This window comes from Notolepis coatsorum, assembly GCF_963971535.1.
Source record: "Notolepis coatsorum genome assembly, chromosome: 15".
Taxonomy (NCBI): domain Eukaryota; kingdom Metazoa; phylum Chordata; class Actinopteri; order Aulopiformes; family Paralepididae; genus Notolepis; species Notolepis coatsorum.
Window position 1 is genome coordinate 48,576,712 of NC_140179.1, and position 72,089 is coordinate 48,648,800.

Here is a 72,089-nt window from a genome sequence, read left to right on the forward strand (position 1 = left end):
CAGATAGATCGATAGAGCATGTGTGAGTCACCAGCATACTGTACATTACCTTTGTGTGGGCATACAATATTTGACATAAAAAACGGCCAGTGAAAAAACCCTGTGCTTTGTTGAATTACTCCATGGTTTACCAGGGAATTATTGTTTGTTTCAACATGGAAAGTTCTATTTAGGTGTTTTGAACCTCCATGTGAAATATGCTGCACCTTTTCCTCTGTGAGGGATATTAGGATATTGTTCTGGGCGTTTCTTAGCAGACAATATGAAAATATATACATTTAGGTGTTTCCTTCATATTTGGACCAATATTTCCCTGCAATTCCCCCCCCCCCCCTCCACCCACACACACACACACACACACACACACACACACACACACACACACACACACACACACACACACACACACACACACACACACACACACACACACACACACACACACACACACACACACACACACACACACACACACACACACACACACACACACACACACACACACCTCCATCATATAGCTCTCCCCCTTTCCGGTTGTGGGCTCATGTCCCTCTCTGCATCTTATCCAAATAGCATAGGTTACACACATGATGAATCATCAACAGGTGATTTTCATTCAAGCTGCAAAATACATTATATAATTGTCAGATAAATTGATACAAGAGTAGGCTACTTCAAACCACAGCTTCAAACACATCAAATCCTTCACTATGATTGTCATCATCACTGTCCCAGCATTCTGGCTCAAGAGTCCTTTTCATTTATATTATCTGGCTCATCCTCAACATCCACCACAAGTTCCAATGCTTGTTGAACATTATACCTCGTCTTCTTGACATGTTAATATAAAACCAGGGACAAGCTCCTCTCTCTATCCTCTGTTACGCACGAACAGCGCGTGTCTGTCTGACGGCTCGATCAGCGGAGTGCACTGGAGTATAGAGAAACTATATGAATCTTCCGTTGATCCTCCCAGCCCACGTGACCATTTCTAGCATTTCCATTGGCTATAGGCTAAAAGCTCTGTGACAGATAGATACAGCGGATTAGATGCAGTCTTCGGAAGAGAAAACGACCAATCTAGATATTTCAAGATTCTAGGCCGTACTTCCACGCTCTGCCAGTCAGCCTGTGGGCCGACGGAGAGATACAATAACATTTTGACGGCGAGAAGAGAATCTCCTAATTCAGATTCAATTGAGTGAGTCTTTATCATAAACGGTTCCAAAGAGATTTAACCCTGTATGCCCATTCAGCTCGATACCGGGCCGAGATTTATTTCACGTCATGCATAAATAGATCAATACAGTCCGTATTAATTAATGTTGGGTTTCTTTTTCAAATGTAGCCAAGAGTAAAGACCCTAACCCTATCGTAACAGCAGTCAAAGTGTATTATTTTCAGCACTAGGTTTGTTTACCAATGATTTTAACCCCTTAACTCATTCATCGCCATATGCTTTCCGTATCTCTGCCGCTCCAGGCCATATTACTTTAGCCAGAAGGTAATCCAAAAAGAATAATTCCAATAATCCCATCGGCGATCGCGATTACTCGTTTATATGTAATAATTACACGTGTTTACGGGACAGTATATGTTTTGAGGCGAGCAGATCTGCTTGCAATTGCTTTGCAAGAGCTCCTCCCCCTCAGAGCGAGTCTTGATAGTCCAGTTAATTCATTGTCTGTCCTGATCCCTTTCTATCACAGTTCAAAAGGTAGACGATACTGCCATCTGGTGAGATTCGATCAGCATTGCAATTCCAACGTATGTAGCTGTGCCACAGTGATTCAGAGAGCTCCGGCCGAGTGTGTAGAACAGGGATCAAAGGAAAAATATCAAATGATCTAATAACAAGTATACTCGTGATTGGCGTCCAATCAGTTAAGCTTAACCCCCATTTTGCAGAAAACGAAAGCGATTTGCATACCTTTTTTGCTTAGCTTTATACTTTATACTTAGCACATGCATGAGTCTGGTCTATTTTGAGAAAAATCACTTTGAGGGCTAATGTATTAGAGAAACAGACGTTTGAACACACTGAAATAAAATGTTTTCTCCTTACTTTTGTGTCGCCAGATTCCTGTTTTTGGGTTCCAGATGAGAGGTAGGAGCTGGAAAACAGTTCCATAGCCTGAAGTCTTATAGTCATACCTTCTAAAGTTTCCCATGTAACATTTGTTTTGTAGAAAGGTGTTTGTAATATGTGTACCGGTAAAATTACAGCGTGATTATCCAAAATGGCTGTCCATTTCCATTCATTCTGACGCTTGAGTCAGGACAAAGGTCTTCTTCGTCAACTTTCCCCACCTTCCCCCACTCTCACCCGCCCGTCTGGGGTTGCTTTCGGAGCGGAAGCTCCTTGGCTACAACGGTGATCAATAATTTTCGCTATCTGTAATTGGTCCGAGCAGAGCGGCTCACTAGATATATCATCTTGTAACTCAAGACCCGAAGCACACAATTGGTTGAGGTTGGTGGCGATCGAAAAGCGGAAAATTCAACTTTCGAGCGGTGTATTGGATGATTGGCGAAAAATGCAGCCCTGAGCCGACAGACTAGAGCGAAGTGCCGCGACGCACGTACGTCCCGATCGTTAACTCATTCAGCGTCAGACCCGATGATAGTCGGGTTATGAATGAATGAATGAATGAAAACTTTATTTAACAGATTGCAGAATGGGTACAATACAGTACGGCTCAATACATACAATTGTTAACACTTTGAGCGCCACGCCGGGTTTTCCTTTTTACCGGCTGAATGCCACCATCGGCGCCAATGTTAACGTTAATATCGCCTAATCTATGTTTTAAATTATGGCTATGTGTCTAATCTGCCCATCGCATTATCAAAGACTATTTTCCAGTCAGTGCTGTCAAGGCAGATTGTTTTTTTATCGCGGCATTTCCGTTTCAGAGCATTTCGAAAAGCACCCGTTTTCAGATAAAAAACAGCCCATTCTGGAGCATTCTATGAAAATCACCTTTTACTGGAATATTCCACAACGTTGATATTCGTCGGCCTTTTTATGAATCGTTTTCAAATAAACGCTAGATGATCAATATTATACGTGCACGCAAGCACATTCGAGCCGCGCACGGATAATCGCCCCGTTGATTTCCTCATGGACTTTTACAGTGAAACCGAAAGAAGACATTTCACAAAACAGCTTATAACTTCATCAAACTTACTCTGATTATCCTAACACTGATAACATTCATTTTCATTGAGTCCATTCCAAAATCACTTATGTCATCTGGGAGACGACAGGGGGCGCTTTTTTCCACAATGATCGCCGGCGCCGCTCGGCTATACTCGGGTAGGCTCGGGTGATGCAATATGATTTCAGATCGCTAAAAAAAAAAAATCCGAGAAATCTCGTGAGTGGCTTTCAACCACCTATAAAAAAACACGAGAAATCTCGTGAGTGGCACGGAAAGAGTTAAGGGGATGCAGACCTGAGAAAGACGTTTGTCTTGTTTCCATCAGGGTTCCCCATTTTCAATTCATATAGACATTTATGACATACACAACATACATGACATTTATGGCATAGGGACATATAGGTATTTAGTACTGATACATTTGTGACATAAACGGTATTCAAATATACAGTACTGTTACCCCTAGATCCTGACAGAGTATATACATATGATGGGGAGGGGACTGTACATTAGGAGGGGGTGGGTGGGTGGGAGAGAAATATACATACGGCGGGGAGGGAATATTATTATCTCACCAGCGGTTGAGCGACATACCCGAGTATAGTCGGGTTTTCATCTTTTTTTCTTTTATTCGATTTTTTTATTCTATGCAATGTCACAGACCTCGGTGTTACCATAGGAAATCATTCTGAGATCCCAAAAGTGCAATACCGGCCGCATCCTGCTAGGTAGCAGTATCGCCCACCCTTTGAAACCTTATTTCACACTGTGTGTTACATCTAATTTCCTCCGGGCGGAAAATTTTGGTCCAGGCAAGTCTAGCGGTTCACCCGATCACATTGGAACGTGTCCATGGCCCCTCGATGCATGTGTTGTGCCGGATTATGTCGGGGACCCGATGGACACCAATACTGGAAATCGCGATCAGACAATTAGGAATATTCTTTTTGGGACACCTCCTAGTAAAGGCAAGGACTATATGACATCAATCCTACTTTGATCCAACAATGATTTCACATCGATCGCAACGATCATATATAACGTACTCCAAAACGTATGGCGTTGCTGACGATCAAAGCATCAAAAAACGACCCCCCCCCCCCCCTTTCATGCATTCATGATGAAACATAATACCTATTATATACCTTTGATTTGGAAATAGTAGCATGTCCAGGCGAGCAACGCCAACGCTTTTAGCTAAATTCACGTATCGCTCCATAGCACAGTTACCAGGAATTAGCCAGGATCACTTTGAAACTATACAATATGCACCACGGTATAACACGCAAACGTATACATGAAAAAATATATTCTTTTTCACATGTTGAACGATGGATAGTTAATGTCAAATGAGCCATAGTATTGTCTCCATAGCTATAATATAGAATATAGATATAGCCCTGCAAACACCGCTATGCACAGTGAAAATCCCTATCTCTTACAGCGGTGGCGCAGTAAGTACAAGGATAGCTAAATCGGCTGACGCCCAAAGTGTTAAGAGGGTTAATATTTCGCTCATGTTATTAAAGAAATATGAGTTTATAAAAATCTCTGCACATTGCATCGGAAACCAGCTGATTTAGACGCAAGGAAATTATGCCGTGATGAAATCATTGTAGTCCTAAAAAAGAGGAGAACCAGGGCTTTCGATAGATGGATTTCATAAAACTACACTACCCAGCTCACACCAGCCGCTGTCAAAGCTGCTGAAAATATTCTATGCAAAAGATATTGATGTTATTTTCATGAATATATCTTGCAAACAAACCGAACGTTATTGCGATAAAATACAACATATTTCTTTACCTTTCTGTGAACGTCTCCAAAAAAACGCATCGTAATCTGGTGAAAAATGGGGGAGCTATGGACATTATACATAAGTAACTGTACTTACAGTATATTTCATTCACAGTCTTTACTGCCCTGTAACGGGCACCTGGTGGTACTAAATCCAGATTTAATTCTGCCATTGGAAAGAGGAGATTTGACCTGGCCATAATAAGGTCATTTATAGGCCTGATATTCTATATTTTATATTCATATTTTAAATGTCATGTGTCCGGATGACAACATTCTGTACTGTATCTACAAAACCCCTTGTAAATCATCTGCCCTTTATTCATTTACTTAGACTTTTAGTACACTTGATCTCAAGAAGGTGCTGCATGAGCTCAGTGGCAATTTTTCACATCTGGTCAATGTTAGCATGGTGTTTATTCACTGTCAAATATGGGGGGGAAAAGAAAATAATAATTTATATTCTCCTTTGGTTCATTACAATTTACTAGGGCTGTCCCCGACTAAGGATTTGAATGGTCGACTGATTGGCCAAAATTTGCCGTTAGTCGACTATTGGTTGACTAAAAAATATATATATATATATTTTTTTTTATCATTCCATTTAGGCTGTGGGGGGTGCTTAATGTCTGAAGGAGTCGACTGAAGGCTTCTTGTCCTCTGCAAAAGCATGCAATTGGTCCACTGATGGATACATCTTGATATTTGTCTAGTCTAGTGTGTTCATTAGATGGGTGAAATCCTCTTTCAGTGCCTCTGTGCCTGTTTTCGTAGGCAGTTAGCCTCTGGTATGCGTGCCATTAGCGTTAGCCACGCTTCTAGGCCTCTTTTCTTTTGGAAAGAATGATTAAAAAAATAAAAAATAAAAAATTATAAATATCTTTTTTTTCTTTCTTTTTTTATATATATATTCGACTAAGAGGTTGGCCTGTCGACTACGGCTCCTTTCGACCGATTAGTCGACTAATCGACTAATAGGGGTCAGCCCTACAATTTACTCAACCATAGTAAAAGACACAATATTTCTGACACTGGGAATACATTCCCAGAGGTCCATAGATGTCCCTAGATACCAAGAACATGGTAGAAGCCTTGTAGAAGTGGAGCAATCTTCCATTTACTTGGGTATGTACTTTTAGGCGAATCTTCTGAAAATATGGCTAGGGCTTAAGAGGTTAATGTCTTGCAAAACATGTATAGTGCCACGTGGGCATGACAACAATTTAGTTGTTATGCCAATTATTAGGGCTGGGTGATATAACGATAACGATAATTATCGCAATATATTTTAATAATCTATATCAAAAAAAATATATCTAAAAAGAAAATATCAAATATATATTTTTTTTTTTTTGGCAACAGGGCAGTTTTAAAACCAGAGACAGTGGACAGACTTGTCTTTCTTGCCTGCAACTTAAAGTAATGGCTTTGCTTGTCCAAATGACAATACTGACCAAATTGAGATTTATTTTTCTCTTGTCCATTTATTTTGTTTGCTTTCTAATTTAAAATACAGTTTGAAACCGTCTGTACACAGTAGGCTATGTGTGCTAGCAGAGCTAGTCTCCAGTCACGAGTCACGGTGCACATGTGCGGTGGTTTGTCCACCAAAAAAGCGCCAAAAGATAGAAAAGAAACTAGCAGAGCCAGAACTGTTCAACTCCCCTGGAGCCACAGCCAGCAGAGAAGCCGGTTTACTTTCGCTTTCAAACCAGCTGCAGCCTGAGAACTGGAGTGTGAGGGGATGTAACACTAAAGATGGCGGCAACGACAAAGAATTGCTGCAAAATAAACCTACATCTGTTGTAAAAAGAAATATAATATATATATTTTTTTTCTTTTATACGTATAACAATATCGATAATTATCGATAGCGAGTGATATGATATTGTTATCGATATCGTTATCGCGATATCATTTTTGGCCATATCGCCCAGCCCTACCAATTATCTTCCTGGTTGTTGCGTTGCCCTACTGTCAGTCTGGGGAGGGTGTAGACTACCAGAAAAAATAAATAACGCACATCCTCCGTTTGTTGGTGCTGAGCCAAACTGTAAAAACAGTAATACATAAGATAAAGCAGGGCTCGCAACTCAGTCGTAGTTCCAAAGTGTTTATTTGACAAAAAAAGGCAGATGCGACGTTTCGACCCTTCTGGTCTTCTTCATGCTTGAAGAAGACCAGAAGGGTCGAAACGTCGCATCTGCCTTTTTTTGTCAAATAAACACTTTGGAACTACGACTGAGTTGCGAGCCCTGCTTTATCTTATTTTTTGAGGGTGTAGACTACTACATGCTGCCCTACTGTCAGTCTGGGGAGGGTGTGTAGACTACCACATGCTGCCCTACTGTCAGTCTGGGGAGGGTGTAGACTACCACATACTGCCCTACTATCAGTCTGGGGAGGGTGTAGACTACCACATGCTGCCCTACTGTCAGTCTGAGGAGGGTGTAGACTACCACATGCTGCCCTACTGTTGGTCTGGGGAAGGTGTAGACTACCACATGCTGCCCTACTGTCGGTCTAGGGAGGGTGTAGACTACCACATGCTGCCCTACTGTTGGTCTGGGGAAGGTGTAGACTACCACATGCTGCCCTACTGTCAGTCTGGGGAGGGTGTAGACTACCACATGCTGCCCTACTGTCAGTCTGGGGAGGGTGTAGACTACCACATGCTGTCCTACTGTCGGTCTGGGGAGGGTGTAGACTACCACATGCTGCCCTACTGTCAGTCTGGGGAGGGTGTAGACTACCACATACTGCCCTACTATCAGTCTGGGGAGGGTGTAAACTACCACATACTGCCCTACTATCAGTCTGGGGAGGGTGTAGACTACCACATACTGCCCTACTATCAGTCTGGGGAGGGTGTAGACTACCTGTAACGGCAGCATGCCGGCGCCGTTTCCTGGTGTCGACGGGGAGTGAATCCATACGCGCTCAACGTTCAAAGAAATAGTCTTCACACATTAAGCTCCGTTATCAGACACCGATGTGGTGATCCGATTTAATTAGAATAATTAGGTTACATGGGAGGGTTGATCACAGTGATCCTAAACGTCATATAACCTGGTCTAATTGCTTAAAGTGTTTCCTAAATAAGACTAATCTAAACAGTTTCCGAAAGCGTCCTGAAGCGCTGAAGCGTTCTAAGCGTTCTAAAGCGGTAAGCTTCCTAAGCGAGCGGTAAGAAAATCATATGCCTTCCGCATCGGCTACCGCCCACAGCTGATTCCTATCACCTATTTAATGATCTCCGTCGCGCCGTGGCCGATCACCTGACAGGTGCAGGTGATCCATCACAGCGCAACAGAGTCCACCCAACAGGCTACACAGAATCATAACATTCCCCTCAATCATTACATTCCCATAAATCATTACATTCCCATAAATTGTAACATTCCCACAGAGAATGTACCTCTTCAAGAGCTAAACAAAGAAGATAGCCATGTCTGGTACAAGGTGTATCATAAAAGAAGAAAGAAAAGACGACATGAGTGGTGCTTGATTCACATCATCATTCCAAGGCACCACCATGGCAAACTCTGGAGTGAGGTGGATTGTGGACTCTCAAGCCCCCCCCCCTTTCAGCCCACTTTGGTAGGGTAAAGGGGAGGCTGACCAAGGTCCTGACAAGGCCTTGACCTTGAGAAAAGGAAACACAAACACAAGAATGTGAACATGATGCATTGGTGTATTGATCACACGACAATAATACCCAATTAAGACCAAGGAATATGCATCATTAAGACATTTAAGTTTATTATGGACTCTTTTAAGTTATGAATTAATCATCGCTATGAAGATTTATTATTTTGTAACATGGAATGTCCAGAAGACCAGAATATGGACTCGGAATGAACATTATCATATCCATTATGGATGGCAAACACGAGCAGGAGCATCAGCCACACCGGTTAAAGAGCCAAAGGTGAGGCTTGGTGAAGATAATGGGGCCGGTAAGGACTGTGCTTCAGCCATTATAGTGGACTACACAGCGCCCAGGAACCCTGGCCGCTCGGACGGATCCAGGAAGCCTTTCCAAATGACGAAGGTTCAACCAGTGCCTACTACTGGGGCCAAAAGGAGGATTGCCAACCAGTAAATGAACACTCACCTGGCCATGTTATTTATTTTGTAATTGTGTAAACACAATTAGGGGCCGGTGTAAAGGCCGAATGAGTGTTTTTTGTTATTGATTATTATTTTTACTAGTATTAATATTATCATTATTACTATTATTATTATCATTATTAGAAGGTTACAATTTATGGGAATGTTACAATTTATGGGAATGTAATGATTTATGGGAATGTAATGATTGAGGGGAATGTTATGATTCTGTGTAGCCTGTTGGGTGGACTCTGTTGCGCTGTGATGGATCACCTGCACCTGTCAGGTGATCGGCCACGGCGCGACGGAGATCATTAAATAGGTGATAGGAATCAGCTGTGGGCGGTAGCCGATGGGGAAGGCATATGATTTTCTTACCGCTCGCTTAGGAAGCTTAACGCTTTAGAACGCGTAGAACGCTTCAGCGCTTCAGGACGCTTTCGGAAACTGTTTAGATTAGTCTTATTTAGGAAACACTTTAAGCAATTAGACCAGGTTATATGACGTTTAGGATCACTGTGATCAACCCTCCCATGTAACCTAATTATTCTAATTAAATCGGATCACCACATCGGTGTCTGATAACGGAGCTTAATGTGTGAAGACTATTTCTTTGAACGTTGAGCGCGTATGGATTCACTCCCCGTCGACACCAGGAAACGGCGCCGGCATGCTGCCGTTACAGGTAGTCTACACCCTCCCCAGACTGATAGTAGGGCAGTATGTGGTAGTCTACACCCTCCCCAGACTGATAGTAGGGCAGTATGTGGTAGTTTACACCCTCCCCAGACTGATAGTAGGGCAGTATGTGGTAGTCTACACCCTCCCCAGACTGACAGTAGGGCAGCATGTGGTAGTCTACACCCTCCCCAGACCGACAGTAGGACAGCATGTGGTAGTCTACACCCTCCCCAGACTGACAGTAGGGCAGCATGTGGTAGTCTACACCCTCCCCAGACTGACAATAGGGCAGCATGTGGTAGTCTACACCTTCCCCAGACCAACAGTAGGGCAGCATGTGGTAGTCTACACCCTCCCTAGACCGACAGTAGGGCAGCATGTGGTAGTCTACACCTTCCCCAGACCAACAGTAGGGCAGCATGTGGTAGTCTACACCCTCCTCAGACTGACAGTAGGGCAGCATGTGGTAGTCTACACCCTCCCCAGACTGATAGTAGGGCAGTATGTGGTAGTCTACACCCTCCCCAGACTGACAGTAGGGCAGCATGTGGTAGTCTACACACCCTCCCCAGACTGACAGTAGGGCAGCATGTAGTAGTCTACACCCTCAAAAAATAAGATAAAGCAGGGCTCGCAACTCAGTCGTAGTTCCAAAGTGTTTATTTGACAAAAAAAGGCAGATGCGACGTTTCGACCCTTCTGGTCTTCTTCAAGCATGAAGAAGACCAGAAGGGTCGAAACGTCGCATCTGCCTTTTTTTGTCAAATAAACACTTTGGAACTACGACTGAGTTGCGAGCCCTGCTTTATCTTATGTATTACTGTTTTTACAGTTTGGCTCAGCACCAACAAACGGAGGATGTGCGTTATTTATTTTTTCTGGTAGTCTACACCCTCCCCAGACTGACAGTAGGGCAACGCAACAACCAAGAAGATAATTGGTAGGGCTGGGCGATATGGCCAAAAATGATATCGCGATAACGATATCGATAACAATATCATATCACTCGCTATCGATAATTATCGATATTGTTATACGTATAAAAGAAAAAAAATATATATATTATTAGATATGCCAGTCTTCTCTTTGCACTTAGATCTTTTAGAGTTGTCTCTGCTCTGAGATCTTCCAGACTTGTTTTTTCTCTTAGATCCTCCAGAGTTGTCTCTGCTCTGAGATCTTCCAGACTTGTCTTTTCTCTCCACCACTACTCCTCTCTTGTTCTTAGTCTTCTCGGGCTTGATGTCCTCTTCTTCATCCCGTTTACTTTTCTTGACCTTGTTTTTAGTTTTGATGTTCTTAGGTTTGAAGTCGATTCCTGTCACGTCATCTCGCTCCCTCTTCAGAGACTTCTGGTGTTTAGGAGAGTGGTAGGGGTCCTCTTCATGCTCAGACTTCATATTCTTACGTGAACTGTTCTCTTCCAATACAGAACTGTTCTCTTCCTTCTTAATCTGGCTGTCTGGTAACTTCACTTTCTCCTTCTTTCTCTTGTTCTTGTACTTGTCCTTGTCCTTGTCCTTCTGTTTATCCGTGCAGTCATCTTTGCGCTCTGCATCCTTCATGAGTTTATTTTGCAGGTGCGTGGAAACCTGAGCCACCTGTGGCTTGGTGGCGGCTGTCTGCTGCCGTTTCAGCTGTTGTCTTTGTTTGCCGTCAAGGGACTTCACTTTCACCTCTGGCTTCTTCTTCAGCTGAGCCTGGCTGGCTGCAGACTTTGGGGTTGGTGCCATCTGGACTTGGTTCTGTTGCTGGTTCTGCTGAGCCTGGAGAACCAGGCTCTGGGCTAGCTTCTGTTGTTGCTGGCGTTGTTCTTGCTGTTGTTGCTGCTGGCGTTGCTGCTCTTGTTGCTGCTGGCGTTGTTCTTGCTGTTGTTGCTGCTGGCGTTGCTGCTCTTGTTGCTGCTGGCGTTGTTCTTGCTGTTGTTGCTGCTGGCGTTGCTGCTCTTGTTGCTGCTGGCGTTGTTCTTGCTGTTGTTGCTGCTGGCGTTGCTGCTCTTGTTGCTGCTGGCGTTGTTCTTGCTGTTGTTGCTGCTGGCGTTGCTGCTCTTGTTGCTGCTGGCGTTGTTCTTGCTGCTCTTGTTGCTGCTGTTGCTGCTCTTGTTGCTGCTGGCGTTGTTCTTGCTGCTCTTGTTGCTGCTGGCGTTGTTCTTGTTGTTGTTGCTGCTGGCGTTGTTCTTGCTGTAGTTGCTGTTGTTGTTGCTGTAGAGACACGAGGTAGGCCCTCTCCTGTTGAAGCTGTCTCTGCAGCCGCAGAAGTTGTCGCTGATCCTCAATCCGTCTACGCTTGTACTTCCGCTCTCTCTCCTCTCTTCTCAGCTGATCTTTGCAGGCAGGCATGTCACTTGGGTTGACAGAGTCAGAGTAAAACTGTTTCTTGTCAGCCGGTCTGGCCTCCTGTTGCTGTTGCTGATGGCTAATTAGCTGGAGCTGCTCCTGCTCCTGCAGCCTTAATTTAACCTTTAATTCAGCCTTTAAATTAGCCTCCTGCAGCCTTAATCTATCCTCTAATTCAAAATGTTCCATTACTTTGATTTTGGCTTTTGATACAGAGATGTCAGTATCAATTTCCAACATCTCCCTCTCTGCCTTTAATGCAGCTCTCTTTAGACTAAATTCAGCCTCTAATGCAGCCTCTACTGCAGCTCTGTTATGGCTTAATTCAGCCTCTAATGCAGCCCTCTTTAGACTAAATTCAGCCTCTACTGCAGCTCTGTTTAGACTTAATTCAGCCTCTACTGCAGCTCTCTTTAGACTATATTCAGCCTCCATTTCCGCTTGTGTCAAATCCATGTTCTCTGTTTCAGTATCTGGCATCTTGTGTCAAATCCATGTTCTCTGTTTCAATATCTGCCGCTTGTGTCAAATCCATGTTCTCTGTTTCAGTATCTGGCATCTTGTGTCAAATCCATGTTCTCTGTTTCAATATCTGCCGCTTGTGTCAAATCCATGTTCTCTGTTTCAATATCTGCAGCTTGTCTATATTTATCCACCAGTTCTTAAGACAGTTTTATAATTTGGCTTATATTCCACAGCGCCGTTTGCGCGCGCCACGTACGTGGTAGTGTCTATTCCATTCATACATTCTACTCACGCACGTTCCCTTTGATGTCCTCGAGCCGGGAGGGAGGATCCTCCCCTCTTGGTGGTGATGCTTTCGTTGATCGATCCTGTTGCTGATCACAGGCAGCGATGTCCTCGGGCTGTGATCATTCACTGTGCTGGTGTGGATCGATTCCTTCCTGCTGATCGATGATCTTTGATTGTCTCTCACAACAATGCTGGCCCCTTGTTGTCAGTCCTCTTGCGAGTCCTCCTCTGGTGTTGTCCTTATTGACGCGCGCCTCTGCCTTGGGTCGCGTCAATATCTGCGCGAGTCCTCTTTCACTTTATTGAAGCTGGTTGGGGTTCAATAAACGCGATTTTCTTACTTAATGTAACGGCAGCATGCCGGCGCCGTTTCCTGGTGTCGACGGGGAGTGAATCCATACGCGCTCAACGTTCAAAGAAATAGTCTTCACACATTAAGCTCCGTTATCAGACACCGATGTGGTGATCCGATTTAATTAGAATAATTAGGTTACATGGGAGGGTTGATCACAGTGATCCTAAACGTCATATAACCTGGTCTAATTGCTTAAAGTGTTTCCTAAATAAGACTAATCTAAACAGTTTCCGAAAGCGTCCTGAAGCGCTGAAGCGTTCTAAGCGTTCTAAAGCGTTAAGCTTCCTAAGCGAGCGGTAAGAAAATCATATGCCTTCCCCATCGGCTACCGCCCACAGCTGATTCCTATCACCTATTTAATGATCTCCGTCGCGCCGTGGCCGATCACCTGACAGGTGCAGGTGATCCATCACAGCGCAACAGAGTCCACCCAACAGGCTACACAGAATCATAACATTCCCCTCAATCATTACATTCCCATAAATCATTACATTCCCATAAATTGTAACATTCCCATAAATTGTAACCTTCTAATAATGATAATAATAATAGTAATAATGATAATATTAACACTTTGGTTGCCTAAGGTTAAATTAATGATATACCATAGATTGCCAGCGCTATTTGTCTATGGAGAAAGTCCCCTTCTTTGCAGGGCTATAACTTTTTTAAATTCTATTGCTACATTGCCATTATTAGGGCCCATTCAAAGTCCTATATGTATTGTTCATTGTGTAGCAACGTTAAACTTTTTCATTCACATATTCATAGTAAAGTATGGTCTAATGTATAAGTATGTTTTCATCTCTTTCTGCAGCTTTCTCCAGAACGTGATATATAGCCCCAAATGCATTATATTGATGATGAAATACAGTTTGATGGCAATCAGCGCGATATAAAAAATTCCAACTAGACGTACTTCTAGAAGTTACTACACGTCATCTGATGTTGACCGGATGGGCGAGGGGGCGTTTATAATTCCGTGGGCAGCGTTATACCAATCATCTAATGTGGGTCAAATGTTGATAATATCAGTTATTATCGAAGACGGTAACGTTACACGCTGAAACTCACCCCAGTCTCCGCGCGCCGTTGGGCGATCATCGTCGAGTAGAAATTTTATCATTATGGGATATATTATTACCCGGTCCATCTCCAGCTTGTATAATGGTATATACGTCCAAATCATGTTGTTTATCGAGTTATTGGCAATCGATCGCTATGTAGAGTGACGAGCTAGAGTCACGGGACATGTACCGAGTGGCCGGAAGCAATACGGACGTCTAGCAAAACCTCTAGTGCGCTTCCTGTTAAGCGCTTGCGCCGATCGGCCACCAGATGGCGCTCCTGAACCGCCAGAGAGCTCAGTGGGTCCTGCTGGTGGATCTCAGGCCAGCGGAGGGACATTATGAATCCGATCGCAGATTTTTGAAATATTGATATAAAGACGACGTACAGCGTCCCCCGGCAACTTTAGAATGGCCAGCAAAGACGTCTAAAGACGGCTCCCGGCACCCAAAGTGTTAATACTAGTAATAATAATAATCAATAACAAAAAACACTCATTCGGCCTTTACACTACCACATACTGCCCTACTATCAGTCTGGGGAGGGTGTAGACTACCACATACTGCCCTACTGTCAGTCTGGGGAGGGTGTAGACTACCACATGCTGCCCTACTGTCTGTCTGGGGAGGATGTAGACTACCACATGCTGCCCTACTGTCAGTCTGGGGAGGGTGTAGACTACCACATGCTGCCCTACTGTTGGTCTGAGGAAGGTGTAGACTACCACATGCTGCCCTACTGTTGGTCTGAGGAAGGTGTAGACTACTACTTCAAAAGAGACCAGACTCATACATGTGCTATAAGTATAAAGTATAATAAATAGCTAATTACTGGGCGGCTGGGTGGCGCAGCGGACATTGCGCTCGTCACCAATGCAAGAGACACCGGGTTCGACTCCGTCTCTGGCTGTCGGCGTTGCCTCCGGCTTGGGCCAGCCGTCATACTAACTCAATTGGCAGAGTTAGCGGGTGGGAGTCGATGGGTGGTAATCTGGACGTTGTGGACAGCGACTCCTACAGGTCGATTGGGGCGCCTGCACAGCAGAGACAGGAAAATGGCGGGGGTAGTGTGAGCCTCCCACACGTTACTCCTCGCCAAATGAGAGTCCGCGCTGGCAGGTGAAAAGATGTGACCGGCTGCCTCCACATGTATCAGAGGGGACATGTGATGCAAGGCTTCTATCCTCCCTATAACCGGCCAGTGGGGGGCATATGCGAGCAACATTCAAGACAGGGGAGGGGAGAATTGGCATGGCAAAAATTGGGATGGGAGAAAAATTGAAAAAGAGGAGAAAAAGTGGATAAAAAAAATTGCTAACTACTTTGGGTATGCAATCGTCAAAAGAATAAATAAATTTAAAAAGGCGCCCCATTTCTGCCCGATCCTTATATCTGCTGTTGACAGGCAGAGGATGAGAAAAACACATGCAACCTATTCTCCAAGCTAAATAATCATAATTAAAGGTGCTATATAGATAACATTCAAGTCAAGTCAAGTCAAGTCAAGAGTTTTAATTGTCACGGCATACAGGTATACAATGAAATGCGGGTGGTCTTGCCCGCAACGATGTGCAATACAGTGGTACATATAATAGAATCAAAAGAAGAAACAACATTGTGCAGTAACAGGTAGCAGGTAACATGGAATGACATCTCGGTATCTGTACATAGTTATTTACAGCGCATGTGTGACATGCTAGTTAGCTTTGGTAGTGCAATACACTGTTCCTGTTATTCTAATTTAAAGTGTCCTTTCCTTTGGCCATAAGTGTGCGTGTGTGCGACATGAGTGTGTGCCCGCTCATGTTAAAGTGTTAAGTGGCTGCTCGTGTGTGAGCGTGCACAGTGTGCGTGTCGTGTGTGTGTTCATGTGTGCTTGTGTGTGGACAGTTCAATGTTCTGAGCACTCAATGTACATTGTTCATGGCTCTGATGGCCTGGGGGAAGAAGCTGAGCCTAAGCCGCTCTGTCCTAGTAGCTGGGATTTGCAGGCGTCTGCCCGACCTCAGCAGCTGAAACAGGCTGTTATTGGGGTGGTGAGGGTCTTTCATTATCCTGCAGGCTCTGGATTTGCACCTCTTGTTGTATAGAACCTGCAGGGGGGGTAGTGCAATACCCGTGGTACGCTCGGCTGAGCGCACCACTTTCTGTAGGGCCTTCTTGTCCTGTGCCGTGCTGTTTCCATACCAGGCAGTGATGTTTCCGGTCAGGATGCTCTCTACAGCTCCTGAGTAGAAGGACTGGAGTATCTTCCCCGATACTCTGAACTTCCTTAACTGTCTCAGGTGGTAGAGACGCTGTTTCGCCTTCTTTACTACTGTGCCTATGTGTGTTGACCATGTCAGGTCCTCTGAGATGTGGACCCCCAGGTACTTGAAGCTGCTCACCCTGTCCACGGTAGCCCCGTTTATCATCAGTGGTGTGTGTGTCTCCTGCTGTCCTCTCCTATAATCCACGATCAGTTCCTTGGTTTTGCCAATGTTCAGGAGCAGGCTGTTGTCCTGGCACCAGCGTTCCAGTACCTCAACCTCCTCCCGGTAGGCCTTCTCGTCGTTGTCCGAGATCAGCCCCACCACCACCGTGTCATCTGCGAACTTCACTATGGAGTTGGAGCTGAACTTGGCCACACAGTCGTGTGTGTAGAGTGAGTACAGCAGGGGGCTCAGAACACAGCCCTGGGGGGACCCGATGCTCAGGGTGATGGTGTTGGAGGTCTGACCCCCCACCCTGACCGCCTGGGGTCTTTCGCTCAGAAAGTCCAGTACCCAGGCGCTCAGGGCGGAGCTCAGACCTAGCTCGATCAGCTTGTCCACCAGTCTGGTGGGGACTATGGTGTTGAACGCTGAGCTGTAGTCAATGAACAACAGTCTCACATAGCCCCCCTTCTGACGGTCAAGGTGCGAGAGGGTGCTGTGCAGTACCTGGGAGACCGCGTCGTCGGTGGACCTGTTTGTCCTGTATGCAAATTGCATAGGGTCCATATCACTGGGGAGGGAGGCACAAATGTGGTCCTTGACCAGCCTCTCGAAACATTTCATGACCACAGAGGTGAGTGCCACCGGTCTGTAGTCATTTGGACATGCTGGGGAGGGTTTCTTCGGCACAGGGATGATGGTAGACCTCTTGAAGCAGGCAGGGACCACTGACTCCGCCAGTGATTGATTAAATATGGCGGTGAACACAGGGGCCAGCTGGTTGGCACAGGTCTTGAGTATACGTCCTGTTATGCCATCTGGGCCAGCAGCCTTCCTGGTGTTCACCTGCATAAATGCTCTTCTCACACTGTGTTCCTTCAGCCACTAAATGTCACACTAGAGCACCAGCATGTCATTTATAAAGGCAGGTGCATTCCATGTGGGGAAATGTGAAGTAAGGAGGGGATACATCATGCATGTAAACGACAACATTAATTTTGGACCCGCAAGGCTGCAACATTTAAAAAATGTTTTTTTTTTTATTAATCAGTAATAATTTTTGGGGAAAAGCAATACTTTTATTCCAGAATCTCTGTGGATGTATTATTATTTTTCGAATGATTACTCTACTCATGTAAAAATGCTATCGATAGCACCTTTAAACAGACAGATGGACAGACAATAATAATAATAATAATAATAATAATAATAATAATAATAATAATAATAATAATAATAATAATAATAATAATAATAATAATAATAATAATAATAATAATAATAATAATAATAATAATAATAATAATAATAATAATAATAATAATAATAATAATTTTGATTTAAAGAGAGAAGCGCCTTTCTCAGACTCAAGGACACTTTACATAAAAAGAGAGTTTGAGAGAAACCATATACAAATGTATATATGAATATATATATATATATAGTAACAACAAGAAAATAAACAGAAATACAAAATTTAAAGGAAGCAAAGTGCAGTCCATTTGCAAGAAACAAAAACACCAAAAAGTTAAAACAACAGGTTTGGCAGCATAAAAATGGTGTTGAAGTCGCCAAGGAGGAGAATTCAGGAGGTGGATGAGCTGATGGAGGTGAGTAGATCAGATAATTCTGAAATAAACACACAGGAGGGGGACGGTAGATCAAGATAACAAGCACAGGCTGAGGGCCGAGCAGTTTGAGGGCAAGGCATTCAAATGATGTAGCAGGAGGGGGACGGACGGACATACAGACAGACAGACAGACAGACACAGACAGACAGACAGACAGACAGACAGACAGACAGACAGACATCACCCACATTACAAACCACAGCGAGGGGACAAACTCCACTAATAACATTTAACATTTACCTCCAAACTCAGTTAATGATCAAGAGTCGGAAAACACAAACCAAATGTGCAGTAATCTAATGAGATCTGGGAGAGGGGGGGGGGGGGGGGGTCACCTGGCTCTGCTCCGAGCACCAGACACATCGATTGCTGGATTTCCCAGAAGAGGAACGTGCCTCGTTATGTAAGCAGCACTTCATGAGGGAACACAATAAGAACACGTGGACCTGATGTTCATCAATAAACAAGAAGGCAGAGGTCAGATATGGTGTCAGAGAACTCTGACATAAAGAGTTGATGTAAAAAGTTGATGTAAGCTGACGTAAAGAGCTGACGTAAAGAGCTGACGTAAAGAGCTGACGTTTGCATGGCTCGATTTTGATACTGAAATCACGATTATTAAACCATCACTTGTTGATTTGAGAACATCATATGACGACTACTGAATTAGTTTCTTCTTTCTTCTCGACCGAAGGCTGCCTTTCTTGTCTACCAAAGCTACCAAAGTGTGAGGGCTGGGTAAACACTGCGCGCTTCCCAACGAGGGGGTGTGCCGAACAGTCTGCTTCACGCACCTGAGAGGAGTTTGCAATCAGCTCGGATGAGAGTACTAAGTATTGCAGACTCCCTTCCACTCCTTGCCAGGTAATTTTGTTGCCACCATCTACTGCCGCGTCTCCGGCGTGAGACGTCGTGCCATCTACATCCTACCCCCGACTGCCGCGTCCCCTGTGTGAGACGTCTGCGTCGTTTTCCTGCTGGGACATTTTCATGCTCCTGTGGATATTCCCTGTGTGATCACCGCTTCCGTGCGGTCAAGTTCCCTGTCGGCACCTTTGCCTGGTGAGTCTCTTGACTACCTGAACATTTCCTTGATGTCCTGGATGTTTTATCGATCACCCTTAAAGGACCAGCGCTGCATTTTTTGTTGTTCATGGACTCTTGTGTATTTTACCCTTAAAGGGTCAGTGCTCCCTTTTTTCCCTGTGAAATAAATAATGCCCTGTTTTTTGGCTAACTCTCATACCTGTCTTGTGTTGTGCTATTGGGGTCGCTATACAAACCATAACACAAAGACGTTTCAGATTAACTGGAGAAATGCACCGTGGCTCCCTCCTCCCTCTGAACACGACTGTTGGGGCTTGAGGGGGGGTGGGGGTGGAGCGCACCGCCGTGAAGGAAGGGTGTGCTACGTTTACAACGTTTTCTTCCTGTGTAAATTACATTGTGATTTTGCATCTATTTGATGTGTTGCTTTTTTCATTCAAAAGTATATATTTTGAATCCAATATATTGTTCCAAGGACAAAAACAATGGATGTATCATTTTACAATTTGTTGTAGACGGTATAGTAAAATAAAATCCATACCCTTATATGGATCCATGGCGGTATACCTTATATTCTGTATACCTTGACTTACTTGACCTAAGCCTTTGCACTCCCCGCAGAGCATAGGCCACTGACTATTTCTTTCCATGTTTGCGCGGTTTTTGGCCTCCCGAACGATGTTGTGCCATCCCAGTCCAGCCTCTTTCATTTCCCCTTCCCAAGAACGGCGCCAGGTGTTTCGAGGCCTGCCGCGTTTCCTCTTTCCAGGTGGGTTCCATCGTAGGGCTTGCTGGGTGATGTTTGTGTCTTCCTTTCTCAGGGTATGGCCTATCCACATCCACTTTCTCTTCTTTATTTCTTCTGGTGGGGGTAGTTGTTTTGTGCGCTCCCACAGGTCCAGATTTGTAATGACATTTGGCCATCTCACTCTTAGAATGCGGCGGAGGCAGGAATTTATGAAGGACTGTACTTTTTGCTTCAGCCCTACAGTATACCTTAGATAATCCTGTATACCTCCGAGCCATAACCGTAGCTATTTTTACTGATTTGACGAGGTAAATGTGTGTCGACTCAGTCAGGCGAGCGTCTCTCTCTCTTTCTCTCTCTCTCTCTCTCTCTCTCTCTCTCTCGGGTTAGAGAGACCATCAGCTGAATGCTGTGTGCCGTGTGCTGAATGTTTTATGGCACGTGTGATTCAACACTCGAGGCGCAGTTCATGTATTCTGTAGATCAGTGGTTCTCAAAGTGGGGCTCCGGGGACCCTCGGGGGTCCTTGGAGGGGTTCCAGGAGGTCCCCAGGGCCAGGGGAAAGTGGGTGAATGGTTTGCTTTCATACAAATTTTCCTCACTAGAAGTTAGTACAGTGAGTGGTTTCACTCTGTCCTCTGTTATCTCCCCACCTACAGTATAGACAGTAGGGATGCACCGATACTGATACTATTATCAGATATCGGGCTGATACCAGGCTAAAATAGAATATTGGTATTGGAGAATTTCCCAGATAACTCTGTCTAATGGAGAGAAATGTATTATATCTCAATCTTTTTTTGTCTGATGACCCCTAAGTGACCAAGTCCAAGTCTATAGTGCTCATTGAAGGTAATGGATTGGATCGGTACTCGGCTGATACACAAAGCCCGGGTAGACAGTTATGAAATTCTTGGCTAAATCACATCTAATAACTTAGATCTTGTCAGATGGGACAAAACATCATCAAACGGGGGTCCATGTGGCCTATATTATGTATCAATTTGGGGGTCCTTGACGTGAAAAGGGTTTGAGAACCAATGCTATAGACACCCCTGGGCTGTGAGGTATACTGTATATAGAATATTAAGGTCTACCATCATGAATCCATGCAAAGGTATGGATTTTTATTATACCGTCACCCACGATATAGAGAAATTATAAAATGATGCATGTATTTTTAAATGAATCTAAAAGATGAATCGCCCACGTCAGACACATGAGTGTGCACATGCATCAAGGAGGCAAAAAGGAACTTAATCCTGGTTAGAACAAGATCACAAGATTACAAAATATTTGCATTTGTTAGCCATGCTAGCGATCTAAACAATCAATCAAAAAGTGAACGAGTCACAGCCATGCTGATTTGGCTAAATCTCCTTTTAGTCAGGGCAATGCCATGCTTAAAATACTCTTTAGCACAGCAGCTCCTGCAGGTAGGGGGGAACTAAATCAAGTGATTCAGTGGGTATTGTTGATTGGCTCGAACAATTATCAATTATCATGATATGATATTTTGACCATATCAGCACTACTGTTAACTGTCTTCGTCTTCCTCTTCTCTGTTATTTCATTTTTTTTTTTTTTTTTTTTTTTTTTTTTTACACAATTAATGGAAGCGGACATGACCGGTTAGCCTAGGCAGGTCAAACTAACACCTCTCCCGAAGGCTAACCGGTCATGTCCGCCAGGCACGTTGGAACTTTAAATCGGCAGGGGGTGCAGCCTTTCTGAGATTCTTTTTTCAGAACGCCGTGAGAGGAACGTTCGTTGTTTAGAATGGCTTTGAAATAAGTTATTTCTAATGACCCTCTAACTGAAAATGACGTGAGACGTGAGGCAACTGAGAAGAACATAATAATTGTTTTATTTTGACTTTTCAAGCCTGAAGAAATAAAAACAAACAAACACCTCACTTGAACTTCTGAATACCTCACTTGGCTCCATCTCCAAGTCTGTAGGACTAATTTTTCTATTATCTGGGTTAGCTTCAATCTTAGATTGAATGCGTCTCCTACAACGACGCTGTCGCGCCAAAAATAAGACGTTACACAGCTGATACCAATTGTATTATCAATGCACGGCTAATTAAGTGTTTTATATTACATCGGTCCGCGACCCGACGGTTGGGGACCTCTGCTATAGAGCCATACTCCGTTATGCACAAGTTTACAGACTTTCGGAGTGCGTATATTATTCAATGAGACTGCCAGCCAGCTTTTGCGCGACGGAGAAATACAATTTCAATTGTGACGAGAGAAGATCATCTCCCGATTCAGATACATTAACACAAACGGTTCCAAAGATATTAATGTTTTGCGGCAAATCTTCAAGCCGCAATGGAATTTGGTGCGTCTCATCTCCTCTCTCATGTTGTCTGTGCTTCTCCACTCAGCCAGTGGCCACTCCCCTCAGACGCGTTCTGTCGTTTTTCACACAGTGAGGAAAAAAATTCAGTCGGGCAATCTAACAAGGATTAACGTATTTACAAGTGTGTCAGTGTAATGGTGAAGTCAAGTGCTTTGAGCAGGATACACTTATAACTTATATTATATATGTTACAGTATATAAAAATACCGTTTTTACTTTTGTGCAGTAACTGAAGCTGCCACTAGAGGGGGTGCTGCCGCTCCCCCCGCACCCCCTCCCCTTCCAACGTGCCTGATGTCCGCTTACATTCATTGTGCTAAGCTAGGCTAGCTTTCTACTGAACGGAAACTGGTATATATCTTCTTGTCTCTCTCTCTGGAGAAGACGATAAGCTAATTTCCCAAAATGTTGGCGTGTTCTTAAAAAGAAATGTGAGTACACAATCTTTACTTCAGTGTGTTCAAACCTCTGTGTTACTCTATTTCATGAGTACTCAAAGTGATGTTTCTATTGTGTATGAAACTTCAGAATGTTACCTTTCAAAAGAGACCAGAATCATGCATGTGCTATAAGTACTTTGGGTATGCATTCTATGCAATCATCAAAAAAGCAAAAAAAATAAATGGCCGCATTTTGCCCAATGCTTAAGAGGTTAAGAGCTAGAGTCAACCAACTAGATAATAAAAACATGTCTCCATTTGTGTTTCCGGCGGTGGGGGCATCCCATTTGTTGCTTGGATCCTGAATTGAGCCTTTAAATGAATGAATGATGACATGAAGACGGGATGAAGGACAAAGACAGACATGCTCAATAAATTATCTGCAATTAAAGTTGAGTGTAAATGCCCTCTGAACGCTTCTCCTTCACATACAAAATATACTGAATTGGTTTAATAGCACAATATATGATGTACGCAAGCACGCACACGCACACACACACACACACACAAACCAGTAGACACTATGCACCACAAACTATAGATCCTATTGAGCTGCTGGCCTGAATCAATATGCCATCATTGTGGCAGTCAATCAAAGTCAACCTATCTTTTTTAAACATACAATCATCGCCTGAATCAACATGCTAGCATGACCTCTGGCCCTCCCACCAACACATGCATGCACACAGCACAGTGTATTGATGGTTGGTGGTGGACTTGGTAGCTATTATCTGGTACCATTATAGTAACTGGTACTGTAATACTTTCTAAAAGCCGTCACGGAGAGAGATGTTCACGGAGAGAGATGTGACGTGGAACTGGAGCCGTGTTGTCATTGAATGACGTCCATTGAATCGTTCCCGTCGAGTATGTCACCAAAACACATACTACTGTTAAATCCACGTCCCGTTGTTTTGATTCACTGTGACAGCAGGATGGTTGCCCCCCTGGCAATCACATGTGAGGAGTGGAGATGGAGAGAGAGAGAGAGAGAGAGAGAGAGAGAGAGAGAGAGAGAGGAGAGAGAGAGAGAGAGAGAGAGAGAGAGAGAGAGAGAGAGAGAGAGAGAGAGAGAGAGAGAGAGAGAGAGAGAGAGAGAGAGAGAGAGAGAGAGAGAGAGAGAGAGAGAGAGAGAGAGAGAGGAGAGAGAGAGAGAGAGAGAGAGAGAGAGAGCATAGCAGCCACCCCTGGCAGAATGCACCCTAGGTCCAGGCACCAACAGACTGTTTCTCAAAGTGACACAACATTAACAATATTGTTCTGAAAATACAACACACACACACACACACACGTCACACCAGCCTCACTGCTGCCAAGTTACAGAATCATTACACACATACACGCACATAGAGAGAGAGAGAGAGAGAGAGAGAGAGAGAGAGAGAGAGAGAGAGAGAGAGAGAGAGAGAGAGAGAGAGAGAGAGAGAGAGAGAGAGAGAGAGGCAGCTGGTGTAGCGGACAGAGAGGAAGTGTGATGCAGAGCTGACAGGAACCATACTGTTGTAAAACATATGGTGGGATCAGAACTACGGATCACACACACTAGAGAAAGAGGGGGGGATTGAGAGAGGGCGAGGTTGAGGGAGTGGGGGAGAGAGAGAGAGAAAGGATGTACCTCTCTATGAGTGAGTGAGTAGGTGCAGTGAGTGGGTAAATGAGTGAGTAAGTGAGTGAGGGGGAAAATGTGGTGTGTGTGACTGTGTGTGTGTGTGTGTGTGTGTGTGTGTGTGTGTGTGTGTGTGTGTGTGTGTGTGTGTGTGTGTGTGCATGCATGTAGATGAAAGATAGAATGTATAAGATAAGATAAGATAAGATATTCCTTTATTAATCCCCTTGGGGAAATTCGTGTGTGGATGTGTGCGTGTGTGCGTGTGTGTGTGTGTGTGTGTGTGTGTGTGTGTGTGTGTGTGTGTGTGTGTGTGTGTGTGTGTGTGTGCGTGCGTGCGTGCGTGCGTGCGCGTGTGTGTGTCAGTATGGTGACCAGGCTGTGGTGTTCCACAAGGAAGCATACTAGGTCCGCTACTGTTCCTAATTTATGCAAATGACATGTCGTCAGCTTGTGACTGCAACTTGTTCCTGTTCGCGGACGACTCAGCCCTGCTGGTCTCTGACAAGAACAAGTTGCAGGTTGAAAAAACCCTTAGCTCGGAACTAGTCAAAATCTGCACCTGGCTCGCTGATAACAAACTATCATTACACCTGGGTAAAACAGAGTCCATTCTCTTCGGTTCAAATAACGAACTCAGCAAGACCGACGGCTTCTCAGTTACAGTGGGTGACAATAGTGTCACAAGGAAAGATGAAATTACATACCTAGGTTCCATCCTAGGCAAATCTTTCCTGTGACAAAATGGCATCCAAGGTAATAAAAAAAGTCAACCAACGAACTCGATTCTTGTACCGGATCTCCTCTCTGGTAAACAAGAATACCCTGAAGACTCTGGCAGGAGCACTCATTCAAGGGTACTTCGACTATGCTTGCACCTCATGGTACCAAAGCACCTCAAAGGCGCTAAAAACTAAATTACAAACATCACAAAACAAACTGGTCAGACTACTGCTTGACCTTACTCCTAAAACCCACCTCACCCCTGCCCACTTTGACAACCTAGGGTGGCTTAGAGTAGACAACAGAGTACAGCAACTTGCAATGGGCCTGGTCTACAAGATACATTACACAACTAAGGTACCCATGTACATGTCAAATTACTTCCCAAAGGTCAGTGAATACCATGACCACAACACCAGAGGGAGCTCCACAAATCAAGTGAAACCCAGATTCGGCTCAAACAAGGGACTAAACACGTTTCGCAATTATGCCACATCAATGTGGAATGCCCTACCCATGGCTGTAAAGGAATGTGAATCACTACCCACTTTCAAAACCACTCTCAAGGAGCACCTACGGGAGACTCGAAACTGGCCCCGGTAAATGTCCTAAACCAACCCCCTCCAATGTACAGTAAATGTCCTAACCCAATAATACACAAGACGAGACACTCTTCTTGGGACCAAGTAAGGTTTTGTGGATAATCCAATGTACAGTTACCCCACCTCCCTGTGTGTGTGTGTGTGTGTGTGTGTGTGTGTGTGTGTGTGTGTGTGTGTGTGTGTGTGTGTGTGTGTGTGTGTGTGTGTGTGTGTGTGTGTGTGTGTGTGAGTGTGAGTGTGAGTGTGAGTGTGTGTGTGTGTGTGTGTGTGTGTGTGTGTGCCTGTGTGTGCCTGCGTGTTAGGGCTGTCAAAATTGGCCAAAAATGACATTTGAATATTCCTTCTAAAAAAAACACATAGGTTCGAACCATTCAACGAATATCTGGGAAGATACTCCAGTCCTTCTACTCCGGAGCTGTAGAGAGCATCTTGACTGGAAACATCACTGCCTGGTATGGAAACAGCTAGGCACAGGACAAGAAGGCCCTACAGAGAGTGGTGCGCTCAGCCGAGCGTACCACGGGTATTGCACTACCACCCCTGCAGGTTCTATACAACAAGAGGTGCAAATCCAGAGCCTGCAGAATAATGAAAGACCCTCACCACCCCAACAACAGCCTGTTCAAGCTGCTGAGGTCAGGCAGACGCCTGCGAACACCAGCTACTAGGACAGAGAGACTTCGGCTCAGCTTCTTCCCCCAGGCCATCAGAGCCTTGAACACTGAACTCTCCACACACAAGCACACATGAGCACACACACGACACACACACTGTACACGCTCACACACTAGCAGCCACTTTAACATGAGCAAGCACACACTCATGCTGCACACGCCCACACTTATGACCACTAAGGAAAGGTCACTTTAAGAATAGTATAGTATAACTTGAGATTGTATAATATAGCATGCACAGAAAGACCCAGTGCCTCATCCGTAGCTAACAGTGTATTGCACTACCACAGGACCTAGCATGTCCTACCATGCTCTGTAAATAACTTATGTACATATACCGATATGCCCTACTCTCTTACTTGTTTATTGCACAATGTCGTTCTATTGGATTCTATTATATGTTATTACTATTGTATTATGCACATCGTTGCGGGCAAGACCACCCGCATTTCATTGTATACTCGTATGCCGTGACAAATAAAACTCTTGACTTGACTTGACTATTGTTGTGCATTATGTCCACAAGAGGGCCAACCAATACAACGGGAGACATAACTAGTAGGCTATAGGTCATTTATTTAAACAAAATAAATATCAACATACCTACACCAGCATACAAATAGAATAATGTATTATCTCAATCTTTCAGAAGGGTCCGTCTCTCAGAGCAAGATCAAATTAATGAAAGTTCACGGTATATAGAACGGACATTTATACACAGTGTCAGCGCGCTTCCGAAAATGCGTGATAAACATCAAACAATATATTTTCCTTGAGATGAAACGTGAAATAGTAATCAAACCATTGGGGATCCGTATGATGCTTCTATCAATTATTCAATATCTGTTCAGTAAGCCTACAGTAGCCTATATACTTTTTGTTTTGTTTAAATACAATTAAGGCACACAATTCCTAGAAATGTGACTAAACAAAGTCGTTTTGCCCTGAGGGATGATTTACAATAAAGTGCTATAAAAAATGCAAAAGTTAGGGTGCTTAAATTATTGACGCTATAACTCTCGAAAAACGCTAGCGTTAGCAGCACTTAGCACACAAAAAGATACATGTAACGTAGCTGACTTAATGCTATAACTGGTTCAGCATAAATCCGAAGTATTTCCAAACAGGGTTTTTCAGATTGAGCTCGGAGTGCAGATCACTCTCTCCGGAGCCGAGTTGAACTCTCTGCCGTCATCGCGAATTGGAAGCGACAGCAACGACAACAACTATTAGCCGTTAGCTATTTCCTGGTTTGTTCCGGACATGATGTCACACGAATGCCAGGCTGCTCAGCCAATAGACAATTCGTTTTATTAGTGTGAACGTTTCCTTTTATCCAGTGCTTTTGTAAAGGTCCACGTAAAGGGCGCAGTGATATCCCATGAATATATATAGCTGTTAGGGCTGTACCGAATGCTTCGAAGCTTCGATCATAATGTTGACATTCGAATTCTAAATCAACATTTGAATTTTTTATTTTTAATAAAAGAAAATTAAATAAATTAATTTTTTTTTTTGTGTCTATTCAATCTGTTTAAACCAATGGGGGTTTTCTTCACAGTTGCAGTTAAAGATTAGGCTACACTAATATTATAATATTATACTATAAGACGTCACCATCACTTTCATACCAACCGTGCCCTTATTGGATTATTTATGTTGACGAAACTGATGAGTTATATTCATTAAAGAAAGTTGATTTAATAAAAGAAAAAGACTAATTTAATCAGATTAATCACTTTATTCAAATTGAGGATTCAGTTAAAAAATAATAATTATTATTATTAAAAAAAAATATATATATATATATATATATATATATTTTTTTTTTTTTTTTTTTATATAGACATTCGAAGCTTCGTTCGAATACTTCAATCGAAGCTTCGAATGTTAAAAAATGACATTCGGTACAGCCCTAATAGCTGTCACGTCACTCCTGTCCGCCATGCAGCGCGTTCAGACACACGTGAGAAGTCGAGAGGGAGACTGCCAGGGCTGTTTTATTTAAAAAAAAATATATATATATAAAACACAATTCACGAATATTCGAATATAAATTTTTACAATCATGTTTTTTTTTTACAATTTGATTATTAATTTGAATATAGAATATTAGTTGACAGCCCTAGTGTGTGTGTGTGTGTGTGTGTGTGTCTCTCCCACTCTGTCTATCTCTCTCTCTCAGGCCCCGTTTAGACGAGCGTTTTGTGAACAGAAACCGCAAAAGTCATCTTGCGGTTTCACTTTTAATTTTACGTTTAGACGAGCGTTTTGGGATGGAATTCTGCGTGCAGACGACGCTGTAACGACTCGAGACGACGGAGCCCCACTGTCACACGATTGGCGCATATGTCACATGACGTGCTGTGAAGACCCGCCCTACTCTGCCTCTGATTCGCAGACTGTGGATGGGGAATGTGATTGCACCAAAGCAGAGTCACTCACAGACAGTGGGTCCACTCACGCCGCGGGACAGATTCTTGTGTATTTAACCCTTTCACTGCCACACGACAGCCGGTTGTGTGATAGTAAAGGGTTAACCTTCTGTCGTGTGGCAGTGAAAGGGTTAAAAGTACTGCCAATGTAGCCTTCAGGTGATCTCCGTTGATATAAGTCAGACATACTTGCTTTGTTTACGTCTCGGCTACTGGCGCATACCTGCTACCTGTGACGTAAGCAGTACGCGCGACCAGAGCCGTGACAACCCTTTCGTCATCGTTTTATCAGATTTATACGTTTTAACAGTTTAGACGAGAGCGCAAAGCTTTTGCGTTTCTAGGAATTCCACCCTGGAAGGTAGTCTCACTTTTTTGCGGTTTCACCCCGTAAAAACGCCGTTTCCGTATAAACGAAAGGCACATCCGAAAAAATATTTTTGCGGATTCACCTGCTAGCGTTTCCGTCTAAACGGGGCCTCAGTCTGTCTCTCTCGCTCTTTCTTGCTCTGCTCCCATACTCAACATCTCTCTCTCCATCTCTGTGTGTCTCTCCCACTCTGCCTGTCTCTCGTTATCTGTCTGTCTGTCTCTACCTCTCTCTCTCTCTCTCTCGCTCCCTCTCTTTCACTCTCCCTCTTGGTTGTCATTATCCATTCTCAGCCTCTCTCTTTGTTCCCATGATCTATTCTGAACATATCTCTCTTTCATTCTCACTCTCTCTCCCTCTATCTCTCTCCCCCACTCCCTCCCTCCCTCTCTATCCCGCCCTCTCTCTCCTCGCTCTCTAATTCTCACTCTTTTCATTTTCTATTCTCAACCTCCTGTGTAAAAAAAAGAAAGAAAGGAAGAAGAAAAAAACCTGTTTTCAATTGACACTTCAAAAGGAACAGACCAGAGACATGTCACAAAGAGGGAAACTGAGTGAGTGAGTGAGTGAGTGAGTGAGTGAGTGAGTGAGTGAGTGAATGGCATGGACTCCATTGTGGAGACATACATAGACAATGTATACAAGTCTGTCATTTCAAATAGAGCAGAAATGCACGTGATAAAAGCTTATCTTAAAGTTATTAGGCGACATGAAGGGCTACAGCCTAAATGGCATGCACCCTGACTTAAAAAAAACGGAAACAATAACAACAACAAAATCAATACTAAAGCTTTCAGCTTCCTCTTAACGACTTTCTGAAAGTCAACTCCAAATGTCAACGGAAATCTCCCGCGGTTCGAGAGAAATCCGTCTGTCTCAAAGTAGACTATACAGACAGCCGCTTAGACTAATCAATCTCCAAACTTTATTGGGTCTTGTGTGGATGTAGTTTACCAGCAGTGTTCTCAGACTCCCATTCATTCAATTGTATGTATTGAGCTGTACTGTACTGTACCCATTCTGCAATCTGTTAATAAAGTTTTCAATCTATCAATTAATAGAAGATATACCTTTGGGCATCATCAATTGAGGCAAACATTTTTATAATATACGTAATGTTTATGTTTTAAGATAGGTGCATCTAAATACAAAAGCGTTTTGTCCGCATCTAAATACAAAAGCGTTTTGTCCATCGATTTGAGGTCTTGTGCCATTTAGGATAGAATGAAAAAGTTCTCAAGGGAACATTTTTGGTCACTCAAATCAACCAGTCATCAAAAAGGAAAATGAATTACAGTATGTGAATGAAGTTGTGTGTAGAGTGTTTGTATCGGCGGGTCAATTCAATCTGCTATTCAAATGTGCACCATGCCACCATCGAGCCTGGTAAGTGGTGGTATAGTGATTTATTTGCGAATTATTCAAGCCGTGAATGGAAATTGTGATGGAGAGAAAGCGCGTCATCGTCCTCCGAAGCATGAATGAGCAGCAGCAGCGGCGGTTTCGCACAAAAAAATACAGAGATTGCGAGGAATGAAGAAACAGTAACAACAACAGCTCGTAAAACATAACAAGACATGCTCGCGTCGAATCGTTCGAAACAAATAACTATTTGTTCGCTTACTTACCTATATGGCAGAGGAGGAGAAGGAGAACCTGCGCGCCGGCCACAATATTCAGATTCGTTTTGGATACAGTCATGTCCATGTTCTCTCGGCGCCAGGTGGAAAACAATTACAACAACAATAACAATAACAACAAGACGAGGAGAATAAAGCGCGTAAAGAAACGGTATGCGATTAGAAGGTGTAAAACGATGCTAGACGTCTCTCATCATCATTCCAGCGGTCGCGACGGCGCCTGTTCCCCTGCCTCTCCGTGCGGCATTCGGTCCAGGTTTGTGAAGCGCAGCGCACTGGCGGTCCACAGCCTCTCTCGCTGGAGCGCAGTTGGGTATAGGTTGGATTTCGTGCGCGTCTGGTCTGCCCGGGGCGTGATGCGCAGCGCCCACTCTATAGCCCACATACGCGCTCAGCGCAGCGGGAAGGGAAGGGAAGAGAGGGGCATATTGCTTCCTCGACACGGTTTTTATAACGCTCAGTGGCCATCAAGATGTGGGTAGAGATGGGGGGGGGGGGGGGGGGGTTGTGTGTGGGGGCGGCTATCCTACAATGCAGTTGCCACCGCTGAGAGAAATAAAAGCCTGTTTTGAGACCGCCACCGATTATTTAGGCGACGTTTTCCTCTTGTGGTATTTTTGGTTGAATGTATTATTTACAGATATCGCTGTTTTTAGAGCTCCAACTTTTTTTCCCTTTTTTTTCTTCTTTTTTTTTTTACATGCAAACTGCATTATTGCTCCACGCCCAGATGAAATGTATATACTCTCTTCTTTTAGACCCTTTTTGTATCACAAACAGTACTGTCTATGATCTGTATGTCATGTCATGATGAATTGAAAATGGGGGACCCTGATGTAAACAAGACGAAAGTCTTTCTCTGGTTTGCATCCCTTTAACAATTGTGTGTTTTGAGCCATACTGTATTGTACCCATTCTGCAATATGTTAATAACATTTTCAATCAATCAATCAATCAATCATTCAATCAATCAATCAAGTAGAAGATCCTGCAGTAGGCTACTAGGGGGTAGATACAAGGGTGTGTGTGTAGGGGGGGGGGGGGCTTATGTTAGTGGATTCAATACTCTGCATGTTACTACATACTGTGTACTGTACACAGTACATTTCGCAGAGTACATTTTACTCAAACTAAGTACATTTTACTCAAACTGAGTCAGTTTGAGTAAAATGTACTTAGTTTGAGTAAAATGTACTCTGCGAAATGTACTAAGTGGTTAGTGAACTTAAATGAAGGGGCGCTGTGTAACACAACTGGAATGTGGATCCATTTCAACTAGGATTGTCCCAGTGTGTGTGTGTGTGTGTGTATGTTGTGTGTGGGGGCGCTTCTTCTCACTCAATGGAGCCCCTGGGAACCTCCACTCCAGCTCTCGAGACATAGAACACACTGAGACAGGCCTTAATCATGCTAGCGTGTGAGTGAGTGAGTGAGTGAGTAAAATAGTTTACAGCACACCACACTTCCACTCCAGCAGTATGCCTTAATCACACATGCATTATGTTAGCATGTGTGTTACACGTGTGTATTTCCATAATACTATAGGGTGACCCTGTATCACAATATGCCTCCCTTTCTCTACCCCTCTGTGTGTATGTGTGCGTCTCTCTCTCTCTCTCTCTCTCTCTCTCACTCTCTCTCTCTCTCTCTATGTATCTATCTCCATCTTTTCCCCATCTCTCTCTCTCCCCTCATCTCTCTCTCTCTGTCTGTCTGTCTCTCTCTCTCTCTCTCTCTCTCTCTCTCTCTCTCTCTCTCTCTCTCTCTCTCTCTGGGTCAAGTGAAGTCTTAATCGTTCAATAACATGTTTCTCTGGTGTTTTCTTTCTCTCTCTCTCTCTTTCCCTCTCTCGGGGTCAAGTCTTAATCATTCAATAACATGTTTCTGGTGTTTTCTCTGTTATCTTCCATGCATGCATTAGCATAAATTAAGATAGATAATCCTCTTAATTTATGCTGGACCCGCATTCACTTGTTGAGCCAACATTCTTCCGGGTGCTTGTTACAATTTCCCTTTACTTCCATAGTTCCGCTGCCCTGTAAGCCCTATTTGTGTGTGTGTGTGGGGGGGGGGGGGGGGGGGGGGTTGTGTGTGTTTATGTATGCATGTGTGTGTGTGTGAGAGTGAGGTGGTGCCTGTGTGTGTGAGAGTAAGGTGGTGTGTGTGTGTGTGTGTGTACAGTGTATGTGTGAGGTAAAAGTCTGTCACTCTACTTCTGTGGTGATTAAATTCACACAAATGGTTGATCATTGATCTTCTTTCATGTTTAGTCATAGTCCAGCACACACACACACTTCAACAAAGATAACACACACATACACATTTCAACAAAGATAACACACTCTTTAATATATCGATACGGCGGTCAGGTGGCGTAGCGGAGATTGCGCTCGTCACCAATGCAAGAGGCTGCGGTCTCGACTGGACCCGGAGTCAGCATTGCTTGGGGCTTGGAGCTGATCGCTATACTAACCCGTTTGGCTGGGTTAGGGGGAGGACAAGTCATGGGTGGGGATCTGGCGTTGTGGACAGCGACGCCTACAGGTCAGGTCTGGGCGCTTGCTCAGCGAGAGGCAGGACTTGATGGAGGCAGCGTGCCCTCCCACGCGTTACACTTCACCAATGAGAGTCCTCGCTGCCAGGTGAAAAAAGAGTCACTGGCTGTCGCCGCATGTATCGGAGGAAGCGTGCGGTTGACTTCAGGATTCCCTTGTACCGACCAGTAGGAGAACATGCGCATAGCAAAACAGGTAGGGAATTGGCACGACTAAATTGGGACCGGGAGAAAGCAGAGAAAAATCGGAGAAAGAGAGGATAAAAATTTAAAAAACATATCGATACATGTGGAGCACCTGCTTGAGCCATTAGCTGACAGATGAGAAGATGACAGAAGCTAAATTACCAATCTACAAAAGAAACACACACACACACACACCAATAACAGCAGGAGGAGGCCATTTTGTCTCCCCAGTAGAATGAAACACTGTGAATAGGAACGAAGAAGGTTCATGTGAGAGTTTACTGCAGTGACTGCTGCATTAGGAAACGCTGCTAGATCTGTTTGTCGTTCAGAATTGCACAAGTACACATCCATAGTGTGAGTTTGATTGTGGGTTTGGAATTTGTTTCTTTATAAAGCCATAGAGACTGTCCAAATTATATTGCTTCTTTAATGGAATGGACCACTGGACCCCGTCGTACATGATCCAGTGATTGGCTTAGATTTAAGAGTGCCTAGAGTTTGTACTGAACTTGGTAGATATACTTTTGGCTTCTCACGAGAGATTCACTAATAGTAGGGAACCAAAATAGGTCATAGGCAGTGGTGCAGTGGTGGTAGGACGGGGTAAGACGCCGTCCTAGTAGTTCGCTGAGCAGAAGTGCGTGCAATCGCGCACGGATGTGCACGCGCACACACAAAAATGCGTTCACAATTGTCACTGGACTCGTCGCGCCATGCGCCAAGTACCCGGCCGGCACTTATCACCTAGACTTTGCATAATAATAGGATACCGATAGCATAACAACGAGAAGAGCCAAACCAAAATACAAGCCCTGTACCAATTGGTGGGGGTTTGCTTGATCTGTGGTCCCGACTGGAAGGATGAGACATTAAGTTGTGCTTCAGTCTGAAGGAAACTGTCCTTCTGTAAACTAAGTTACATTGTTAATTTAGTTTGTATTTACTTTTCTAGTTTAAGTTAATTCAATTAAAGAAATTGTAACTACAATTACATTTAAAACATTGTTATGCATAATAATCATCTGTTCTGTGCGCAAGCGAGGGAACATGTATGCGTGTGCGCGTGGCGTCTGGGCAGTTCCCATATTACGACTGCACCACTGGTCATAGGCTTACTTCTGCTGGGTCCCCACAAAACAAAAGTAATGGCATGAGACTGGGCTCTGGCTATATGTCATATGTTATCAGTGTCGGGGTTGTTGTTGAGGTTCACTGAACACGGATGCTCTTTTTCAGCAACGCCCTGCTTCACACTCACACAGTTCCACACATTCACACCTGGGAACTGCCCAGTACAACCACAGTCTGACACTGTTGACCACTAGGAGCTGCCCAGTACAACCACAGTCTGACACTGTTGACCACTAGGAGCTGCCCAGTACAACCACAGTCTGACACTGTTGACCACTAGGAGCTGCCCAGTACAACCACAGTCTGACACTGTTGACCACTAGGAGCTGCCCAGTACAACCACAGTCTGACACTGTTGACCACTAGGAGCTGCCCAGTACAACCACAGTCTGACACTGTTGACCACTAGGAGCTGCTCAGTACAACCACAGTCTGACACTGTTTACCACTAGGAGCTGCCCAGTACAACCACAGTCGGACACTGTTGACCACTAGGAAGTGCCCAGTACAACCACAATCTGACACTGTTGACCACTAGGAGCTGCCCAGTACAACCACAGTCGGACACTGTTGACCACTAGGAAGTGCCCAGTACAACCACAGTCTGACACTGTTGACCACTAGGAGCTGCCCAGTACAACCACAGTCGGACACTGTTGACCACTAGGAAGTGCCCAGTACAACCACAATCTCAGTTGACCGCTTAAGTATCAGTCAGGGGTTAAGTGCCTTGCTCGAGGGCACTTCAGCTGTTGGTATTGAGGAAGGGGAAAGCGTTATTTGTTCAGTTCTCCTACCCCAATTTGTCCTGCCCGTCCAGGGGATCGAACTGGCGACCATCCGGTTGATAGAGAGAGAGCAGTGAACCAGGAGGTGGAGGTGTGTTGGTCTTCAGGGGGAGAAGAGAGCAGAGAACCAGGAGGTGGAGGTGTGTTGGTCTTCAGGGGGAGAAGAGAACAGAGAACCAGGAGGTGGAGGTGTGTTGGTCATCAGGAGAAGAGAGCAGTGAACCAGGGGGTGGAGGTGTGTTGGTCTTCAGGGGGAGAAGAGAGCAGTGAACCAGGGGGTGGAGGTGTGTTGGTCATCAGGAGAAGAGAGCAGTGAACCAGGGGGTGGAGGTGTGTTGGTCATCAGGAGAAGAGAACAGTGAACCAGGGGGTGGAGGTGTGTTGCTCATCAGGAGAAGAGAGCAGTGAACCAGGGGGTGGAGGTGTGTTGGTCTTCAGGAGGAGAAGAGAACAGTGAACCAGGAGGTGGAGGTGTGTTGGTCTTCAGGGGGAGAAGAGAACAGTGAACCAGGGGGTGGAGGTGTGTTGCTCATCAGGAGAAGAGAGCCGTGAACCAGGGGGTGGAGGTGTGTTGGTCTTCAGGAGAAGAGAGCAGTGAACCAGGGGGTGGAGGTGTGTTGGTCTTCAGGAGAAGAGAGCAGTGAACCAGGGGGTGGAGGTGTGTTGGTCTTCAGGAGAAGAGAGCAGTGAACCAGGGGGTGGAGGTGTGTTGCTCATCAGGAGAAGAGAGCAGTGAACCAGGGGGTGGAGGTGTGTTGCTCATCAGGAGAAGAGAGCAGTGAACCAGGGGGTGGAGGTGTGTTGCTCATCAGGAGAAGAGAGAAGTGAACCAGGGGGTGGAGGTGTGTTGCTCATCAGGAGAAGAGAGCAGTGAACCAGGGGGTGGAGGTGTGTTGCTCATCAGGAGAAGAGAGCAGTGAACCAGGGGGTGGAGGTGTGTTGCTCATCAGGAGAAGAGAGAAGTGAACCAGGGGGTGGAGGTGTGTTGCTCATCAGGAGAAGAGAGCAGTGAACCAGGGGGTGGAGGTGTGTTGCTCATCAGGAGAAGAGAGAAGTGAACCAGGGGGTGGAGGTGTGTTGCTCATCAGGAGAAGAGAGCAGTGAACCAGGGGGTGGAGGTGTGTTGCTCATCAGGAGAAGAGAGCAGTGAACCAGGGGGTGGAGGTGTGTTGCTCATCAGGAGAAGAGAGCAGTGAACCAGGGGGTGGAGGTGTGTTGGTCTTCAGGGGGGAGGGAGCAGCAGTCAGCAGTGACCTTGCTGTGCCTCTCGTCCTCAGCCAGCTCACTTTAAACCTCCGCAAACAGAAAAGGCAAGGGATGAATATATTACATTTAGTGTGAGTGCGTGTGTGTGTGTGTGTGTGTGTGTGTGTGTGTGTGTGTGTGTGTGTGTGTGTGTGTGCGCGCGTGTGTGTGTGTGTGTGCACTAGATAGAAGACAGACCAAACCACAGTCAAGTAGGCTATGTCTCCTGAGTTCTAAGTGACCACACCTGTTAGATATAGCTACTAGCAGAGAGAATGAATAGATTACAAAAATGAATAGCAAGGAATGATCACTTTACTTTAGGCACAGACTGGTTATGTATAGGATCTAATGCGGAACTACATGTTAATGTATAGGATCCCTTGTTTTTGGTCATGTACATATACAAAGCTATTGGTCTGATATCGTAGATGAATTTAGTGTTATTTTTGACATTTCAATAGAGCTAGATCTCATGTGGCTCCTACTCTGCTCTCCTGACACTCACATTATCAATGTTAAGACACACATTGAGCGGCACGGTGGTGTAGTGGTTAACACTGTCGCCTCACAGCAAGAAGGTCCAGGGTTCGATTCCCGCTTGGGGACCAGGTTTCCATGATGCCAGGTACCCAGGTGGGGTATCTCCTAGGCCTTTCTGTGTGGAGTTTGCATGTTCTCCCCGAGCTCGCAAGGGTTTCCACTCCGATAAGATAAACCCAATGGAAAAACATGCACAACAGATCGCTAACGCTGTGGCGTCCTTGACGAAGACGGACAGGAGCACTTGGATTGGTCCCCGGGGCGCGGCTCACGTTGACGCCCTATCTGCTCCCGGCTGCCCATGGGGGGAAGGACAACGGGATGGGAAAAGTGCAGAGAGACATTTCATCGGCGACTCAGTGCATGTGTGTGTGTGTTCCTGTGGGTCGCCCATGTCGCGTGTGTGTTAAAACTGCATGACAAATAAAGACTTCTAGTCTTCTAGTCTTCAAAAAGCTGTTGGATTCAACCGGATAAAATGTGCCGGAGAGTATGGATTCTTACCTATCTTGATGTGATTTATCTAGAGATATCTACCGCACGAATTCTAGGTGTTAATGAAGCCATGCAGCATAGCAATCTGGTCAGATGTGGTGGAGAGGACAAAGCATTATATGAACTTTTAATCCTTGGTGTCAAACGGTATAATGGATGCTATCCAAGAGGGGGTCCTGTGGGGGGGGGGGGGGGGGGGGGGAAGAGCGAGCAAGAGCATAGTATGTATTGTATTGTAATTAATTTGTGTATATTTTTTATCTACATCTATTTTGATTTAAAAACTGGGCTGTCATTATTGTTAGTATTATATCGGTAATAGTCCTGTGATTTATAGTGGATTTCTACTGTTCTGTTCCGTTAGGGGCTCTGCTTGGCATCACACTGCACTCCCTCGCGTACGTGCACGCGCACTGAATAAATTCCACAAAAATGTACCTTTAATACCAGTATTAGTCTGACCACACCCCTCATCAGCTTACCTTCATAAGCAGGTGTGTGGTCACCTGCTCTCCTCCTTCTCGCTTTCACCACAAGGAAGTGCCTCGGTAGTACCCCACTTGACGTGTTGTTAGTTGACGTGGAGAAAAATATTGTTTACAAGGAAGGAGATACGTTGACATCATATCTTTATTTTCTCTCTCACTATTTTCGAGAAAATACGGCGATATTGTCTTCGTACTGGAGTGTCTGGAAGATGATGATCATTCTAAAAACCCTCCACCGGTTTTCGTATTGGGAGCACGCCGCTGCATGCTTCTCAACTGCAGTTCCTTGCTGTGTTTGTTGGGGTGAAACCTGTCAGGCCACAGTTGAACTGTCGGACACGCCGCTGTTGTGAGAAGCGGTGGGTTTCAGGTTGGGTGAGTACTGTTGCTGGCGGGCTTCACTTGTCTGTTAGTGCTATGGGGGCTACTTGACAATGTTTATGGAAACCGGCCCCAGGCTAGGGTCCTTTGTTCAGCCACCTAGGCGACAGAAGGCCTTGGTCTGAAGACCATTGTAGTTTTAACTAGTGGGCCGCGACCATTAACACTGGTGATCCCTGTGTGTTCTGGACGAGTGGATTCTCTCTGTCCCGTGTTAAGCCCCTTCTTTCATATCCAAATGAGAGTGTTCCTTCACGAGGAGATATGTGCATGGATGTGCGATAGCGGCAGATCCATGTTCAAGTCAGCTACACAGGCCAGTTGGTATTGTGCTGATTCCGTCGGGTGTTGGTAAAATCACCGTTGTAAAGCAGTGTTGACATCTTGTTTCTCTTTTCTCTTAAAAAGTGAGGAGAGGTTCAGAACGGCGGCCTGTCTGGGTGAGTGTTATGTCATTGTATACATGTTCAGGTGATAGCTGCTTAGCTTACGGTTAGCCAGTCAGCTGTTAGCTGCTGCGTTAGCCTGCTGGGATCGCTGCATGGCCTACTTAGGTGGGCCTACTGTTAGCCAGTCAGCTGTTAGCTGCGGCGCTAGCATGTCGTGATCACTAGGTAACGTTAGCTTGCTGCTGTAGGCCAAGGCCTGGCGCGGGGTAGCTTTAGCTCCTCTCGCGCCGCCGCGAGCGCTTCTGGTCGCGTGCGCCGTTAGCTCGGCGTCTCGCGAGCAGGGGCAGTAGCGCCCGAACAGTTGGAGCGGCCGTTAGCTTAATGCTACTCTGTTGAACGTGCTTTGATTTTAACATGTTTTACACTCTTGACTACGACGTCATCCTTGACAGGGGATGTTTCGTCGACCCTGCCCTGAGCCAGGACGGCAAGGTTGCGTCAACAAAGAGGACTGTAGTGCGGGTTGGAGCGGCGACGCTGCCCAGTTCGAACAACACAGGAGCGGCTGTGTTCCTACGGTGTCTGTGACTGCACTTCGCTGATCTACGTTCCGGGTAGGACAAGGTTTGACCAGACCTTATAACACGTCTTCTGGTTTTACTTTTCTAAATGTTTTGTGGATAACGATGTTTTCCCAAACGTGTGTTGCTGCAATGCATTTAGGATACGACGCAAGTTATGTGTGTACTGTTTTTGTCACTGGCAGTTAGCTTCTCCGTGCAAATCGGGTTGTTGTTACAGATGTGAAAATGATCTGGTTGTTGTGTGAGAAACATCATGGTGTTTATATGTACCGTGTACTCACAACTAAGGTAACTAACCTATGAAGCTATGCTTGGTGACAAGTGAGTAAAATAATGTTCTTTTCTCAGCCTGTGATGACAATGAACAGTGTGTTCACATATTAACAGGTTTTCCTGTTTTAACTGGCCGTATTGAGGGTAAAATAAGAGGATTGTGTTTCCCCCCGGTTCCCTGGGGACTTTTTCATCCTCCTATCAGACATGTTGTGCACTAGAATTGTGTCTTTTGTGTGGTAGGGATGCGATGTAACCCTTAGCTTGATTGCTGAGGTTGTGCTAAAACTGCTGGAGAAACTTTATTTTCCTAAAAGAAAAGATGGTTTGGTCGCTGTCGTGTGTGCTTAGCAAGGCCTGTGGCCGATACTAATCGAGAATTATGTATTCTCTCATTATGAAAAACGGCGTTCCTCTGTAGAGTGTTTTTGCCATTTTTTGTAGGTGATGATGGGTTGTGTGTGTTGTGTGACCTGCAACTGGGTTGGACTGGCCACAGAAGCACATGTGTATGTTGGACCGGGGCTCTTAGAGCCCTCTCTATTCTGTGTTTTTTCCTTAGTAAAAATCAGATAGCAGGTTAGCTCATGCGCTGTGTGGAGCTGTCAAACGCTTCATAGAGCTGACTATGACTGTGTCATATTCTCTTTTTGTCATTACATCGTATCATGGGTGTGGGGTCGTAAAGGGGTGAACTGGTAACCTTTCCTCTCCCCCTTGTTTCTGTCGGTCAGGGGTACACCCCCTGTCCTTCAAGGTTCCCGTCACGTGGCGGTTCGGCACGTTACGGGGGGGGGGGAGGGAGTTTCCTGGTCCCACGGCCTGGTATATTGGGCGTGTGCACCGCAGGAATTCCCCCGCCATAGAGTACGTCACCGTGCGCGTCTCTGTTGGTAGGACTTCCGTGTGCTGTTCAGGTCCATGTGATGGATCTGTTTCAGGGGGGTGGTCAGGGCTCCTCCTCACCAAGCGCCTATTCGGGCCTTCTGTGAGTTCGGACTCCTTCTTCCATGGGAGGGAGCCTCCATCAGAGTACAGAGCCTTCCTCCTCAGATTGTCAAAGTGAGTGGATTCTCTAGAAGGTGTCCTATTCTATTGTATATGTATTCGATTCAATTAGATTGTTGAGTGTGTATGGGTTCAGTGCCTCTTCCCCGGAGAGCCCTAAAACCAATTTTTTACATGGCTCAAGGTGCAATATATTCTTTTCAATCTGTACAGCTCGCGTGGGAAGTCTCTCTGGGGATCCCCGTCTCCTTCCTATGGGAGGGTGGTGGGATGTAAAAATGTGAAATTTTTTTACCCCTGGCTGTGTAGACTGGGATACATACTGTTGATGCTTCCTTCTTTTCTATTCAAAAAGTGTTGGAGTTAGGAAGTGTCACACCCCTCTTGTCGTTCCCCTGGGCGCCTTGGGGATTCAATGACAGGTCTAAATAGCCTGTTCATTGATGGGGGTGTGTCCCGACGCACGTATAGTGCTAGCTCGCTGTAAACAGGCGACTGACTGGCACGCCTTGGTTGCTTGTGGTTGAAACGGCGTTTTTATAAAGCAACTGAGATGGGGGTTTTTCCTCTTCCGACGACCAAATCCCACGACCTGGGTTGGTTTTTCGACGGATTCTCGTTCATGTCTGGGGGATGATGACGGAATGGATCTGAACATATGTAGAGGGGTCTCACGCCCTTGGGGTGGGCCACCAGGCGCGGTTCGCCCGAACGTCTGGGTGGCGCCTTCTTTTCATGTTAAGATCGACACGCATATCTGCCCTTTCTCCTGGAGTAGGCATGTCGGCGTGGTTAGGGCACAGGACTGGTTCTGGTCACGCTGGTCCGGATCAGTTGAACCCGTTGTCCGCCGGGGATGCAGATCTGCTGTTCTGGTACCCTGAGGGACTTGGGCTTTTTTCAGGGGGAAAAATGCCAGGTCGGTCCGGGTGTCACGGGGTTAAGCGCTATGGGGACCCTGGTTGGGTACGTTTTTACTCAGCACTGTCGTAATGGCTTGCGGCCAGGGGAGGAAACTAACTTTTTGGCTTACCAGCCAACTGGCGAGTATCTGATTTTTTTTTACCAGCCAAACAGATTTTTTACCAGACAAAAAAAATCGCTAATTGTGATAATTACTTCTTTGTATGTCTTCGTCTAAATAGATTTTCAATCATAGTAAAATAATCACACCGTGTCTCTACTCTTTAAAATATGTATTAGCATAAAACATTAATCTCTACTCTTCACAATATTAGCATAAAACATATTAACATGAAAGAGGTATCTATTCTGGACTGGGTTGGGCTGAACTGGGCAGTGAAAGATGCTGGGTTGGACTGGGTTGGGCAGTGAAAGAAAAAAACCGAAGTATGTTGTGAAGTGTATAGATAGATGTGAAATATATAGATGTAGCAGTAGTCTATCTGTATGTCATATGTTATGATGAATTGAAAATGCCGTACTGTATTGTACCCATTCTGCAATCTGTTAATAAAGTTTTCAATCAATCAAGTTAACTTTGAACCTCGGTTGTCAAGCCTCGTCAATGTTGTGTATGCATCTGGGTAGGCACACTGTGCCTTTAAGACAGCACGGTGGTCTTACGACAGTACCGTCAAGTGTTGTGATAACGTCAGTTGGGTTGGTGTGCTGTTGTACACAGTGCACTGGTTGAGCTTAGCTAGCCCCTTTCGTGACTGCGATGTGCAAGCCAGGGGCTTTTGAGCATGAAATAAAATGTCTAACCTTACGTCGTAGTCCGGTGCTTTTTTGGAAACATTATAGTCATAACAGATACACCTAGCTGGCTGCTTTGAGCACACGGGGCTAACGTTAGCTAGCAAGCAGCTATCGCTAAAACTAGAAGCTAACCACTGTATACATTTCCAGTAGACTAACATTACACCTCTGTGATTTAAATGTGTCCTTAGTAACTTATACTTGAGGGTTGTACTAGGGTTGGATGCAGTTCCCCGTTGGTCAGTCTGTCTGTTTTCCATATTCTGCTGTGTTTAACGTTATCCGTTTGAGAGTGCTCCTGATGGCTAGCCTAGTAACGCAGGACTTTTATCATTATATGTCCGCGGGTTGGCCAGTAGTAGTACTGCGCAAACTTTTATTAAACATTATATGTCCGCGGGTGGTCTTGTGCAGTGCTCTCGTGGCACTGTCAACTAAAGCGAGCACTCAGAAGACGCGCACCGTTTGCCAGTGCAGTGATTGCAGAATGTTTTTTTTTTTTGTATACTCGCCAGACTGGCGAGTGGTCTTCATGAATCGTAAAAAATACTCGCATTTGGCGAGTAAAGTGGCCTAATTTCCTCCCCTGCTTGCGGCCATGCCAACCTGTACACGCTCGATCTCGTCGGATCTCGGCCGCTACACAGGTTGGTCCTGGTTGGTACTTGGTTGGGAGACCGCCTGGGAAGGCCAGGTGCGGTGTGCTTAGGGGCTGGTTCTCCATTCTTTTTCGCTCCTCTCTCGCGCATGGTGAAGAGGGGCCTGTTGGGGTGGTCTTTGACCTCCTCTGGTGACCCTGTGCTTCCCGTATTGCCAGGCCCGGTCCGAGGTAATGTTCGTCGACCCGTAGGCCTGGGTTAACCCTTTTTTGAAAACTGAGACACTTGTACTGCGGTATAGCCGGTGTATACCCGCAGGTGTGTTTTGGAGTTTTTTCTTGAGGAGTTATAGGAACAACCACCGCATTGGGTAACGCCAAGGTGGTTGATTCCCTGGTGTGTTGGAGCAGTGTCAACTCTCGGGTTCACCGGTTGAGGGTGCCCCTGCACGTTCATGACGTCTGCCAATCGTGTCAGCCTTCTCTGCCTCAACCCCTCTGGGTGGGGGTTTTTAAATGGAGGCTTGGTCATTCAACAACGCCAGCATACGCCCCTTCCGCCGGGGCGGCTGTGTTCAGCTGTCCCCTCTGGCGCCTGTCTCGTCCGCAGTCTCCAGGCTAGGGTTAACAGCCTGTTGCCTGGTTTTTCCCCGGTGCGCTGCCTGCTTCCGTTGGTTAACCTTTTTTGTGTGCTTACGGCCATGCTGACTGCCTGTTCTGCAGGGTCAGTGTGCCAGGCGGTGTACTATTGGGGGGACAGGGCCCGCTCGGCTTACGGCCATACCAACCTGAACACGCCCGATCTCGTCCGATCTCGGAAGCTAAGCAGGTTCTGGCCTGGTTAGTACTTGGATGGGATACCGCCTGGGAATACCAGGTGCAGTAACTGAGGGGCCTTTGTCCGAATACGCTGGCGATGTGGGGGGCGGGGCACTACGTGCCCACCTGGTGGGGTCTTGATGCTGGCATCATGGACTTCTCCGGGCCCCCATTCCAGGGAGTCCAGTCCTTTTGGTGGGTCTGGGTCTTCCTTCGCGCTCCGCTGCTACGGCCTTGCCACAGGGTTGGGTTTGCCCTTGACCCCGTGATTCTGGGGGCAGTAACGAGGTTGTTCCTCCGTTCGTTCCTGGGTGGCATGCGGGTTGTGCGTGTGTGTAGTCGTGGGGTCAAGCCACGGTCTGCTCACCCTGTGCGTTGAGTTGCTTGAGTGCCTCTTCGCACGGTCGGGTCCGTCGCCCTCCCGTGAAGCCCCTAATAGGGGGGATGCCCTCCATTAGGGGGGGTCGGGGGGGCTCGGCCCTCCCTGTTCTGATGGTTGTGGGGGGCTGTCAGCGGGGTGTATTTGTCAGCCAGCGGCTCCGCTTGGCCTCCCATTGTGCAGTGTGATGCCAAGCAGAGCCCCTAACGGAACAGAACGTTAGGTTATGGCTATAACCAAGTTCTGTTAGTTAGGGGTGACGCTTGGCATCAGACGGCCGCTGCAGCCCTTGACCTCACCTTGTGGTGAAAGCTTGGGAAGGAGGAGAGCAGGTGACCACACACCTGCTTATGAAGGTAAGCTGATGAGGGGTGTGGTCAGACTAATACTGGTATTAAAGGTACATTTTTGTGGAATTTATTCAGTGCGCGTGCACGTACGCGAGGGAGTGCAGTGTGATGCCAAGCGTCACCCCTAACTAACAGAACTTGGTTATAGCCATAACCTAACGTTAATGTTTGTGTGTAATGTCAAAAATTTAAATAAAAAAACATTTGTTCAAAAAAAGAAAAAGCTGTTTAATATCCTAACCTTCGCTGCCGGGAACAATATCCCACAGAGGAAGTCCCAGCACAGAATAGTTATGGAGTGGATTCCCAATGAATATCTGACATTAGTACGTACTACACGCTAAGGTACCTAAATACGTGCTCAGCAGCCTGAGTGGAATAAATACAAATAATACATTTTAAACAAGCTATGAAGAAATGGCTTAGTCACGCAGGATAATGATATATGCAGGTGTGCTGTAGATTTTGTGTTTGTTTGTGTTATTGCATTTTTTTTAATTCATATTTACATATTCATAATGATTGACATTTTTATTTGCTTGACATTTTATTTGTATGTCTTATTTGTGCATACTCGTCATCTTGTCCCCCCCCCCCCCCCCCTATGAGGACCACAATGGAAATAAACCATAAGGTTTTATTGTGTTTTAATCCTCGACGGGTTTAAATTATATGTGATGGCTGTATACATGTGTATCAGTATTGTATGTGATTTTAGATTGTCCAATAAATTCATTCATTCATCATTTAAGGTGGGAACATTCTTTGAGACATGGCACTCCTCAAATCCACCATCCATTGGTGGATTGTATTAATTGCATTTATTCATTGGGGGGGTCATGGTAATAGAGGTGTAGTGATGCACAGAATCTTCATTTTGGGGTCATGTTCCAATACGGTTTTTGACCCTTGACGCATTGTAGTGTAGAGCTATAATTGGCCAGTCAAATTGACACAAGCTTTACATTTTTATAATCTTTTTATTTGTTTCATGAGTAGAGATCATATTTATGAGTAGAGATCATATTTATCAGTAGAGATCATATTTATCAGTAGCGATTATATAGCAATAATATAAATTTTATACAGATTGGGTTTCATTCACCAACGGACTTAGGACAAAAGATCTGACCAATTTTGGTCTTAGCGCCACTTAAGACATTTTCGGGCCGATTTTGGGATTCACCAACGGCCCCTTGTCTTGGATTCGGTCCTAACTAAGAGCAGGATGTAGGAGCGCTGAAGAGCAGTCGTAAGTGGACAGACTGGTGTGCACCATGTTCTTAAGGGCTTTATTTGGGAGGAATCATAGTGATTTCGTTCATGTCAACTCTACAGGCCTCCTTGGAATGAATTAATCATAATTTAAATAGATATGACAATATTTGTATGATAAAAAATTACGTTTTATATTTAAAGTCATGCCTCAACGACGCATTTGATGTCCGAAAATAAATAATAGCACTACACAAACACTGCAAATGACAGTGGATAAATAAATAAAAACTAAAGCTAATCCCGTGGATATATCTATAGTGGAATAGACTGTATTAATATTCCATATTTAGTGACTCCACGACACAAGATCCATTAGTGGGGAAGGGGGGGTATATTGACAAGGCTTGACAACAGAGGTTTAAAGGGGAACTATCTTATAAATGGCCTTTTTGAGTGTTTAGCATTGTTTCCTAGCTATGTGAACTTATATTAATATGATCTATGTCTCAAAATTCTCATATTGGCGCATTCTTCCAATTCTCCTCTCACAATATTCACCCTCACTGAACTGAGTCATTTGAAAATGTGCTGATATGTGATGTCAGAAAGACACCGCTGCATGTTAATGTTCAGGCGAAGACGACGCTCCGCAGTGGTTTAGGAGCCCAGGCTCAAAACGGCTCGAGATCTTGAGGTAGAAAAATGCTATTTTTGAGGACTTGATTAGAAATACAAAACAATGAATAAAAAAAATATATATATTACAGAGGTGTTCCATAGACTCACGGGAATTGTGTAAAAGTGCCCAAATAGTGAAAGAAATAGTAAAATAGTTCCCCTTTAAAGATAACTTCACGTTTATTAGCTGTTCGTTTATATTATATCATCAGGGCTTCTCCAGGTTCCAATGCTGTGTGTTACTGTTGACTATTTACTTCCTGGTGTGATGTCACTTCAAATACGGCTAGCAAGACTCTCAAATAGCAAAAGTGAGTCAAGTTGATTAGGTACCATGCAGTGAAAAACGGCACAAGAGAATACTTCATAATGTTTCATGCAATTAAAAAGTTAATATATATTTAGTACACATGATTTATTTATTTTAAATAACACAGTGACTTTTCCTTTTTGATAAGAAAGTCTAGTGCTTGTTGAGCATATGCATACTCTGTGCATCCTCTGTGCATCCCCTTAACAATTGTGTGTATTGAGCTGTACTGTATTGTACCCATTCTGCAATCTGTTAATACAATTTTCAATCAATCAATCAATACTTTGTTGATGGCCTTTGTCTATAATGTGGCCACAAAAAATATAATTATTTTGTTTGTTTGCACTAAGTTAATACTTTGACAAATGTTGCCTTTATTTTTCAGTCAGTTCGGTCTTTGTGTGCCAGTTCGGTCTTTGTATTTAAGGCAAACCGCTGTAAACCTTATTTTGTACCAAATAAATGAGAAGCATGTTTAAATCAGCAATGCCCCTCTTGCTGTACCAACATCTCTCCTAGCTCTAACCGGTCACTGTCAAAATAATGTGCCTGATGTCAAACTGCCTCATTCTTTCAGTTTTTGCATGACTACATCCTTTTTTTTTTTATCCACTTTTTTCTCCCATTTTCTATATTTTCTCCCATCCCAATTTCGTATCATCCAATTCAACCCTCCCCTGTCACGAACGCTGTTTCTTGCCTCCCACAAGCCGGCTGCAATGTGGACTGCGCAGCTCGATCTCTCAGTGGCGAGGAGTAACGCGTGGGAGGCTCACGCTGCCCCCGACACTTCCTGATTCTACTGCGCAGGCGCACCAACCGACCTGTAGGAGTCGCTGTCCACAACGCCCGATCCCCACCCATCAGTTTCCCACCCCCTAATACGGCCAATGTGTATTAGTATGAACGACCAGCTAAACTGAAAGCAATGTGGAGCGCTGGGCTCGAACAGGCGAGCCCAGCGTCTCCGCATCCGTGGCGAGCGCATTGCCCACTACGCCACGTAGCCGCCGCATGACTACATCCTTGAGAATAACTGAAAAGTTGGATTATTTTTAGGCTATATATCTTATGCTGATGTATGGTATTTTACATAAAAAAAACTAAAAAAACAACGTATGTCGAACCGAACCGAAAGCCGTTAAACCAAAACCGTGATACGAACCGAACCGTGAATTTTGTGAACCGTTCCACCCCTAATATATATATATATACATAGACGCCTACGTAATGGAGCAGGCGATGCGGGTGCTCTACCAGTATTGAACTTGGGGGAGCAAACTTGTCTCTTTGCTCCCTCACTTTTTGATCATTGATATATCCCCCCCCCAATATATAAATATTATCTAACCATAACTACGTAATTTCAATCAAATTAATAATACGCAATGACACTTAATAGCAAGTTTTTAAGTTTCCAAAGATTGTGTGACCCCCCACTTTAATGGTTTGATCCAGTGCCCACGGGCCACGGTTCGTCGGCATGACGTATACGACATGTTGGGGGAGGCGGCTTTTTCGAAAGCCCTTGAAAAATTCAGGCTGGATATTGGATAACATTGTGAGGATTATTCTTCTGCGTTTACATCAAAATGGAGCAAATCATCACGTAAGTCGAACACTGTGACTGTATACTAAATGCGCAAACAGATTGAAACTGAATATTTCTTGTATGGTGAGCCTCGGCGCTGCACCGAGTGAATCCAGAGATACGGGATGGTGCGCAGGCGCTGTGATCACCCAACGGCGGAAATAATGCCGCTTTGAGCAGTTTATAAAGAAATATTAAAAATATTTATTAGCAACGCCGAGCTTTCAAACCATCCCGTATCTCTGTGCGAACCCCTCGTGCAACTGTGAGCACCTTTTGTAATGTCTCTGTGATACTCATACTTGTATAACGAACGGTTCGGCCAGAACCAGTCCTTCATGGTAAATCTAGGTTGGTTTCCCATTGAGGAGCAAGTGACTGTGGATTCACTCGGTGCTGAGCACAGTCACGAAAGGGGCTAGTATGGACCCTGATGTAAACAAGACAAACGTCTTTCTCTGGTCTGCATCCCCTTAACAATTGTGTGTATTGAGCCGTACTGTATTGTACCCATTCTGCAATCTGTTAAATAAAGTTTTCATTCATTCATTCATTCAGCCGCCGCGCTCACTGGGGCTATTGATAGCGTCAATTAGTTGTTGTTGTTGTCGTTGGTACTGCCGCTGCGGATGAGAACGGGGCCGGAGGGGCTTTGGGAGGATGGGAAAGTTATTATTATTATTATAATAGTAATTGGCTATCATACGTGCCTAGCTAGCGTTAGCTAAAAGAGCCCTCGCAGTGAAGTTATTATTATTATAGCTATCATACTGCAATATAAACTGAGTTTTATAGTGAAAAGAGCAGCTTTATTTTGGTCAAGATTGAAGGCTCTATATTGCAGGAAATTGCACATACAGGTGTTCATTAAATGTAAAAAAATCTGCCGTGGAGGGGGTCGTGCTGGACCCCCTCCAAACCACCCCTTGCAAAAAAAAAAAAAAAAAAGGTAAAAAAAAAAAAAGAAAAAAAAATCTTGCACCCCCACTTTCAACTATAACTAGGCGGCCATGTATATATATATATATATATATATTTGTTTTGTTCTGTTATATCTATATATGTTTCACTCCTCTGATGTACGCTCTCTGATGTACGCTTTCTCTCTGAAGTACACTCTCTCTCTCTGAAGTACACTCTCTCTGAGGTACACTCTCTGAGGTACACTCTCTGAGGTACACTCTCTCTCTGAGGTACGCTCCTCTGAGGTACACTCTCTGAGGTACACTCTCTGAGGTACACTCTCTCTCTGAGGTACGCTCCTCTGAGGTACACTCTCTGAGGTACACTCTCTCTCTGAGGTACACTCTCTCTCTGAGGTACGCTCCTCTGAGGTACGCTCCTCTGACCCTTGTTTCTCTGGTCGGAGCGCACGCTGCCTCGTGACCCAGAGGGTACAGAATAGCCTGTACAGCAGGAAGCGTGACGACCACGTAACTACAGAGCCTGACAGGATCGGTGCTGCATCCCCTGAGAAACTCTGGTAGAACTAGAACGTGCGAGTTAGCCTATATTACATTTTCAGTCTTGGTTCAGGGTGGGAGGAGTAGAGGCAAGGATACATTATGTCTGTGTGGTGCATCTTCAACATTTTAACCCTTTCACTACCGCACTACCAAATGGTTAACTCTTTCACTGTGACAATACAGCAGGTTATATTATCGTACTTGGCCATCGCGTCCCGCTCTTAAGCCTATCGAGATATACCTCATCTCATGTACCTACTGTACTCCACTAACGAAAAACAAATACGCCCACACCTGCCGGGTCCCGCCCCTATGGAGTCGTAGCCTATAAGACACTAGGCATGGTCACCAAACACTCTTCCTCTATTTCGTTTCCATCATAACGGTCGCAGTGCGCCTTATGTAACTAGTTGTTATGAAAAGATTAGAGAAATTGCGCAATGTTGAAAGCTTACCGGAGGTTTGCTTACCCCTGGAATCTTCGGGGCATGTTTCAGCGACACGTCGGGCCTATGTTGATGTTTCCTCGTCTGATGGCAGCAGACCAAGGAGCAGCGTACAAGGTTTGGCTATCGGGCCAGCTTGTACACAGGTAGGCCCTGTGTCATCAGGCATTGATGTTGGTGTTAGTAATGCTGTGAAGTGTGTTTCGGCGCCAGGGCCGGGGTGGCTTGGTGAACGTTCCACTGCAGTGGACGATTTCCTGGCTATCCTGGAGCATGCTGCTTACACTAATGCTACTAATGCTACTGCTAATGCTAATGTTGATGCTGAAATGGGTCGTTGTTATAATATTCCCCGCCGCGGGACGTTGCCGCTTTTCCCTCCTCTTGCCCGGTTCATTGATGAAGGTCAGTCGGTTGCTAATGTGGGGTGTTTCGCTGAGTCTTATTTACCTTTTTACGGGTAAAAGGGCTAACAACAGGGTGCAGGCCGAGTGTACCGTGGCTGCGTAACCAGATAGCTTTGATCCTGTGTCCCGGCGGGGATGAACGATGTCCCACCCGGCCGATGCTTGAGAGCGAATCGGCTCGGAGGGTGGCAGTATGGACGGATGAGTGGTATACTGCTGCAGGATGGTTTGTAGCGGCGGCCAGTGTTATGGCTCAGCTGACTAGTTTCCTATCCACATTGGCGTCGGGTAGTGGGGCTATGGGTCCAGCCGACATTGTAAACATGTTGCATGTTTGTGGTGTTATAGAGATCTTGACTCAGTCGCAAGCTATAACTGCGGGGAGGATTAGGATGCTATCAACGTTTGTTGTTAGGCATGTTTGGTTGGAGCACTCTCCTCTTGGGGAAGAGGATAGGTTTTCTCTCCTCACGACTCCTTTTTCCACGGAAAGTCTTTTTGGTCATTCTGTGGAGGCGCAGGCGGTTGTTGATCTGGGTCCCACACCGCCTCACGCTGTGCAGCCAGAGGTGGGAGCAGCCCGCTCCCCGTTCAATCCTCTCTCTGTTACCCACGGAAGCGGGGCTCTGATCGTTTTCCTTTGGCTGCGGGCCGCAAACCTTCTTTGAAGCGCATGCAGCCCCATTCTTCACTTCTCATGGGGACAGGGGCTGACACCCAGTTGATGGCTGAGCCTGGGTCTGTCCGTGAGAATGTTGTGCTGTCGCGTGGCTCCTGCACCACACGTTGTGTGATGGGGGAGTCTGGTGTTACGGCTGCCACTAGCTACAGTGGTCAGCAGGGGGACTCGAGGCCTCTTCTGTTGAATGCACAGCAAGGGTTACCCCGGCCTCACCTTCGCCAGGCGGGGTATCACGCTGATGCCTCCCACTCCCGTGAGAGCGGCAGTGGTCTGCAAAGAAGAGGCGAGCGTGATTTGGGTGATAGCAATATCACTGCAGGGCTTCGGCGTGTAGGAGCCCATGGGGTCCTCATGCCTTGTGTGTCTAGCTGTAGAACAACTCCTCAGCATGCGCTAGAGGGGTGTTCAGGGGGGGGTGTGTGTCAACCAGTTTGATGACAGCTTCTCCCGTATCAAACCGGCCCTTTCTGTCGGGGTCCCCCCTTGGGTGCGTCGCACAGCGGGAGGGACCGGGCCAACTATCTACTGTTCCTTGCGGCCCAGCGTCAGTTGACGGCGGGTGCGCTGTGGGATTATTTTCACATATGGCGACAAGAATGCCGTTTGGGGGGGTGGATAGAGAGAACGTTGAAGGAGGGGCTTGTGTTTCAGTTCGCGCAACCCCAACCTCCGTTCTCAGGTTTGGTGCCGAACCCTATTGTCAGGGTCAGAAGCAGTGACAGCCCTGGCCGACGAGATCCAATCTCTGTTGGCGAAGCAGGCCGTAGTCGTGGTCCCGAGAGAGGACACGATGTCAGGCGTCTACTCCCGTTATTTTCTGGTGCCCAAGAAAACGGGTGGGGGTCAGACCTATACTGGATCTGTCCGCGTTCAATCGGTTGATTGTAGCGAGACCGTTCAGGATGTTGACCGTCAAACTCCTTCTGCTTGCTGTCAGAAGGGGAGACTGGTTCACCTCCATAGACCTGAAGGATGCGTATTTTCACATCCCGATTTTCCCTCCTCACAGGAAGTTCCTGCGGTTCCTGTTTCAGGGCGTAGCGTACGAGTACCAGAGGTTGCCGTTCGGCTATTCTCTGGCTCCCGCACATTCACCACGTGCGTAGCGACTGCGCTGGAGCCTCTACGTCGTCGGGGAATACGGGTTCTGTTCTATCTAATGTTTGGACCCTATGGTATTCTTGTTCTGTTCTTGACTTATTGTTATGTTGTCTTCTTGACTTGTTTAAAGAAGACCTGTACGGCCCATGGGGACATTAACGTGTGTTGTCGGGCCCTATAAATAAATTTGATTTGATTTGATTTATCTCGACGACATTCTACTCCTCAGTCGTTCGGAGGAGGTTGCCAGGTCTCATACCAGGCTGGTGGTGGAATTCCTCACCAGGCTGGGTTTTGCTGTGAACTGGAAGAAGAGTACGCCTCTTCCCAGTCAACAGGTGGAGTACTTGGGCTTGACGTTGAGGTCAAGGCCCATGATTGTAACCCTCTCGGAGCAGCGGCAGGTGTCTATCCTTCGCGCGCTCGGGGTTTCCGTCTGGGAGGGATGGTCACAGCGCTGCAAGTGATGCGCCTGCTCGGTATGATGGCATCTGCTCACACGGTGGTTCCTCTTGGCCTCCTCTTCATGAGGAGGATACAGAGGTGGTTTTTCTCTATGGGAATAGATCCGGTGAGGGACAAATGGAAACGGTTGACGGTTCCTTTGTCGATATGGGGAGATCTCGCCCATTGGAGGAGGCTGGGTATCCTCACCATTGGGGTCCCCATGGGCAGCAGGCGCTCACACATCACGGTCTTCACCGACGCCTCTCTCACGGGTTGGGGAGGGACGTGTCGGACCCACGCAGTGGGGGGCAGCTGGACGAAGGTCCATGCTGGCTCGTCTACCCCACACATCAATGTGTTGGAATTGAAGGCGGTGATCCTGGTCGCGCCGGACCGGGGCACGGCAGTGTGGTTTCCGGTCTTGATCCAGCTACTGGTCGCTCCGCCTTGGGTTATTCCTTGGTCGGCGACGGCCCTCTCTCAGCAACACGGGTCGCTGTTCCAGTACCCGGTGTTTGGCCAACGCCTGTTGGTGTGGCTGGTGGGAGGGTAGGTCTGGAGAGGATGGACCCTTCTGTGGTTAATACCATCCGGAATGCGCATGCTCCCTCCACTGTCGTGCTTTACGCGGGCAGATGGCGTATGTAAGAGTGGTGTAAGGCGGGGGGCCGGGACCCAGTCTCCTGCCCCCTGGATGCTGTCCTTAGTTATCTCCAGTCTCTCCTTGGTAGACTGTCGGCTTCGATGGTGCGGGTATATGCAGCAGCTATATCCTCCTATCATGAGGGGTTTGAGGGGGATGTCTTGTTCAGCCACCCTCCTGTGAAGCGTTTCCTGCTTGGCGCTCGACGCGTTAAGCCGGTGCAACGCTCTTTGGCTCCGAGTTGGGATCTTCAATTGGTCCTCGGTCGGTTGTCCTTGGCCCCGTTTGAGCCACTTGAGCAAGCGCCGTTGGGACAGCTGTCTTTCAAGACCGCGTTCTTGCTGGCTGTCACCTCCACTAAACGCGTGGGTGAGCTCTGTGCTCTTTCGGTACGTCCAGAGTGCCTGTCTTTTCGTTCCAATTGCGGTGCCACTCTGCGGCCCAATCCGGAGTTCCTTCCGCTCCAGGGATATTGTGGTTCAGGCGTTTCGTCCGCCCCCTCACACTAGTGAGTTACATGCGGGCCTTCACCTGTCATGTCCGGTCCGTGCTTTGGGAATTTACCTCAGCCGTACTCAGGACCTCAGGGTTACCGATCAGTGTTTTGTCTGTCACGGTGGTTCTCGTGCCGGTAAGGCACTATCGAAACAGCGCCTGTCCCATTGGTTGTGCGAGGGCATTGCCCTCTGCTACACGTTGGCCGGGCTGGATCCCCCTGGGGGCGTCAGGGCGCACTCCACTCGTGGGGTGGCTGCCTCTGCCGCTCTGCTGGGTGGGGCCTCGGTGGAGGACATCTGTGCTGCAGATTCATGGTCCTCCCCGGGCCCCTTTGTAAGGTTTTACCTCATGGACATGACCGGGGGTTCTGTCTCCCAGGCGGTTCTGGGGTCTGTGGCCTTTCCTGCTTACCGTCCTTTGGTAGGGTAGCAGGAGTGTGTGGGTATGGGCCACAGTGTGTTAGGTCACACGTGGTTCCGCCTGTGCTGTGTGTTCAAGGGGTTCTAGTTCCCTCTTGCTCGCACTCAGGTGGAGTTGACTGCGCCCCCCCTTCATTAGGAAGGATGGGGTGACGGGACTCCCCAACCCCTTGATGTGGGCTTACGGGTCCTTAGGGGGTGCATCTGTCGGGCCTCGCATCCGCTCTACCCCATATCTCGATAGGCTTAAGAGCGGGACGCGATGGCCAAGTACAATAATATAACGAAAGGTTATGTATATAACCTAGTTATATGAGTACTGGCTAAGCGTCCCACTCTTAACGGCCCTGAGTCCCTTTTTGAGGAATCTTTTCCTGGAAACGGGTTTTTTTGGCGAGGAAGAGTGTTTGGTGACCATGCCTAGTGTCCTATCGACTACAGCTCGGCATTCAATACCATAGTCCCCTCCAAACTCATAGCCAAGCTCAGGGACCTGGGCTTGAACTATGACCTCTGCCAGTGGGTCTTGGACTTCCTGACGGGCAGACCCCAGGTGGTGAGAGCAGGCAACTGCACCTCCTCATCCATCACCCTCAACATAGGGGCCCCCCAGGGCTGTGTTCTGAGTCCCCTCCTCTACTCCCTGTACACACACGACTGTGTGGCTCAGCGGAGTAGCAACACAATCATCAAATTTGCTGACAACACAGTGGTGGTGGGCCTGATCTCTGCCAACGACGAGAGGGCCTACCTGGAAGAGGTCAAGGTCCTGGCGGGATGGTGCCAGGAAAACAGCCTCTCCCTGAACGTCAACAAAACAAAGGAGATGATTGTGGACTTCAGGAGGTCGGGGGTCAAGGACTACAGCCCCCTCAGCATCGACGGGGCACCGGTTGAGAGAGTGAACAGCTTTAAGTACCTCGGAGCCTACATATCCGAGGACTTGACATGGACCACACACATTGACAGTGTTGTGAAGAAGGCACGACAACGCCTCTACTTCCTCAGGCGCCTAAGGAAGTTCCAAGCAAGTCAGACGATCCTTAAGAACTTCTACTCATGTACAATAGAGAGCATCCTGACTGGCAACATCACCTCCTGGTTTGGGAATAGCACTGCACAAGACCGAAGCAGACTACAAAGAGTGACATGTTCAGCCGAACGCACAATTGGAGGGGGGCTCCCCACCCTCCAGAATATTTACAACAAGCAGTGCAGGGGCAAGGCTAAGAGAATCATTAAAGACTCCAGTCACCCGAACAACTGCCTCTTTGAACTGCTGCGGTCAGGCAAGCGATACCGGAGTCTCAAGGCGAGCACAGAAAGACTCAGAAGAAGCTTCTATCCCCAGGCCATCAGGCTGCTCAACGAACAATGAACACTACACAACAACCATCAAACGCACATAGCACACACATCCACACGCACACACTCACTTTAAACAAACACACTGTAGCACCCACTCCCCACACTTTATAGCACACACTCACTTTAAACAAACACACTGTAGCACCCACTCCCCACACTTTATATTTATTGATGAAGGATTGCACTACAACCTTACTGTAAATTGTACCTAAATTGTACCTCATCCCATTTCTGCTTTGCACTATATAGTATTGTACATTAGTACACTGCATAGTATTGTATATTATATGGTAACTCAGTTACGTCTATTCTGCATCGAACATTGTACATATGTCTATACTGAACACTGTGACCTCATTTTCTACTTCTAATTTACATGCTATACTATGTTATTTGATACTATCTTGTCTAGCACAGTCTCTGGAGCGTAACAGTAAGAAGCATTTTGTATGAAAGTATTCTGTACTTCTGTATGACAACTATTAAAGAAACTTGAAAACTTGAAACTTGAACTTATAGGCTACGCCTCCATAGGGGCGGGACCCGGCAGGTGTGGGCGTATTTGTTTTTCGTTAGTGGAGTACAGTAGGTACATGAGATGAGGTATATCTCGATAGGCTTAAGAGCGGGACGCTTAGCCAGTACTCATAACTAGGTTATATACATAACCTTTCGTTAACCCTTTCACTGCCACACGACAAAGGGTCAACCCTTTCACTACCACACTACAGAAGGTTAACCGTCTGTAGTGTGATAGTAAAGGGTTAACCTTCTGTAGTGTGGTAGTGAAAGGGTTAAATGGCAGTGTCTCCTGTACTGTAGAGATGGAGACACCTGCTTTAGCATGATTCAGCCTACATACACACACATACATACAGGCCTTGTACAACAGCTCTGACTGATAGATGTGAGAATGATGAGAATTAGTCCATGTGTGCTCTCCAGTGGTGCGTTGGTGATTTCAGACCTGGTTGCACTGTGTTTTAATGATGCCACGTGCGCTCCCGCGCATGAGCATAAATGTTCCCTCGCGTGCGCACATAATAAAGACAATGCCTAATTGCCTCTAGCCTAGGAATGGAGTGTAACACATTTCATTCACAAGTTGTGTGTGAATGTATCTGAGGCCGTATTTGAACACACCTGACGCCCTGAGCTATTGTTATGCAAAGTAGCCGCCAGGTGGGTACTTGGCGAGTTGGCGCATCAGTCGAGTGCAGCGCATTCTTGTGTGAGTGCGGGTGCACATCCATGCATGTGTGTGCACGTGCTTCTGCTCACAGACCCGGTTGCACGTGTGCAACCCCGTCCCATGAGCAACGCACCCCTGGTGCTCTCTCTACGTCTCTCTCGCGTCGATATGTTTTAGTCTTTGTATGGGCATGGTTGTGTGTGTGTGTGTGTGCGCGGCACATCACTACAGTGACTATACCCCAACCCTTTTTTTTTTTTTTTTTTTGTCTTTTTCCCCCTCCATTTTCCTCCGATTTTTCTCCCATCCCAATGTTAGTCGTATGCCAATTCCCAGTCCCTTCCTGGTCGCTGCGCACTTACCCCCCACAGTCAGATCATCTGGGAGAGTGGAGGCTACCACGTGCTTCCTCCGACACACGTCCAGCCAATCACCGCTTCTTTTCACCTGGCAGTGCGGATTCTCATTGAGAGGGCGTAGCGTGTGGGAGGACCACACTATCCCCCTCACGTCCAATCCGCGCTTAGCAGGCGCCCCGACCGAACTGTAGGAGTCGCTGTTTACAACGACCCGGACCCACCCCGCCAGCTTCTCCCACCCTCTGATACAGCCAATTGTATCAGTGCAGACGGCCAGCCAAGCTGGTGACAACCCCGGAGCTGTGAGCTGGATTCGAACAGGCAAATCCAGCTCAGCTCCGGGGCTGGTGACGAACGCAATCTCCGCTCGGCCACCTAACCGCCTACCCCAACCCTTTCTAATATGTCGCCATGATAGTAGATTCCGTTTTGTGAGTGACAGTGGTGACAGGCTGCCATGACAACTACAGGTCAATAACCTGGACACCAGGCTGACATATATTGGTCGATGTGAGCATTAATGTGTGTGTGCGTGTGTGTGTGTGTGTGTGTGTGTGTGTGTGTGTGTGTGTGTGTGTGTGTGTGTGTGTGTGTGTGTGTGTGTGTGTGTGTGTACCGGTATGTGATAGATAACTGATCAAACATCCAAACATCCGTAGTGCTATATCCCTGCACTCCTTCAAATCCCAACTCAAAACCCACCTTTTCACCAAATGTGTAAATGACTCCCCTTTTTTCTTTCGTTTTCTTTCTTTCTTTCCTTTTGATTATTATTTTGTTGTTACGTTGTTCTCTGTCCCCATACCTTAGCTGTTAAGCGCCTTGGGTCTCCTGAAAGGCGCTATATAAATTTAAGATATTATTATTATTATAATGATAATAACAATAACAGTAAGACTACCATGCTGCCCTACTGTCAGTCTGTGGAGGGTGTAGACTACCACATGCTGCCCTACTGTCGGTCTGTGGAGGGTGTAGACTACCACATGCTGCCCTACTGTCGGTCTGTGGAGGGTGTAGACTACCACATGCTGCCCTACTGTCGGTCTGTGGAGGGTGTAGACTACCACATGCTGCCCTACTGTCGGTCTGTGGAGGGTGTAGACTACCACATGCTGCCCTACTGTCGGTCTGTGGAGGGTGTAGACTACCACATGCTGCCCTACTGTCGGTCTGTGGAGGGTGTAGACTACCACATGCTGCCCTACTGTCGGTCTGTGGAGGGTGTAGACTACCACATGCTGCCCTACTGTCGGTCTGTGGAGGGTGTAGACTACCACATGCTGCCCTACTGTCGGTCTGGAGAGGGTGTAGACTACCACATGCTGATGATGTTGAGTCATCAGCTACTTCTTTTCAACTGACAGCTAAAAGGAGTTTCACTGGGAGTTGAACAGGTGCCCCGACTGACAAGTAGGAGTCACTATTAGGGGCGACAGTGGTTCAAGCCGAGCGGTCGAGCGGTCGTCTGGTAATCAGAAGGTTCCCGGTTAGATTCTGGTTCCTCCCGGCAGCACGTCGAAGTGTCCTTGAGCAAGACACTTAACCCCTAATTGCTTCCGATGAGCAGGTTGGCACCTTGCATGGTCGCCTCCGCTGTCTGTGTGTGAATGGTAGAATGTGAGGCACCAGTTGTAAATCGCTTTGGATAAAACACTGCCAATTGTGTTCGTAGGGACGACTGACCAAGCTGGAAGTACCACTGACACCGGGAATCAAACCGTGAGTCTCTGCGGTGGTAGGCAAGTGCTTGGACCTCTACACTACCCAGCCACACCAAGAGTAGTGATTATGTCTGTAAAAATGTAAGGAATGAGTAGCGTTGTTCAGGTGTAGAGGTGGAGAAGGAGTCTGCATGAGGCTCTAGGAGATTGTCCGCGGTGGAGAGCCTGGTTATGGCTGGAGTCACTGATGATGATGATGATGAGGATGATGATGATGATGATGATGATGATGATGATGATGATGATGATGATGATGATGAAGAAATAGGCAGACTTGCCCGCAGTGAGGGCGTCTCTGTAAGGTGGAGAGGTGGAGTTTGTTGGCCTCTTGGCGGACAGTCAGGGGTTATTGGCAAGATCATCAAGTGATGTGAGGGCTGGTTCCAGTGAGAGAACATTGGAGTGCAGATCTGAGAGTTGGAGGGGACGGATAGATCACAGCTCACAGCCGTGAGCCAGTGAGAATCGGATTGTGTATGTAGTATACTGAACAGAATTAACACCTATATACCATCCAGCCATCCTCTCAGGCCATGGAGTTTGATTGAGTTACGTATAACTCTATCTAACAGCAACACTCAATCACACTGACGATCATGTTCGATACACAACTCAATGTCAGTTCTGGCTCCCTGACAATTCTGATGACCTCCAATACCAAAACACAAACACACACACACACACACACACACACACACACACACACACACACACACACACACACACACACACACACACACACACACACACACACACACACACACACACACACACACACACACACACACACACACACACACACACACACACACACACACACACAGAGAGCTTGGCGAGGGTTCAAGCGTTTGGCCTTGTGGGATATTTGTAGATATCCTGATGAAGAATGTGCTCAGTCAACCGAGGCTTGGATAATAACAAGGGTTTATTAACCAAACAGATAGATTACATAGAGAGAATGGCTGAGGGTCTCGCCCCAGGTGATCAGCTGAAATTACCCAGGTAAGAAGCCTTGATTGTGGTCGGGAGGAGCCCTTTATAGTTCAACAAAGGGGGTGTGTGGTCCCATTTGATAGGTCAGATGGGGGGGAGGGGGTACAGGTTTGGGGACACAGGGGAGGGGGGTGATTCCACAGAGAGGGGGGGGGGCACAGGTAAGGGGAACATATTTACATGAGGACATATTATACCACAATACTCACTTTTCTTTCTTATAATGTGGGTGAGATTAATGTATAATATACCAGGATTGTTTGGAACAGGTAAAAGTGGGGACCGATGTAATCCATCGGTTATCAGATAATGAAAAAAAATAGAAAATAATTAAAATAATGAAAATGTTGGCCAATGTGTTCTGTTGGTTGGCCTAGTAATTTAAACTAGTATTATTTATATACATGATTCATGACATGATCGACTGGACTGCGGTCTGTGTTATTTTGATATCAGAGATGTGGGAATAGATGTCACCCTTTTCTTTTATTAATCTCTCAAAATACCTATATCAATGAGTGGTCCTCATCTCTGATATCAAACAACAATTAACATAATCATTTGAAGCTATCGCTGTGCAAATATCTTGGCATACCTTCAGTCGTTCATGTCGTGACTCTGGGGAGCTAATGTGATCGTTGTGCATACAGGCATCGTAATAAACCAATTAAATCAAATCAAATCAAATCAAATTTATTTATAGGGCCCGACAACACACGTTAATGTCCCCATGGGCCGTACAGGTCTTCTTTAAACAAGTCAAGAAGACAACATAACAATAAGTCAAGAACAGAACAAGAACACCATAGGGTCCAAACATTTTTTAGATGAATGCAAATAAATGAAAGAATGCAAGCACTCCCAGACATACCCCACGCGAAGGTAAGGAAAAACTCACTAAAACCTAACAATAGGGAAAAAAAGCTCCACAGGCAATGTGGAGGAGAGAAACCTTAGAAGGGCCGTTCAAGGGGGGATCTCCCTTCTTAGATGTCGGTGATAGTAGTGTTGCAGACGGACAGTTGGTAAGCATGCACTCATGTGTGTGGTGAAACACAGATGAGTGCATGCAATAGCAACTGTACATTTTGAAAAATTAAAGATAGAGCTAATAGCGATAGCAACTGAACATTTTGAAAGATTAAAGATAGAGTTGATAGCGGATCTATTTGAGGCACAGGGGCGGCGCAAGAGGGTCACGTCCTCCCCGTCTTAGTCACGGGACATTCAACACTCCGGTCGTTGCTCAGGGACAGCCGGAGACAGGGGGAAGGGGGGTGGCGCAGAGAGGGTCGCGAACTCCCCGACATCATCGCGGGACATCCGGCACTCCGGTCACCACTACGAGACCTCCGAAGACAGGGGGGCACGCAGAGGGGGTCGCAATCTCCCGGCCTTCGTCACGGGACGTCCAACACTCCGGTCAACACTCCAGGACAGCAAGTCAAATACAAATACATGCACTGTCTGTGTGGTCAGAGTGCACAGGGTGAAAAAAACAAAATTGTTTGCATAATTATTTGGAATAGGATTTACACATAAGGCTAATGTGTACAAAAACATTTTAACAACCGTTAACCTGGTGGTTAATAAAACTAACATGATTGATTATGGGAAACTGTTCAAAAATATATATATATATTTTTGCATGTTTTATGATGATTCTTGATGAAATTACTTAGAATCCAGTTGTATTTACCCTGAGTTTGAGTGTCACTTTCATCTGTGATTGCCTCAGTTTTGTTGGTCTTTACTTAGAATCAGGCAATTTTCTCCATTTCTTCTCTATAAATGAGGAGATAAAACATCTTATGCATCGCTTCTGTATGTAATTCTAGTGCATATACTATCAATGGTTCACCATACAGGTGCAAAACAACGTTACATGTCCTCTTCTATGAGAGAATAAAACAACTGATTCTTTCTTGTCTGACAATACAATTTTGTAACCTAAGTAATTCAAATGTGATGTAATGTGATCATATGGTCACTTCTTCCTTCAGCAATACATTTTAGCTCATTATTACTAACCATGTGTTTGGTTAATAAACCCTTGTTATTATCCAAGCCTCGGTTGACTGAGCACATTCTTCATCAGGATATCTACAAATATCCCACAATTGGCGTCTACGAACTTGTGACGGACTTTTTGCGTCCTCCCGGCGTGCTGTATGGTTTCAACTATACAGAGAAAAGTGAGTATAATAGACTGGTCGACCAAAAATGTATGGAAAGGAATTGAAACCTTCCCGCTTTTCTCTGTGCCAGGTGAATATTACAGAATGTTGTCAAATATTGAGACCATGGCTGAGTAAGAATAATGTGCATTAATATATCTGATCTGTATTGAGAATCGTTACCAGGGCGCGCGTGCACCTGGGTCCTTATCAGGCGGTTCTGAAAGGATGGGTTATATGTGCTAGTCCCTAAAGTTTAGGCACAAAGGTTGAAGTGCTATTCCTGGTCGAGTCGGAGCCGACCAAAAGCTAAGGCACACAGTAAGGTTGTCAACAAAGGAAGATACGTGAGCTTATTAGAGTGATATCATTGGAAAACGCGACTCTCTTAGAAACTATTCTATGATTCTTGTGGCAAAGAGGCGGGACGCTAGGACCGAGAAGCTGTTATAATCTAATTAGATTTAACAGAGTAACGATATATATTCATAGATACAACCTTAAAATAAGCTCACAACCTCTTCCATTCCTGAAAACGATATATTTGGATTGAATTAATCAATTAATCATACAGAGAGCGGGAAGGAAAACCGGCGGTGCCTCGACAGTACGTAAATGTACATTTAACGGGACATTAATCGCTGGTTGAAGGGACCGAGACTATGATTAAAAGGTATATATAATCTAATATATCGCTATTAAATTTCGAAGTTCAGGATTCGGTCGTTATGCTTTAATAACGGTGTATAGTGTATATCAAGGGTATAAATGCCTTATCGCAGCAGGGTGCTGGGCGATTAAACGAACAGCGATCCAATACAGACCAGATATATACACACGTTAACTTATATGTATTAATGTTTGTTTGTCTGTTTAAGTCTCGTTTGTATGTGCACAAGTATTATAGGACCCGTCGCGTTGCTTTATTGAGTCAAGAACCGGCTGCGGATAGCGCGACGAGCATTGAGAGACGAGTTACCGTTATACAAAAAATAACATTGAAGTGCAGTTCACGGGAACAAACTAGGATAGTAATTTCCGGATTCCGCAGAACACCGGCCCACGGGAACGGCCATTTGGGGAAGTATAGTTTTATCGTTTCAGTTTGTTTACGTTTCACATATGCACAGGCGCGTTCATTCGGTAACAAAACGCTGGTATAGGAATTCCAGGCTATTGAGAGCTCGTGGAAAAATACTGTATGAATTGCAAAGCGTTATTTCCGAGGCGAATGAGAACACACGAACGTCGCATGGAGCAATGACGTGACGCTATGCGCGCCGTGAAGTTATTATTTTATATTAAACTATCCATAAGCGAACGTAAAGTGTAATGTACCCAAGGCCAAGGGTGCGTGAAATCCACGTGTAGTATATGTTTTATTTGTATATGTATGTGCGCGCTGCTATTGGAAAATGTTGAGTTGCGGTGGCGAGATGCGAGTTGCATTATCCCAGACCACCGGAGAAACAAACCGAACATTGCAGCTTTCCCCGGTGAGTATGAAAATCATAAATATAGATGCTTTGATTGATTGATTGAAAACTTTATTAACAGATTGCAGAATGGGTACAATACTGTACAGCTCAATACACACAATTGTTAAGGGGATGCAGACCAGAGGAAGACTTTTGTCTTGTTTACATCAGGGTCCCCCATTTTCAATACCAGATTTGTTTACATCAGGGTCCCCCATTTTCTATTTATCAGGACATATTATGACATACATGACATACAGATAGTCAGTACTGCTACATCTGTACATTTATGACATACCAGATTTGCAAATTCAGTACTGTTTGTGGTACACAACTATCATCTCAGTTACAGTAAATTACAACTATCTCAGATCACTTGAGTGTTTATGTTGCTTTAATTTACACATTATAAGTCACATAAAGCTAATTACAATGTCTGTTTCAGAATTATAATACATCTATGGGCGTACCGGTCATACTGACCATGGGAGCTAAACAAACACTTCCGGTTCCCAGTATATGGCAGTACAGGAATTGTAGTCCACATAAACAGCGTTAGATTAGACTTTATAAGCTTTCAATGTTGAAAACTTGGAACACAAACAACATAGATTATGTTTAAAAGTAAGATGTTTAGGTTATATTCACTTGAGTTAATGTGTTTATCTAAAGACCCAATGAAAGATAACTAGCCCTTTCCATTGTAAGACATTTTTAAACATATTTCAAAATGTGTGGTTCCACATTCATATGATGCTTGTGTACATATGCGATATGATTGATAAATGATAACACTATCATTACATCCTAGGACGGGATGGATGAGAAATAGCTGATGTTTTGTTAAGCTCACAGAGAATCAAGGAGAACCCACTCAGATGGTCTTAGAAAAGAGTGGAAAAATTAACATGTGTTTGTATTTACAGATCTGGCTCTGAGGCGAGATGCAAAACAGTGCATGACTACACCCAAATTGTATCACAAAAGACTGAAGCTCCAACAATTTGCATGTCAACCGAGAGACAGTGCAGAGCTGAGAGACAATCGATTGACCATTTGGAACAAATCTGCATCCAAATACCCACATGTAAATTTCTTCAGAGTGGGCACTTGGGAGACAAAACAATGCAAATGCCTAGAGAGGACTCTGACCACACCTAGAGACGACGATAGCAGACACCATTGGATGGGCACTTGAAACCCACAGGGTATGCCTACACTCTGACCACAGACTTGGTGGACCAACAGAGAACCACTTAGTTAAACATGAAATCAGACACAAATGATGATGTTGCAGTCATGAAAGTCTACCTAATTCCCATACTAACAATAACTAACCAGTTGTTTTCATCATCTCTTTTCAAGAGGCACACGAATTAGAGATATGAATTCTGAATAAAACCAAACAAAGTAGAAGTGCCTGAGATGAAAGATCAATGATGAAAACAATTTAACATACTATCCCCCTCCTTCTATTCTCTGCTTAACCACTAACTCCTTGCAAATTTCAAGTACTTTCCACGACTGCAAAATTATCAACCACCAAAATTGAAACACAATTATCTAAATGTACAAGGTATACACAACATTGATCATTTAACTGACACTTTTATCCAAAGCGACTCACAGGGTCTGTACGACAGGACATCAGGCAGGGCACACCTCTATCAGCTGAGTAACAATGGTCATCAAAGTGTTGAGTGCCACAGTGTAGGTTAGTTTTATTAGTGTTGAGTGCTACAGTGTAGGTTAGTTTATTAGGACAAATGCATGACAGTAAGGTTAGTTAGGGTTAGATGACAAAACGAATGATTGTTTTTCATGCAAAATTAACTGGCTACCTAGATTTTATGTTTTTTCCCCATGCTATGCTATGATGAGCCACACTGAGATGTGAAGAACAACCGAGAAGTCATGGCGAGGTAAGTATCTTGAAGAAGCACACCATCGTACGCGGCCTGAGGTAAGATCAACTTCAATTTAAGACCATCAGAATATGAAGACAAGGAGCTATTTTATCTGATTCAAGACTTTGGCCATTCATTTGGCCATTCATTTACAAATTTTATTTAAAGCCTAATGCTGTAAGATCTAGTTAGATACAAGGTCTGATAAAATTGTAGTGAATGTGACCTTCTTGACGTAAGGAATCACTGCTAATGCAATTGGCTTGCATTTCCTATTGTCAATTAAGTGATTTTATTTACAATGAATTGAATTAATCCCAAAATGATTTTCCACTTTAGCAGAAAGGCGTTGAATCATTTATGTGAGGAGTTTTCTAAGGCAGTGTTTATCACCCTCAGATCACGAATTGGTGAGAGGACAGGACGAGTGAGACGACGCGTGACCTGAGCGACCCACGACAGCATAGAACCACCAGGGACGCCGCCAAGGAGCTGCGGACACAACCAGAGGCGACGACAACAACCGTGGGAGAACCATCCAACCCAGCCCACAGACATCCCCAAGAAAGTGGAGCAGGGGACCACGAAGGAGACTGACCAAGGAGACACTGACGAAGAGGAGATCAACCCCCGGCCTCCACCCCGGCACTGCAGACCAAACCCATCACCTGCAGATGGGAACCAAAGCCCCGACCATCAAGGTGGATTCCCATGACAAGATTGTCATCCGTGTGAGAGAGAGCGTCCTACTGACTAGCCACTACACCGGCGGGCCCTCGCCCTCCATCAAGTGGTACCGCAATGACGAGGAGAGGACAGCGAAACCAGCACAACACATTCAAAAACGCCCTGACCACCATGTCTCTGGGCCTGATGGGGGCCAAGCGTGAGCACAGTGGCAGACATGTGGTGGTGATGGAGAGCAGCGCAGACAAGTGACCCTTGACAGGGAATGGACGGCGACCAGTGAATATTCCCGACTGCATCGTCAAGAAGAGACATCATCAGAGACCTGTGGAACAAGATACTTCTGAACACACATTGTCCACATTGTTATGTATGTATTGGCCCTGCCACACGACAGACCGAGAACAGATGATCAACACTTCACAGCAACTGTCAGATTCACAAACAAGAACTGTTTCACAGAGTTCATATGTATCTGGAAAATTATTGACTAGGAATATGATGAAATACAATCAATAAGATTGCATTAACCAATTTTATAATGACAATGAGAAATGATCACAGAGTCACATTGCAAAATGGTATTGTTAAACAGGGCAGAACCAGTTCGATTGTTCCAAGACACCAAGTTTGTTTTGACCATTGATAGTATGCACCACAGAACAATGCATAACGATTATCATAATCACCTTTTATATTAACCACTAGGTTAACGGTTTTCAATTTTATTTTGACACATTAGCCACTAAGGTAATGTCTATTGTATGTATTTATTTAATTTTTATGTGTTACTGTTTGGCCCTGCCACACGACCGACAGAGAACACCTTGTCAACAACGACGCAACATCATTCAGATTAATACCTTCACAAGAAGGAAACTTTTCACACAATTGTATGTATCTGCAAAACGATGAACTAGGGATGTGATGAAAAGAAATCAATGAGAAAGCATTAACAATGGTTAGTAATAATGAGCTAAAATGTATTGCTGAAGGAAGAAGTGACCATATGATCACATTACATCACATTTGAATTACTTAGGTTACAAAATTGTATTGTCAGACAAGAAAGAATCAGTTGTTTTATTCTCTCATAGAAGAGGACATGTAACGTTGTTTTGCACCTGTATGGTGAACCATTGATAGTATATGCACTAGAATTACATACAGAAGCGATGCATAAGACGTTTTATCTCCTCATTTATAGAGAAGAAATGGAGAAAATTGCCTGATTCTAAGTAAAGACCAACAAAACTGAGGCAATCACAGATGAAAGTGACACTCAAACTCAGGGTAAATACAACTGGATCCTAAGTAATTTCATCAAGAATCATCATAAAACGTGCAAAAATATATATATATATTTTTGAACAGTTTCCCATAATCAATCATGTTAGTTTTATTAACCACCAGGTTAACGGTTGTTAAAATGTTTTTGTACACATTAGCCTTATGTGTAAATCCTATTCCAAATAATTATGCAAACAATTTTGTTTTTTTCACCCTGTGCACTCTGACCACACAGACAGTGCATGTATTTAATTGGTTTATTACGATGCCTGTATGCACAACGATCACATTAGCTCCCCAGAGTCACGACATGAACGACTGAAGGTATGCCAAGATATTTGCACAGCGATAGCTTCAAATGATTATGTTAATTGTTGTTTGATATCAGAGATGAGGACCACTCATTGATATAGGTATTTTGAGAGATTAATAAAAGAAAAGGGTGACATCTATTCCCACATCTCTGATATCAAAATAACACAGACCGCAGTCCAGTCGATCATGTCATGAATCATGTATATAAATAATACTAGTTTAAATTACTAGGCCAACCAACAGAACACATTGGCCAACATTTTCATTATTTTAATTATTTTCTATTTTTTTTCATTATCTGATAACCGATGGATTACATCGGTCCCCACTTTTACCTGTTCCAAACAATCCTGGTATATTATACATTAATCTCACCCACATTATAAGAAAGAAAAGTGAGTATTGTGGTATAATATGTCCTCATGTAAATATGTTCCCCTTACCTGTGCCCCCCCCCTCTCTGTGGAATCACCCCCCTCCCCTGTGTCCCCAAACCTGTACCCCCTCCCCCCCATCTGACCTATCAAATGGGACCACACACCCCCTTTGTTGAACTATAAAGGGCTCCTCCCGACCACAATCAAGGCTTCTTACCTGGGTAATTTCAGCTGATCACCTGGGGCGAGACCCTCAGCCATTCTCTCTATGTAATCTATCTGTTTGGTTAATAAACCCTTGTTATTATCCAAGCCTCGGTTGACTGAGCACATTCTTCATCAGGATATCTACAAATATCCCACAGCCTCCTGGATATGTTTGGCCGCCAGAATCTGTTCAAACCACAAATGGATGCTCTGACCCCTCCAGCCAGTAACGCAGAGAGAGAGGTTGATTAAAAACAAAACACCCCCCAAATAATTTGTAGGGGCCCCTCCAAATAAAATTCTGTTTAGAATAACATAACGGCTTGTGTGTGTGTGTGTGTGTGTGTGTGTGTGTGTGTGTGTGTGTGTGTGTGTGTGTGTGTGTGTTGCTAAAGAGGTATATATAGGTTATCTGTCTCTCATCATGTTACTGTACAGTAGCTACATCACACAGTCACTGAGTCGGTCTTTAGTATAAGACCAGGTAGAGACGGTGCTCCAGTAGCACACCATGTTACCGCGCTGCGTCGCGGGACTCCGTGCTGCGTCACGGATCTGGTTGACTCCGAGTTCGATTCCCGGACTCGCCGTCATTTGCCGAATGTCTCCCCCTGCTCTCTCTCCCGTTTCACCCTGCAACTGTCGGTCATGCTTGACCAGGAAAGCGATAAACGCTAAAAAATAAAGTTTAAAAAAAAAAAAGACCAGGTAGAGACATACAGTGGCTACATACATCACACAGTAACTGAGTCAGTCTTTAGTATAAGACCAGGTAGAGACATACAGTGGATACATACATCACACAGTAACTGAGTCAGTATTTAGTATAAGACCAGGTAGAGATAGTCATTTATTAATTTCTTTTGGTCTAATAAATGGATCCCCCCGCTGCCTCCTCCTCCTCCTCCAGGGGTCACTGCAGGGTGCCACGGGGAGCGGCGTACTGGCTCATGTTAGGTAGGCCATGCATTATGCAGCAGCTTAGGCCACTGCGCTGGATCTCCATGTCCTCGGCTACAGTCCACCTGTCGCTGCTCTGATCATAGCGCTCCACGTTGGAGATGGTGTTGAAGCCATTGTTGCCTCCGGCCATGAAGAGCAGGTCGTCCAACACCCCGATGCCAAAGTTGCTGCGGGGGTGAGCATGGTGGACAGGGCACGCCAGGAATCAGTCAAGGGGCTGTGGGATATTTGTGGATATCCTGATGAAGAATGTCTCAGTCAACCGAGGCTTGGATAATAACAAGGTTTATTAACCAAACAGATAGATTACATAGAGAGAATGGCTGAGGCTCTCGCCCCAGGTGATCAGCTGAAATTACCCAGGTAAGAACCTTGATTGTGGTCGGGAAGAGCCCTTTATAGTTCAACAAAGGGGGTGTGTGGTCCCATTTGATAGGTCAGATGGGGGGGAGGGGGTACAGGTTTGGGGACACAGGGGAGGGGGGTGTCTTATTCCACAGAGAGGGGGGGGGGGCACAGGTAAAGGGAACACAGGGGAGGGGGATATATTTACATGAGGACATAATTATACCACAATACTCACTTTTCTTTCTTATAATGTGGGTGAGATTAATGTATAATATACCAGGATTGTTTGGAACAGGTAAAAGTGGGGATAATAGTTTAAAATAGAATTATTTACATACATGATTAATAGAATTATTTACATACATGATTCATGACATGATCGACTGGACTGCGGTCTGTGTTATTTTGATATCAGAGATGTGGAAATAGATATCACCCTTTTCTTTTATTAATCGCTCAAAATACCTATATCAATGAGTGGTCCTCATCTCTGATATCAAACAACAATTAACATCAAATATCTTGGCATACCTTCAGTCGTTCATGTCGTGATTCTGGGGAGCTAATGTGATCGTTGTGCATACAGGCATCGTAATAAACCAATTAAATACATGCTCTGTCTGTGTGGTCAGAGTGCACAGGGTGAAAAAACAAAATTGTGTTCATAATTATTAGGAATCGGATTTACACATAAGGCTAATGTGTACAAAAACATTTTAACAACCGTTAACCTGGTGGTTAATAAAACTAACATGATTGCTTATGGGAAACTGTTCACAAATATGTATATATATTTTTGCACGTTTTATGATGATTCTTGATGAAATTACTTAGGATCCAGTTGTATTTACCCTGAGTTTGAGTGTCACTTTTATCTGTGATTGCCTCAGTTTTGTTGGTCTTTACTTAGAATCAGGCAATTTTCTCCATTTCTTCTCTATAAATGAGGAGATAAAACGTCTTATGCATCGCTTCTGTATGTAATTCTAGTGCATATACTATCAATGGTTCACTATACAGGTGCAAAACAACGTTACATGTCCTCTTCTATGAGAGAATAAAACAACTGATTCTTTCTTGTCTGACAATACAATTTTGTAACCTAAGTAATTCTAATGTGATGTAATGTGATCATGTGGTCGCTTCTTCCTTCAGCAATACATTTTAGCTCATTATTACTGGTCATTGTTAATGCTTTCTCATTGATTTCTTTTCATCACATCCCTAGTTCATCGTTTTGCAGATACATACAATTGTGTGAAAAGTTTCCTGCTTGTGAAGGTATTAATCTGAATGATGTTGCGTCGTTGTTGACAAGGTGTTCTCTGTCGGTCGTGTGGCAGGGCCAAACAGTAACACATAAAAATTAAATAAATACATACAATAGACATTACCTTAGTGGCTAATGTGTCAAAATAAAATTGAAAACCGTTAACCTAGTGGTTAATATAAAAGGTGATTATGATAATCGTTATGCATTGTTCTGTGGTCAAAACAAACTTGGTGTCTTGGAACAATCCAACTGGTTCTGCCCTGTTTAACAATACCATTTTGCAATGTGACTCTGTGATCATTTCTCATTGTCATTATAAAATTACAGTTCTTGTTTGTGAATCTGACAGTTGCTGTGAAGTGTTGATCATCTGTTCTCGGTCTGTCGTGTGGCAGGGCCAATACATACATAACAATGTGGACAATGTGTGTTCAGAAGTATCTTGTTCCACAGGTCTCTGATGATGTCTCTTCTTGACGATGCAGTCGGGAACATTCACTGGTCGTCGTTCATTCAGAGGGGGCCTACAGGAGGTCGCCGTCCGCTCCCTGTGTACCTTGTCAAGGGTCACCGGTAGCAGTCAACTATAGTGGTCTTTTCCTGCAGCCTATGTTGTTCTC